This window comes from Nicotiana tabacum, chromosome 2 (assembly GCF_000715075.1).
Source record: "Nicotiana tabacum cultivar K326 chromosome 2, ASM71507v2, whole genome shotgun sequence".
NCBI classification, from domain to species: Eukaryota; Viridiplantae; Streptophyta; class Magnoliopsida; order Solanales; family Solanaceae; genus Nicotiana; species Nicotiana tabacum.
Genome location: NC_134081.1, coordinates 25745184 through 25817272, shown reverse-complemented (window position 1 = coordinate 25817272; position 72089 = coordinate 25745184). Strand labels below are relative to the sequence as shown.

At 39.2% G+C, this 72089-nt stretch overlaps 1 protein-coding gene across 45 annotated transcripts; it reads right to left on the bottom strand.

The window, feature by feature from the left end:
- Positions 1–13762: 13762 nt before the first annotated feature.
- LOC107821678 (chitin elicitor receptor kinase 1) lies at positions 13763–46853 on the bottom strand. Of its 45 annotated transcripts, none has more exons than XR_012699712.1 (11): positions 46608–46777; positions 45453–45827; positions 45259–45341; positions 45114–45176; positions 40373–40440; positions 39574–39840; positions 39286–39375; positions 38882–38975; positions 38675–38780; positions 38142–38278; positions 13763–32207 (listed from the first exon to the last, which is right to left on the bottom strand). XR_012699712.1 is itself a non-coding variant. In XM_075231952.1 (11 exons), the coding sequence occupies exons 6-10, from the start codon at positions 39586–39588 to the stop codon at positions 38180–38182; spliced, it is 387 nt and encodes a 128-aa protein (XP_075088053.1). In that variant the 5' UTR covers positions 39589–39840; positions 40373–40440; positions 45114–45176; positions 45259–45341; positions 45453–45827; positions 46608–46778; the 3' UTR covers positions 13763–32207; positions 38142–38179. The 45 variants fall into 45 exon arrangements, 32 of the variants coding, with proteins under 32 accessions (XP_075088053.1, XP_075088054.1, XP_075088032.1 ...); XR_012699713.1 differs by having other exon boundaries at positions 13763–32198; XR_012699714.1 differs by lacking the exon at positions 38142–38278 and having other exon boundaries at positions 13763–31910; positions 32076–32207; positions 46608–46776.
- Positions 46854–72089: the final 25236 nt, after the last annotated feature.

The following is a 72089-nucleotide window of genomic DNA, read 5'->3' as shown; positions in this document are numbered from 1 at the left end:
TCATAATAAATATGCCAAAATGACACAGGTACAAAAGTTGTAAAGAAAAAGGAAAAGCTAAACTACTGTGTCTCTAGAACCCGGAGGAAGAGAAATGTCCGCGCCCCCAGGGGAAGTGGGTAGATCCACCGATGACTCATAATCTTGGCCCTCATCAGTCTGGCCTTCAACTTCTTCGCCCTCCGATTCCTCTTCAGTTCTCGAGGTTTCGGAACCGGAACTGGAACCAAAAGAACCGGAAGCATCAGGCCTTGCCGGGAGACCCCTTTTAGCAGCTGACTTTAGCTCACGGGCTTTAGCGATTTCGGCATCAAAGTCAATGATACCCGCTTTAGCCTCTTCCAAGGTTTTCCTCCTCATATTGTACATAGCATAGGTTTTCTCAACAACGAGGGAAGCCGCTCGGCGCTTGAGTTCTTCTTTAAGTTGGCTAACCTCGGCAGAAAGGTTTTCCCGGGCGGATCTGGTGGACTTGAGGCTAACATCGAGTTCGCGGATAGTAGAGCTGAAAATTCTATTATGCTAAATGGTCTTCTTATGCTTCTCCTCCAATTGGGCATATTTCACCCTCGCAGCAGCAAGATCTTCAGTTTTGGAGTTCAAGGCTGCCTCTAAGTTGGTCAATCTCTCAACAGAGGCATCTTTGCGATCGGATGCAGCAAGAACAATACAATGGACATCAGCCTATTTGTCCTTGGCCTCTTCAAATTGTCCACTTCTTGCTCGCTTTGCTGCAAACGAGTCTCCAACACAACGGCCTCAATAGCGTTAGCTTCCAATTTTGAAAGGCGAGCAACATCTTGATCTCGCTCGGCCAAAGGTTGATCTCGTTCAGAGGTAAGCTCTTCTTTTTCCCGAATCAACCTTTGGAGGCCTTCGGAAGCAAGAAAATTGGATTATAAAACAAGAAAGGCGAACTCAAGATATTTATTCAATCAATGACAAGAGAAATAACCAAGGAAATGAAGAGTGTATCGCTGAGACATTGTGCATGGCATTATTCAACAGGCATTCCCCTGAGAGAGCCTGTATTTTTTCCTAATCTTTTTCTGAAGCTGATCACGTCCAAAGCACACCTCAAAAGAGGTATAAAACTGTCGTATGCAATAATAGAAATCCAACTAAGAGTCGGGGTCGAATCCACAGGGATCTAAGATGTGAGTTAGGGGTATATATTTCAATTTGAGCAATTGGATTATCATGATTGCACTTCCACAACAAGGATTTATTTTGTATTTATAATGTTACACTAATGATTGCAAAATAAAGAAAAGAGACTAGAGATAATTGTTTTAAGGTTTTTCCAAATGGATAAAAAGTCTAGGGTTGTGACCATGACCTAGGTGTTTGCCTAATGGTGTAAAAACTTTAATGATTGTTTTGTTGATTTGGGTGCATTATAACTATTAACTCTAAATTATTCACTCAATACCTCTCGGTTAGGGAGTGGTTTTGCCCACTTTGACTTTTTCAAGACCAAATGGGTATCACCCAAAACAGTTGATAAAAGCTCAAGTCGGGTTATTACTATCTCTAGGTCGAACCCTTTAATTAGGTTAATCAATCTCTCAATTGACCCAATTCCTTGTTAGCTAAGTTATCCTAGACTAGGTCTCTCTTTCTCAAGTAGAGACTAAGTCAAATAGGCATGAATCTATGTTTGCAACCATTAATTCTAAAATTGAAGCATGAACTAAGCTAAATAATCAATACCTAATCATAAACAAGCCCTAAATTAGATACCCATAAGGTTTACACACTAGGGTTGGGTCACAACCCTAGTAAAAGTCTAGCTACTCATAATGGGGTTTGAAGAAAATAAGGAAGAAAAACTAAGTAAACTCATAATGGAAGCTTAAAATGATTAAATCTATTGTAAATACACCAAAACAATGTAAAACTTTCTAAAGTAGTAAACAAAAACGGTTACAACAACTTCATAGGTTCAAACTTGACCTAATTTTGTGAAACTTGTCTATTTATACAAGGCTGAAAATTTCGGACAAAAATGCCCCTCGGGAGGTTTTGCGGCCGCACAATTCCATGTGCGGTCCGCAGATTTCTTCATCTGGCAGGAGCTGGAGTTCTGCGGCCGCGAGGAATTTTTTTGCCGCCGCAAGACAACTCTTCTGCGGTCCACAGATTTAGGACTGTGACCGCAAGGCACTCTTCTGTGGCTGCACAATTCGTGTGCGGTCCCCAATTCACAGAGGCTCCTAGACTTGGTATTTTTGCATACTCTATGATCTTCGACTCTTAGCCCAACTTTTGCGGCCGCACAATTCATGTGCTGTCCGCACTTTGCGCAGATGTCTGCTAGATTTTTCCTCTTTGTTTGAGGCCGCAGATGGAATTCTGCGGTCTGCAATTTCTTCTGCGGCTGTAGAATTCCTTCTACGGACCACACATATGTGCTTCCGCGGCCTTTATTGCCTTGTGCTTCGGACTACTCCTTTTTAAGTCGGATTTTATCCCAGGAGACCAACTTCCAGCATTCCTGCAATTTTGCATAATTTCTTTAATTTCGAGAACACAATTCAATGCTTTTAGACTAAAACTAAAGCTAAAAGGCGTTAATAATCAGTCAAAATTACCACTTATCAACTCCCCCAAACTTAAGTCTTTACTTGTCCTCAAGCAAATAAATTAGTTCCCACCTCCAAAAGTTAAGAGTCATTTCAGGGAGTCAAATGTGAGCCATCCATACATCAATTGGGACCAATAATTACCCACACTACTCATGTATTATCAACAAAGAGACAAGTTAAACATTCATGCACATACAGTTCTAATGTGAAATTTGAGCTTCCAGAATTGACTTTACTCATCAAACACTCGCTCTATCATGTAGGTCATGGTGGACTCCAAACTCTTTCTCCTTTACTTTTCCATTTGCCTAGCTCACTTAAGAAATTTAACACTCAATCCAAAGATTTATGAAAGGTTCACTCATCTCTCTCAAGAGAATGCTGCAAGTACGGCTTCAAGTACCATAGGCTTGCCCCTCATGTAGATCGCCACTAAAGTAAGCTCACTCGGCTTGAAATCAAGTAGGACTTCTTTCGGGATGTAATGAAGGATTTGGATTAGGGTTGGATATAGTATGGGTGAGTGGTTACACCTATACTTAAGCACTCCATTTTTCATTTTCCGACTCACACTTTGCTAGTTCTTTGAAGCACTTGTAATACTCCACATTAGATAAGGATATTTAAGTAACTAGCTTTAAAAAAAATAATAAATACAAAGTGGGCCTTAGCCCACAAAAACGTGAATAGCATCAGACAAGGAAAAATAAATAAAATAAAATGGATTAGGGTCCTTACTCCTGGAATCAAAAATTGGAAAAATTTCAACAGAACTTTAGAGCTCCTGCGAAATAGAGAAAGCAACCAAGAGTTTTGTACAATAGGAATTTTTCTTTTATCAAACAAGCATTCTAAACATACTCAAACAATTGAAACAGAGAAGTAAGAAGCTCTTATTGTTTCAGATCTCTTTCGGCTAAGGAGGGTAAGTTCTCGACAATGTTCTTGCTCTTGTTTTCTGATTTATGAACATCGAATTGGGTACTGAAATATTAAATAGCTATGAGAATTATTATGGAAAATTAATATCTTTTTCTGGTTTTGGCTCATTGCTTAGAGTAGAAAAGAATCATATGTAAAGAAAAAAAACAGTTTAGTAGTATTGTTTTTACTTAAATGGGTATATATATTAATCTTTATCAGATTTGAGATAAATTACTATATTAAGATTTAGTTTGGTATCTCACTGTAATGGAAAGAAACAAGAAACTTAAGGTATTCTTTTTATTTAGCACAATCATGGATTCTCTATGAAGATTGAAAAAGAATATATATTCTATTAGTTTATACCAAGAACTCTAATGTACATGTTAGCAATACTTGTAAAGTACTACATGAGAAAAAATATTCAAATAAAAAAATATAAGAACAAATAGAGAACTATAGTTTCTATTCATTTAAGTACTAATAAATTGCTTAGCATAGAATCAATGGTCATATTTAAGAGGAATGAAAATAGGGAAATTAATTAAAGGTGACAAGGATGGACCAATTATTTTGGTACTTTATTTTGGTACTTTACAAAGTTAATACATAGACTGATTTTGTTACAAGTAGGTAGTTGAAGAAGTGAGATGAAGTGCTCGAGGTGACGCATTTGGTATTCCTGCACGAGTACTGTGAGTAGTAATCTTACTGTAATTTATGCTTTCATAACCTGCATGGTTTATACATGATTTTTAAAATAAAATATTTTACCGAATGTTTGAAATTGCATGTGGGACAAGTCCTTTACTTGATATGGTACTGAACAATTTACTTGAGACATTTACAGTTATTTAAGATGTTCTCATTATTACTAGACGTGTTACTGTTACTTGAGATATGATTACCGTTACCGAAATTGGATTACATTATTTAATAAGAATTGAAATGCCTTATACTATTTTGAAAATGCTTTCATGTGAATATTTACTGTTTATAAAGAAAAGTATAAATAAGAGGAGACTTTGAAGGATCCCGTAGCTAACGGCGGGTTCGTTAGACCTGGTGCACCTTGTGTAACGACCCGACCGATCGTTTTGAGCTCTAGCATGTCGTTCGGTGGTTTGAGGCCATGAGAAGCTTCACTTCAGGTATTATGGCTTGCACGTATGGTCGAAATCGAATTTCGGAAAGTTCGGAGTTGAATTGGAAAGAAAATTTTTAATTTCGGAAGCTTTAAGTTGGAAAACTTGCTAAGGTTTGGAATTTTTATAAATGACCTCGGAATCAGGATTTGAAGGTTCCAATAGGTTCGTATGATGATTTCGAACTTGGGCGTATTTCCGGATCAGGTTTTGGATGACCCGGGAGCGTTTCATCGCCTATTATGGAAAGTTGACATTTGGAAGAATTTCATAAATTTTGGGTCGAAGTGCATTTCAATGTTATCGATGTTTGTTTGGGATTCTGAGTCTGGGAATAGCTCCGTATGATGATTCTGGCCTTAGGAGCGCGTCCGGAAGTGGATTTGGAGGTCTGTAGGTCATTTTGGGATCATTTGGCGAAAGTTGGGAATTTAAAGGTTTTTGGGAAAGTTTGACCGGGAGTGGACTTTTTGATATCGTGGTAGGATTCCGATTCCGAAAATTGGAGTAGGTCCATAATGTCAATTATGACTTGTATGCAAAATTTGAGGTCAATCGGACGTGATTTGATAGGTTTCGGCATCGATTGTAGAAGTTTGAAGTTTCAAAGTTCATTTAGTTTGAATTAGAGGGTGATTCGTATTTTTAGCATTGTTTGATGTGATTTAAAGGCTCGACTAAGTTTGTATGATGTTTTAGGACTTGTTGGTATGTTAGGTTGGTGTCCCGGGAGCCTCGGATGAGTTTCGGATGCTTAACAGATTGATTTTTGAACTAAGGGAATGCTGGGATTTTCTGGTTGCTGGCGGAATCGCACATGCGGAGAAAGAGCCGCAGGTGCGACACTGCAAAGGCAGCAAGGAAAGCGCAGAAGTGGAGGTTGGCCAAAAGGCCTGGGTCCGCAGAAGCGGGGCACAAACGCGCAGGTGTGCGAGCGCAAATGCGCATGAGGATCGCGGAAGCGAAAGCAGAAGTGGAAGCGAAGATGCGCTGCATGAGGTGTAGATGCGGGGGCTGTTGAGCCGAGCTCGAACCGCACCTGCGATGGAATTTCCGCAGGTGCGGAGCTGCAGGTGCGGCTATTGGATCGCAGAAGCGGAAATTGTGGCTAGCGAAAGCAGAAGTGGAAGCGAAGATGCGCTGCATGAGGTGTAGATGCGGGGGCTGTTGAGCCGAGCTCGAACCGCACCTGCGATGGAATTTCCGCAGGTGCGGAGCTGCAGGTGCGGCTATTGGATCGCAGAAGCGGAAATTGTGGCTAGGCAGTGAGGTTTCTTAATAAAATGAGGTTTGGCCATTTTTATTTCATTTCCTCCATGAGAGCCGACCTTGGGTGCGATTTTGGAGTGCCATTCTGTCATCCTTCATGAGGTAAGTAATTCCCACACATTGAGAGTTAAATACATGGTTTATATATGAATTTAAACATGAAAATTAGTAGGAATTTGGGATTTTGAAGAAAAACTTAGACATTTGCATTCTTGAATTTTGACCACGAATTTGGACATGAAATTGGGAATAAATTATATATTTGAGTTCGTAGTATTATGGGTGACGGGTTATCTTCAGATATTTTCGGAATCCGGGCACGTGGGCCCGAGGGTGATTTTTATCGACTTTTCAAGCGGAGTTGAAAATTATTGTAAATTGAATTATAATGAGTATTAGAGTATATATTTATGGATTTGCACATTTATTGACTAGTTTTGGAGCGATTAGCATCGGTTTGAATTGTTGGAAAGGCTTTGGAGCCAGTTATGGAATTTCTGAGCGAGGTAAGTCTCTTTTCTAACCTTGTAAGAGGGAATTAACCCTATAAGTGAATCCATTTAATGTATGCTTCTATTTGTAGGAGCTACGTACGTACGAGGTGACGAGAGTCTATAGGTAGCTACTATTATGCTTATGTGCGAGTAGTCCAGGACCCAAATCATGTTATACTTTCGATGTTTGCAACCTACATGTTAATTTAATTGCTTGAATCATATTGAAACTTGGTAAAGGAACTGTAAAATGTTAAAATTCATTTTCTTGACCCTCAATGAGAATTGGTATTTTCTTGAATAGTTGCCCCTTAAATAAATCTTGAATTGGTTATTTTAAATGTATTTTCTCTTTGTGGAGCGGGCCGAATGCCTTGGTAGCAGATAGATGCATCTATGGTTCGTGCTGTTCGACTCTCGGCAGTGCACAGTTTAAATATTATGTTGGATCGGGCTATATGACCTCGGTATAATTTGCGCATGATAAATATTTGGAACCAATTATAATTGATATTGCTTCTTTGGCTTGAGATATAAATTGTTAAACGATGAAAAATAAATTTGGGACTTAAAATTGGTGAAGGGATTATTTACTCTTTCCTGTTATTGGGTTTTTAGTATCATGTAATCCATGCTTAATTAAAATTTTGACATACTTATTGTTAGACCATAGTAAGTGTCGGAGTCGACCCCTCGTCACTACTTCCTCGAGGTTAGACTAGATACTTACTGGGTACGCGTTGATTTACGTACTCAAACTACACTTGCTGCACATTTTTGTGCAGGTGCATATATGTCTAGAAGACTTGTGGGCGCGGAGGCGCGACTATTTCAGGGACTTAGGTGATGTAACGACCCGGCCGGTCATTTTGAGAGTTAGAGCCCCGAACCCCTATTAACTGCTTTCCCCATATCTATTTCTGCTATTGTGACTTGCCGGGATGATTGATTTTGAGTTTCGGAGTGTTTTGGGACACTTAGTCCCTAAATGAGAGCTTAAGCCTTAGGATTTGGACCGTAGTCGGAACTGTGTGAAGACAACTCTGGAATGGAATTACATCGGTTCTATTAGCTCCGTTAGGTGATTATGGGTTTATGTGCATGTCCGGAATGTGTTTTGAGGGCCCGTAGCTCATTTAGACATGAAATGGCTAAAATCGAATTTTTGGAGATTTGGACTGGTAGTGAAAATTTTGATATCGGGGTCGGACTCCGATTCCGGAAGTTGGAGTAGGTCCGTAATGTTGAATATGACTTGTGTGCACAATTTGATGTCATTCGGATGTGGTTTGATAGGTTTCGTCATCGGTTGTAGGAATTTGAAGTTTCAAGTTCTTTAAGTTTGAATTGGAGGGTGATTCGTGATTTTAGCATTAGTTGATGTGATTTGAGGGCTTGACTAAGTTCATATGGTGATTTAGGATTGATTGGTATGTCTGGTTGAGGTCCCGGGGGGAGGGGAGGCTCGGGTGAGTTTCGAGTGCTTAACGGATCAAAAGTTGGATTTGTGTTGCTGCTGAAGTCTTCAGGCATCTGTCATTTTCGCACATGCGGTGGAGAGACCGCAGGTGTGTGATCGCACACGCGGAGAGGCAAGCGCAGAAGCGGATTTGGGATGTGTGTGGTCAGGGGTCGCAGGTGCGAAGGGAAATGCCGCATCTGCAATGCCCGCAGATGCGCTAAAGGACCCACAGTCACGGAGGAGATCGCAGATGTCCGCAGGCGCGCACTCGCAGGTGCGACTCTTTTTCCGCAGAAGCGGACCCAGCCCTCTTAAGTCGTTTCTGCACCTGCGAAGGAAATTCCGCAGGTGCGGCATCGCAGGTGCGACCCAAGGTCCGCAGATGCGGAATAACTGGGCAAAAAAGGGGCAGATTCGAGGATTTGAAGTTCACTTCACAAATTTGATTGAGAGCTCGGTAGAAGGCGAAATTTGGAGATATTTTCGGAGAAAGTTTTTGGGTAATGATTCTTAACTCCCTTATGGTTATATTCCACTAACATATGCTTGAATTCATCGTTTAAATTCGGATTTGGGGTGAAACATTGAGAAAAGTTCTTAGGCCGAATATTGGGGTTTTGATCGAGATTTTGGTGTCGGATTTTAGTAAATTTGATATGGTTAGAATCGTGAGTGAATGAGCTTTCATATTTTATGACTTTTACCCGATTCCGAGAAGTGGGCCCCACAGGCAATTTTTGAGTTAAATTGCAAAATTTTCGTTAAATGTTGATTTCGTTAATTATTATTGTATTTATGATTCGTAATTTCTTTTGTCTAGATTTGAGCCATTCAGAGCCAGATATTCATGGGAAAGGCATTGTGACCGATTAATTGAGCTTGACTCGAGGTAAGTGGCTTGCCTAACTTTGTGAGGGGAAAATCCCCTTAAGATTTGGAACTATTGTGATATGTGAGCGCCGTGTACGTGAGGTGACGAGTACCGAGCAGCAACATGTTTTCCTGTTATTTTGAGTTATACCATTTTAATGAGAACTAATCTATTTTCATTCTTAATTGAGTTATTCTAATATGTGTAGCTATCATGTTTAGTCTAATACAACATGTCTACGTGTCTTAATTATTTGTGTGAATTATGTGCAACATGCTTAGTGAATTTACTGCTTCTTCCCTGATTGGTACTTAGTCTAAATTGTAAGAATTTCGTGATGTAGTTGTATTTCTACCATTCGCGCTGCATATTTACTTTGGGACTACGGAACGGTATTTCGGAGGATCCCCATGTACTGCATATTTACTTCGGGACTACGGAACGGTATTCCGGGTGATCCTCCTATCTTGCATATTTACTTTGGGACTACGGAACGGAATTCCGGGAGATCCCCCTGCACATTACTTTGGGACTACGAAACGGTATTACGGGAGATCCCCCTGCTCATTTACGTTTGGGACTACGAGACGGTATCTCGGGAGATCCCCTGTTGTGTTTCTGTGTACTGAGCTGTTACCTTCTATGATTTCATTGTTGTTAAATTTCAGCCTTTATTTTATTGCGGTATTACACTCTATATTGTTTTATTATATATTTACCAGTAGGGCCCTGACCCGACCTCGTCACTACTCGACCGAGGTTAGGCTTGGCACTTACTGGGTACCGATTGTGGTGTACTCATGCTACTCTCTACACATATTTTTGGTGTGCAGATCCAGGTGCACCTTATCAGCCGCACTATCAGTGAGCAAGGACAGTTTTGGAGACTTCAAGATATATTTGCCGCGTCCGCAGACCTCGTTGTCCCCTTCTACTCTTTCCCACTCTTTCCCATGTCCATTATCTTCTGTATTTTTTCTTGTATTTTTTCTTGTTACACTCTGATGTATAGAGACACTAGATCTTTCCTTCTGTAGTTTGTGATTCACGATGTTCCGGGTTTTGGAATTTGTTGTATATTTTTGAATAGTTTGTTAAATTCATATTTTTATTTTATTATTCCGCAAAATGTTAGGCTTACCTAGTTGTAGAGACTAGGTGCCGTCACGACGTCACACGGAGGAGAAATTGGGTCGTGAAAGGTGAGCTGCATCCCATGTTGCGAATTCGCAGCACATCGAGTCTCCATCAGAGTTATCTACCTTCTCTTGTCTAATTGTACTTCCAGACAGATGTTGTATTTCTAATATATTTCCTAGTGGATGCTCATGTACTTGTGACACCGGATTTTGGGGTGATTATGAGTTGTTCAGTATTGTAGTTGTGAAAATACTATCATTTACTTTGTAAAGTCTATCTCTTGCTATTTAATTGAAGGAAATTATGATTTCAAAAATAGTGAAATTAGTAATTAGGTTAATCAATTATTGTTGGCTGGCCTGACAGCGGTGTTAGGCGCCATCACGACCTCTAATGGAATTTGAGGTCGTGACAACATGGTATCAGATCACTAAGTTCACTTAGGTCTCACGAGTCATGAACGATTCTAGTAAAGTCTTGTGGATCAGTACGGAAACATCTGTACTTATCTTCGAGAGGCTACATGACTGTCAGGAGCACTTCCCTTCTTGATTCCTCATCGTGCGATTTGATTCCTTTGAGGCTTATGCCTTCATTTCCTTCCTATTCAATCTTATGCGACATGAATTGTTATAAATTTGGAATTGAGGAATTTTAATGGCACTACTGATGTAGTGCAGGATGTTTCTCCCTACATATTCGATTGGGCTAATGTCGTCACCTTGCGGAAGGATGTTCTGTCATCTCAGCTCAGTAGCTGTATTTATGATGGTTTTGGGGCTATACACCAATTGCTATGTTGTTCATGAGTTGTTATCGCACAGTATTAAAGTAATGGTAGGATACTTGTCTATGTGTAGGGGCAGTGAATGATTTGAAAGGAGGTTTTTTCTCAATTCAGAGGTTCAGTGTTTTATTTCCGGCGGAGGAAAGGCAATCGGGCTACGAATGCTCAGGTTTGGGTTGATGGGGTAACAAAACTTGGTATTTTCGAGCGTGGTGAAATTTTCATTTTTGATGTGGTGTCGTCATCCTTGTGGAATGCGTTAAGTTCTAATTCGCCTTCGGGGCAGGGTATTGTGTAATGGTGTCGGGGAAGCGGTTGTCAGAGATCGCGGTGCGCAGTGGTTCAGAATCGAATTGGTGTTCCTAACATTGATGGCTCGAGAAGGATGATCTTCGAAGAGGTTTAGAGTGGTAGCGATCTATTGGTTCAAGTGCTACAGAGATGGATTTGATTTGCGGCCACAACTGGGCATTTATGAGGAAGGACATGTGGGGGGTTTCTTGCGGTGGTTAAACTTCTAAAAAAACAAGTCTAAGAAAACAAAAGTCGAGTAGTTGCTTAAAGGAGAGGGTCTGACTAAAGTGGGAGAGTGTCTGGGTAGCATATGGGTTCTGTGGTAGGATAGCTACACGCGTTGAGGAAAGTTTAGAGTGATTTGGAACTCATGGTGGACAGTGACTAGGTCTACGGGCATAATTTGGAATATTGGCTGCTATACAGAGGAAGGTTGGATACGACGGAAAGGAGTTGCATGATATAAAGAAGGATACAACATGACTTTGGATAGGAATGTATTGTCGCACCTTTAGTTGATGTCCATGAGGAGTGAACAAACTTGTACAGCTGGTGAATGAGCACGAGCTCAGGATGGTTTATTGGTTTCGTGGTAATTGTACTAGGTGCAGCATTGTTGGAAGATGTCGGCATGGAATTTCCACACGTGTATTATTTCCGGTGAGCAGGTTAACGGCTGCGTGGTGTTGACGAAGCTTCTGCGAAAAATTCTACTGGCTACCCAGTATGAGGTCGAATAGGTGAATGTGGCTAAGGATTCAGAGCGTTCATGAAATGGTTAACAGGAAGATTTCGAGGGATTTGGCGGGTCGATTGCGCGAGGTCATGTCAGTGAGGAAGAAGGAATCTTGGTAGGTTCCAGGGTCATGTAATGATAGCTTCAAGCTAAGTGGGATTGCCCCACCGCCTACGATTGAATTGCGAAATGTGTGCTACAATTGGCCTTATCGATTCATGTTCAGGCTTTAGGAAGACTCATGATTTATTCTTCGTGTAGATATGATGTACAAGAAAGGTGATTCAGCCGGGTGCTTCTTTGAGAGGGCGTTCATGTGCTAGAAGAGCCTTGGAGTTTGATCATATTTGGGAACAAGTCAGAGTGGGTGACTCTCAACAACGGTCCTAGTGGATTCAAAAACAAATAAAGTGTGGTGCCTAAGGATTTCGAGTCCGTAGTATGGTTAAGTATCGAGCATTGCAATGGATTACGAAAATGGGCTTGGAGTGTTCTATGTTATCATCGGTCTGCGGTGTAGCACTGGAGGAATGAGATATAATAACTTCAGATTCATAAGGGAAATATCAGAAAGAGTGTACAAGTTGAATATGCGAATATGCGCATAAGAAGGGTATGAGATGGTTTATGGGTTTTGAGACAACTTGGTCTCGTGAAATAGGGTCCTTCTGGATGAGTGCGAATTTGGTTCGTCATGTTTTGAATGGAGCTATTATTATTCCTGAGGCAAGTCCTGAGTAAATTAGAAGAGGTCGGATTGGTTAACAATGGTTGAATCAGCATGATGTGAAAATGATCAGTTCCTTCAACTTGTTAAGTTTTACAGGTGGTTGTGGCGGCACGTATGAGGCTTGACGGCCACCGTAATTCATTTTACTTGGAGGCTTTCGAGTTATTATGGCATGTTATGTGTAGATGGATCCCGGAAGGGTCATGGTGGTTTAGACTACTACTTGGGATTGTAATTTCTTCGGTTATGTGAATTCGGTCGCGTGTTGCTATGGTTCTCCTAAAATGCGTTAAGTGAAAGGTTCATATATGATGATGCGTATATCCTACTAGTGGTTCAGAAGTTATAATGAAATTCTTATACTCTCACGTATTGGCATGTTAGGTGCAGTGAGCGGCTTGGGAATTTGAAGTTGAGGATCAAGGTTGCAATTTGGTGTCGACAAGAATGTCACGAGCTTGGACGAGCAGGAAAGAATTCAGATGGTTAAAATCAGCTGGTATTGTCTTTAGCATCACCTGAGATTGATGTCCTGTGTAAGAGGCTCAGTGTACTGATTTGCGGATTCTTGATTTGCTTTACAACATTAATGTGGCCGGCGGTATGGAGGTGCAAACTTGTTACCTGGTGTGGAAGGTGCAAACTTGTTACCTGGTGTGGAAGGTCGTGGATGCGTATCCCACGGGAAGATTGTATACAATGTAGTCAGTTGATTGATTAAAGATTGAAAACAAGTATGGAGATTTTTGTATTATTGTTAATGTGAGGGTTTAGGCCTTTTTGTGAGGGTTTAGGCCTGAAAAGGCGCTCTATTCAGTTGGTTATGAATTGTGGAAGTTTGTTCCGGATTCGACGGTTGTTCTTGCGTGTCATGGGAAAAGGGTCATTGTGGATCCTTGAGAGGTTAATTTTCCAAGCATGGTATGATCAGAATCGGTTTGAGGTCCGTTGATGGGTCCAGATGTGGATGTGTACTCTACACTAGCCTGGATGTGTTCATTCAGCATAGCATTCCTTATGGAAGATTATTTGGGCGTGGGATGTTAATTTCGTCGCCATCTATTTCATGTAATACTCTATTATGCCATGTGGGTCGTGAGACGACTTGATTATTTGTACAATGTGTTGAAGTCCCGCGTAGCGGTGGTGTTATGTGAGCAGGATGGCTCTCGAGATGCAGATCATATATCACACCTTAGTTATGCTTGAGTTTTATAGCGTATGACGCTACCCGTCTCCCCAGGATTTGTATTATGCACTTGGTGTGCTTATGGTTGATATTCAGGCATTTCGTGAGTATAAGCGTTACGGCTCGATGTGTATTTTCTTTAGATTATTATGTGTGGATCGGGTAGCACGTCGTCACGTGTATGTTGTTTGGATCGGGTTGCATGCTGCAACCATATCATGCATGGATCAGGTTGCACTCCCCAACAATGTGACGTTGAGTACAGTTTCCCATAGCTAATCTTGTGTGTTTTGTGCCTCATTTTTGAGGAAGGTTCATAACATCTTTTCGGTTATTAAGTTACATAGATTGAGTAGTTCATTCCATAGTTCGTTTTCCTTATGTATCACATTCGAGTTTGTAGTTTGTTAGCACAATGTGGCATCATATGAGGCTTTTGCAGTATCTGAGGTGGCTTATTGCCTGAGCAGCTTGTACTGGGTGAAACAAGATTATTGGACCTGGGATCAGTGCGATCAGATTTATATAAGGCATATTAAAGAGTAAATATTATTATTCAGTCCAAAATGAGGTAATGGTTCTTGTCGGGAGGAGAGACTCCATAAATTGTGATTCGGCAGGTGGTTATGAGTTCTACACATCTTCTCTGTCGTGGTTATATTGCGAGAGTTAAAGCAAGGCTTAATTGGTCATGAGGTACACTACGAGCTTCCGGTCAGTGGAAATTTTAGTTGTGCTTTGGAAAGATTGCCTTGGGCAAATGAGTTACGCGGTGCATGGTAAGAATTCAGTAATGGTATACAATCATATTTGGTGCAGTGTGTAGATATTGATATGGTGTTCGTATGTCGGAAACAAGTACGGAGTCGGAATCGATTTTCGGGAAGTTCAGAGCTAATTTGGAAAGAAAAATTCTAATTTCAGAAGCTTTAAGTTAGAAAACTTGCTAAGGTTTGGAATTTTTATAAATGACTTCGGAATCAAGATTTGAAGGTTCCAATAGGTTCGTATGATGATTTCGGACTTGGGCATATGTCCGGATCTGGTTTTGGATGACCCGGGAGAGTTTCAGCGCCTATTGTGGAAAGTTGACATTTGGAAGAATTTTATAAATTTGGGTCGAAATGCATTTCAATGTTATCGATATCCGTTAAGGATTCCGAGTCTGGGAATAGCTCCGTATGATGATTCTGGTCTTAGGAGCGCGACCGGAAGTGGATTTAGAGGTCCGTAGGTCATTTTGGGGTCATTTGGTAAAAGTTGGGAATTTAAAGGTTTTTGGAAAAGTTTGGCCGGGAGTGGACTTTTTGATATCGGGGTTGGATTCCGATTCCGGAAGTTGGAGTGGGTCCGTAATGTCAATTATGACTTGTATGCAAAATTTGAGGTCAATCGGACGTGATTTGATAGGTTTTGGCATCGTAGAAGTTTGATGTTTCAAAGTTCATTAAGTTTGAATTGGAGGGTGATTTGTGTTTTTAGCGTTGTTTGATGTGATTTAAAGTCTCTACTAAGTTCGTATGACGTTTTAGGACTTGTTGGTATGGTAGGTTGAGGTCCCGGGGGCCTCGGGTTAGTTTCGGATGCTTAACAGATTGATTTTTGAACTAAGGAAATGTTGGGATTTTCTGGTTGCTGGTGGAATCGCACCTGCGGAAAAAGGGCCGCAGGTGCGACGCCACAAAAGCGACAAGGCAAGCGCAGAAGCGAAGGTTGGCCAAAAGGCTTGGGGTCGGAGGATCGCGAAAGCGGAAGCGCAGATGCGGTGCATGGGGCCCAGATGTGGGGGCTGTTGGGTCGAGCTTGAATCGCACCTGCTATGGAATTTCCGCAAGTGTGGAGCCGCAAGAACGGCTATTGGACCGCAGAAGCGGAAATCGTGGCTGGGCAGTGAAGTTTCTTAATAAAGCGGGGTTTGGCCATTTTTATTTCATTTCCTCCATAAGAGCCGACCTTGGGCGCGATTTTGGAGTTCCATTCTGTCATCCTTCATGAGGTAAGTAATTAACTCCATTCTGTCATCCTTCATGAGGTAAGTAATTCCCACATATTGTGAGTTAAATACATAGTTTATATATGGACTTAAACATAAACATTAGTAGGAATTTGGGATTTTAAAGAAAAACCTAGACATTTGCATTCTTGGATTTTAACCACGAATTTGGGCATAGAATTGGGAATAAATCATATATTTGAGTTCGTAGTGTTATGGGTGACGGTTATCTTCAGAAATTTTGGGAATCCGGGCACGTGGGCCCGAGGGTAATTTTTATCGACTTTTCGAGCGGAGTTGAAAATTGTTGTAAATTGAATTATAATGAGTATTAGAGTATATATTTATGGATTTACACATTTATTGACTAGTTTTGGAGCGATGGGCATCGGTTTGAGTTGTTGGAAAGGCTTTGGAGCCGGTTATGAAATTTCGGAGCAAGGTAAGTCTCTTTTCTAACCTTGTAAGAGGGAATTAACCCCATAGGTAAATCGATTTAATGTGTGCTTCTATTTGTGGGGGCTACATACGCACGAGGTGACGAGAGTCCGTGCGTAGCTACTATTATGCTTATGTCCGAGTAGTCTAGGACCCAAATCATGTTATACTTGCGATGTTACTTGTTAATTTAATTGCTTGAATCATATTGACACTTGGTAAAGGAACTGTAAAAGGTTAAACTTCATTTTCTTGACCTTTAATGAGAATTGGTATTTCCTTGAATAATTGCCCCTTAAATAAATCTTGAATTGGTTGTTTTAAATGTATTTTCTCTTTTGTGGAGCGGGCCGAACACCTCGGTAGCAAATAGATGCATCTATGGCTCGTGCCGTTCGACCCTCGGTAGTGCATAGTTTAAATATTATGTTGGATCGGGCATTACGACCAAGGCATAATTTGCGCATGATAAATCTTTGGAACCAATATTGCTTCTTTGGCTTGAGATATAAATTGTTAAATGATGAAAAATAAATTTGGGACTTAATATTGGTGAAGGGATTATTTTCTATTTTTTGTTATTGGATTTTTATTATTCTTCATGTAATCCATGCTTAATTAAAATTTTGACATACTTATTGTTAGCCCATAGTAAGTGTCTGAGTCGACCCCTCGTTACTATTTCTTCGAGGTTAGACTAGATACTTACTGGGTACGCATTGATTTACGTATTCATGCTACACTTGCTTCACATTTTTGTGCTGGTGCATATATGTCTAGAAGACTTGTGGGCGCGGAGGCACGACTATTTTGGGGACTTAGGTGATCTGCATCCCATGTTGCGAATTCGCAGCACATCGAGTTTCCATCAGAGTTATCTACCCTCTCCTGTCTAATTGTACTTCCAGACATATGTTGTATTTCTAATATATTTCCTAGTTGATGCTCATATACTTGTGACACCGGGTTTTGGGGGTGATTATGGGCTGTTCAGTGTTGTAGTTGTGAAAATACTATCATTTACTTTGTAAAGTCTATCTCTTGCTATTTAATTGAAGGAAATTATGATTTCAAAAATACTGAAATACTTAAATGAGTAATTTAAGTTAATCAATTATTGTTGGCTGGCCTGACACCGGTGTTAGGCGCCATCACGACCTCTAATGAAATTTGGGCTCGTGACACCTTGTATTTACAGATTACCGATTACAGTTATAGCCCTCGTTAGTGGGAAGGTAGAACTAGCATACAGTTACAGTTTTTCCTCAAGTAGGGACCTACAGTTATATTTGACTCCTTTTACGAAGAGGTCCACACAGTGATACAGATTACATGATCCTTTCTTGGAAACCTCCCAAACATAAAGAATTGATATGACATAGTGCTTACCGAGTTTATTACTGAATTGTTAAATTGATTTCTGTTACGGGAAACAAATGATAAGAGTGATTATTGTTTATTATTTATGAAAAAAAGCATTTATTCATGATATTTTCTGATTATTATACAAAGCATGTTTTCTAACTTATCCCCAATAAAAATAATTGTGGTTAAGTGTTATTACTCATTGAACTAGTGACTCACTCCCTGCTATTTGTTTTTACAGAGACATCAGTTGGCACGATCATTAATTAGAGTACACGAGTTGATAGTTCCTTGTGAGCCCCGAAAACATCAGTTGGCACGATCATTAATTAGAGTACACGAGTTGATAGTTCCTTGTGAGCCCCGCACTTGTTCATGTGGGCGAAAAGTTTATTTATTGTTGTCGTCTTTTCTTTTGAACTCCTAGAGTCGCTCCATAGTTATTTTTATTAGTTTTATAAGGATTCATTCGTTATAATTGAGTAGTTACTAGTATTGCACATTCTTTCTGTATTTTTGAGATGAGTTTAGTATTATTATGTTGGTAAGGTTATAATCTTAGTGAAAACTTATTTTTGGTTAGTTGATGAAGGTCGTGACTGATTTAGGTGAATATTGGTTGGTTATTATTTGTTTATAAGACAGAAAAACTTTTGGGTAGTCCTAAAATAGGGAAAACTCTGTCCGATTTTCTGTAAAATACCGAGGAGGCTTACTTGGGGGCACTTTCTCCTAAGCGCGGTCATGATCCTAAATTGGGTCCTGACAGAGTTGGTATCAGAGCCTAGGTTATTCTTATGACTAATGGAGCACAGTCCTGACAGAGTTGGTATCAGAGCCTAGGTTATTCTTATGACTAATGGAGCACACATCGGTAGTAGAATCTCAACTATGGTAATGTAGCCGGCCATTCCCATAATCGTGATTTTTGGACTTTCTTTCTTGTTCCTCCGTACGTGTGTGACGACTAAGGTTAAATAGATGAACTAACACTGTTTATCTTGTTACCATATGGCTTGAGCTTGATTATCTGATATCAATGAAGGCTCGAAGAGCTTGATTATCTGATATCAATGAAGGCTCGAAGTTCAAGGACATTAAAATGCTGCCACTGGATAACAACTGTCTCCCTGGAAAGAAAAGTTCCCTGGAAAGAAAAGCAGCAGAAGTAGTAAACAAGGCCAATAAAAAGGTCGTTGTGCCATAATGAGGGGCTTTCATACAGCTAAGATATGTAATAAAGTCCACCATTGAATTAAGTACTAGACCACCGCCATAACTAGGAGATTATTATCATTGAGGTAATTACCTCTATGTAGAGGAAACATTGCGAGTATGATGGATACAAGAAGAATGAACAACAGAATAAGGTTCTAAAGGCCTTAATAGAGTTCCTAAAAAGTGAAACTACAAAGTTTACTGTTTCTAACGATTTAATCATTCTTAGAGGTTTTTGGCGAAATACTAAAACATTGTGAGCTCTATGATGTTCCAGCGATAGGCCTGTAGAGCTAATAACTTGTAATTTGAAGTAAATGATGAATATATGGAATAGAACCATACTTCTAGGGACACGGATAGGAGCGATACAACTGACTTAGAAATAAGTGCACTAAACTTTTTATGAATCGCTTCCTTCTCGATAGTCTAAAGCGCAAACCATATAAATACTTAAGAAATTAATTCAGACGATGAATATACTGAGGCTTTATCAGCTGGCTAGGTACGTGACGTCTTAGGTTTAGAGGTTTGTCGAATGGTTGGTTAATCATTTAAACAAGACAATAATCCCACATCCGAAAAATCTGACCTATTATGTGGAAGTTGAAGTTGTTAAAAATAATTATGTGATTGGAATCAACTAAGAATTCATTTAAAAAGATAGAGACTAGGAAATCTCACAATATGAATTTTTCTTATATGGGACTAAGAGTTAGATAAAAGAAATCTTGAGATATTATGAGATCCTTTAATATTTGTTACTTTTATGGAAGAGTCTCGTGTAGTTGAAACTTTGTATTAAGCTTATCAGATTCAAGTTGAGAGAGAGTACACTCTATCTTGCCAAATTGAATTTGACCTTGTCGATTTTGATGGGCTTATAGGTATTATTAGTTACCACATTACCTATTATTACCATGCGAAGGTAGTTAGACTGAAATATCTAGAAAACCTAATTGTAAGAAGAAAAAGGAATCATATCCCAGTGATAGCCGAGCTTATACCATTTAAGAAGGCTCTACAATTATTGAATAAGAGTGGTTATGGTCTCGTACTTCCGTAAAGGGATCCAAGATATGTGAAACTTAGTTTGAAAATAAAATTAAAAATAACGAGAAATAAAAAATTTTAACGACTTGGCACTAGACACAACTTATATCAAATTAGTGAAGCAAAGAGAACTAAATAAAAAGTTGCATGACCTACTGACAAGGATTTTATTAGACCGAGCATATCACCTTAGGGTGTACTGATATTTCTGAGATAAAAAGAGAGGATATATACAGAATAAGAAAGAAAAAGAAAATAATATCTTATTACAGGCCAAATGTCTTAGAATGTACTAAATATGATCAAAATAAACTTCACCCCCCCCCCCCGAATAAAGATAAGCATTGTCCCCAATGCTTAACTAAATAAGAGTAAAAGAGGGGAGAGAGTGAAGAAAACTCCCTATGGCTCCTTAGATATCTTTGTTTCCCCAACAATGTCACCACACTCAGTCTTATCCAACTGAATCTCACATCCTCAACTTTGGGTGTCACTGGGTTGGTGAACATCTGACGCAATGCCTCGGCACTATCGACAACAGAGTCTGGCTCCTCAGACTGGCCAGCTGGTGCCACCGGTGCTGATGGTGTTGCAGGATCTGGGTCTGAATGGTGTGGGTCGATCAACATGTCAAAGAGGATATCTCCAGTTACAGCAAGCTTGGTCTTGCTAACCTGTATCCGGAGCTTGTCCACTGACTTCTTGTTGGCCTGGGACTTTCTCATCTTTTTTACTCTGGTTCTCTAGGATCATCTTCAATGTCTCCTCAACTGTCGGGGGAAACTGAAGTGCCCGAATAGTAGACTCTGCAACAACATTGGACAAGTCAGACAGCTTTGCAGTTGTTGTCGGCACCCAGTTGTTGAGGCTCGCCAATGTCTGGGAAACTCGCAGCACAGAAAGTGGAGCAAGTACCAGCTTCAAAACCGAAGTGGAAGTTGTGGCAGGAACTGTAGTAGCTTCGGCACTAGAGGAAGGCTCGGCCGTAGTGGATGGAACATTTCCGCAACTACCACAACTGGCTAATCAGACTGGCCAGTGGTGGTAGGCGGCTGACCTTTTCTCTTCGGGTTGTTCGGATCCATAAGTGAGTACCATGAGAAAGGCTTCTTCGACCTTACATTTGTATCAAATTCCTTGGTTCCACCCCCGCATCCGTAAGATACTCTGTGATAGTGTTAGGGTACGGGTAGGAAGAGTCATCCTGCCGGGCGATCATTAAGAAATTGGCGGACATCACGACACCCACATTGATAGGATACCCGGCCATAATAGAGGCAACTAAGACTTCCCGAGGAATCAGCAAGTGAGTCTCATTTTGACTCGGGTCCAGCCTACTGCAGATAAATAATTTCCACCCTTATTCTTCGAAGCTCGGTGTGCTCCGGTGAATAGGAACCCCAGCGGTGATCCATGTTGGTGGTGGTCCTGGTGCAGCTAGAATCTCCGCTAACCAAGGACGAACTGCATCCCCAAGTGCATACTTTTCAAAGTATTCTTTTGGCTCGACATCATCAAAGCCCAAGTATGTGTTCCATGTGTGCTGATCAAATCGCACTTAACCTTTGTCCCCTTTTTGATATGCGCAACATTAGAATAGAATTCTCAGACAAGGTATTCCTTACCATCCACCACACTCTGGGTAAACCACATCCACCCTTTGCATTCTCTAAACTGCCTCAGCACGGCCGGGTTGTACCTCTCTAAATCTGTCAGTAAGAACTGTCGCTCCAGTGTTAGCGACCTCGCCGGCCACCATGTGCGGAAACTAGTGAAAGCTGCTAGGCTGCCGAATCGGTCCTCCCAAACCTCTTTATTCTTTGTTCTTTAAATTCCAGCAATTGTGGCATCTCCCCCTACCATCATCGGGTATGTCCTGAATGGGTGTATCCTGTGTCATAGAGACTACTGAGGCTCAGAAGCCTGACTAGCACTTTCTGATCCCTCGGAAGTGCTGTGGAACGAGGACGGCTCGTCCCTAAGTTGAAATCTCCCGGATGGCCTGGATTGTACTGTCGGTTGTTCCTGAACAGAGGCTGAGTTGCCATCTGATACGTCTCTATACGTGGCATATGAACTCGTCTCAGAGAGATCTGCACCTCCCCCTCTTCCAACTGTTGTCTTTTTCTGATTTCCTGCTGTTGGGCAATAGGTTAAGCTCTCTTGCCTCGTCCCCGAGAAGGTTCACCCCTCCCTTTGGAAGTGTCGTCTCTGCCTCTAGATCGAACCATTGTTTGTATCAAACAAAGGTGGTTGTTAGTTGCAATTCAATGTTAAGACATACATAGAAGATAGGCAAGAATACACCAAGGGTATCAGAAACAGTATGCTTGCATGGGAAGGAACCACTGTCCGCATAATTTTGTTATGGCTATAGATGAGGCCTTGCGGACCGCACAATTTAGCTTTGCGGCCGCAAAAGTGAAGTGCGGTCCGCACAATTTCACTTTCGGCCGCATCTCAGAAACCTAAAATATGCCAACTCTCTGATGACAGAGAATTGGCTGATGTGCGACCGCAACATGATTTCTGCAGTCACCATAATTAGACCTGCGACCGCACATTTGAGTCACAAAATGTAGACTTTTTGATGACAGTGAAAGGTTGTTCTGTGGCCGCAATGAGAATTCTGCGGCCCGCACAATTTTCTTGCGGCCGCAGACCCATTCTTTACTAAAGCTGCCCTAGACTCAACTTTTGTGGATCGCACAATTTCAGGTGCTACCGCAGAATTCAAAACTCTACGAACAGTCCAGTATTTCAATCTAGGGTTTGCAATTTTTGTGGAAATTTTGACATGGTAAAAGCATAAAGGCATAAACACACGTTGCCCCAGTCCCCATAGAACATGTACTAGATAACCCACTACGGATTTACCCCCACATGAATGCACAATTTAATTCTATTGACAAATGGCCTAAAAATAATTAAAAAGCTACAAATTAAATAAAAAAAATTAAAAATTCTAGCAAGGAATTTAAGAATACCAGATGTGAATGAGTACAAGGGATGAGTGATCATAATCGTTATGCGTGTGGGCAGATGATTCACCAAGATTTTTCAATATAGTGCAAATTTCGTGCTCAGAAAGGAAAAAGTACAACAGTTGCCCTAGTCCTCTATTTATACTGGTGATTTTCTAAGGGAAGGAGGAGCGAGTGCGGCCGTACAATTTCAGTTGCGGAATTGCGGTCCACACTTTGTTACCTGGTGAGCTTAAGTTGGTGTCTTGTCTGCGGTCCGCAGAAGTTTGCGTGCGGCCGCAGATTCCTTGTTGCTGCCGCAGATTTCCTGTTGCGATTGCAGATTGACCATTTTTCTAACAGACCAACTTCATAGAGTTGGCATTTTTAATCCTCCATTTGTGCAATCTGCAAGGTAATTATGCGGCAGCAGTGCTCTTTTGCTACAACACTCCAAGTTGTGTGGTACACACAAATCAACTGTGGTCCGCGACCACACAAATCAACTGTGGTCCGCACTTCTTTCAATACTTAGCCTCATTTGTTTTGTCCATCGTTCCTGTAAGTCACACTCAGCCCTGTAGCACACTTCAAATCAAGTTAGCACAAAAATAATACCTAACTACAAAAGAAAAATGGATGAAAGGAAAAGAAACATGGGTTGCCTCCCAAGAAGCGCCTGATTTAACGTCGCGGCACGACGCAGAATATCATCAATTGAAATGAATGACCGCCACGACGTGGCTATCTCCAACTTTTCCCAAATAGTGCTTCACCCGGTGACTGTTGACTCGGAATACTTCATTGTTTTTGTTCTTCAAGTCCAATGCACCAATAAGTGTCATACCCACAATTTCAAAGGGACCACTCCATTTAGACTTTAGCTTTCCGGGAAACATCCTCAACCTTGAGTTGAACAACAATACGAGATCGCCCAACTTGAACTCTTTGTTCCAGATGTATTTGTCATGAAGATATTTCATCTTTTCTTTGTACAAGGACGAACTTGTGTACGCATAGTACCGAAATTCATCCAATTCATTCAAATGTGCAACCCTCAAGTTAGCGACAACATCCCAATCAAGATTCAACTTCTTTAAAGTCCACATAGCCGTGTGCTCAAGTTCCATCGGAAGATGACAAGCTTTTCCGAACACTAACCGGTACGACGACATTCCGATAGGTGTTTTGTAAGCCGTCCGATAAGCCCATAATGCATCATCAAGCTTTTTGTACCAATCCGTTCGATTAGCATTCACTGTTTTGGACAAAATACTCTTTATCTCTCGGTTGGAGACTTCCACTTGACCGCTAGCTTGTGGATGATAGCGAGTTGTGACTTTATGAGTAACATCATACTTGATAAGTAAAGTGTGAAAGCCTTGTTGCAAAAATGTGACCCCTCATCGCTTATAATAGCCCGCAGAGTACCAAACCTTGTGAAAATATTATTGTACAAGAATGCCACCACACTTCTCGCATCATTGTTGGGTAGAGCAATGGCCTCAACCCATTTGGACACATAATCCACCGCGACCAAGATGTAGGTATTTTCACAAGAACTCACAAAAGGACCCATGAAGTCAATACCCCATACATCGAAAATATCAATCTCCAAAATAGTGGTGAGGGACATTTCGTTTTTCTTTCAGATTCCACCGGCTAGTTGACATTCATCACATCTTTTCACTAGCTCACTAGCTTCCTTGTAAAGAGTGGGCCAATAGAAACCGCAACTTAGCACTTTGGCCGCCGTTCTTGCTCTACCATGGTGACCACCATATGGCGAAGAATGACAAGCCATTTCACCTTGCTCTTCTTCCGGTACACATCTTCTAATCACCCCATCCATACAAATCCGAAAAAAGTATGGTTCATCCCAATAATAATATTGACAATCCCGTTTGAACTTCTTCCTTTGGTTTGAAGAAAGCTCATCTGGGATGATTCCACACATAAGAAAATTTACTAGATCCGCGAACCATGGTACCTCTTTCATTGAAATAGCCAAGAGTTGCTCATCGGGGAAGGAGTCATTGATTTCAAGGCCATCATGTGTCCACTCCTCTCCTACTCCAAACGAGACAAGTGGTTCGCCACTTGATTTTCACTCCCGTTTCTATCTTGGATGTCAATATCAAACTCTTGCAACAAAAGCACCCATCTCATCAACTGAGCTTTGGAATATTTCTTGCCATAAGATAACGAAGTGCCGCATGATTCGTGTGGACAATAACTTTTGCACCCATCAAGTACGGGCGGAACTTCTCAATTGCATACACAATGGCAAGGAGCTCTTTCTCCGTAACGGTATAGTTGACTTGGGCACCATTCATGGTCTTACTAGCACAGTAGAACGGATGAAAAATTTTGTTGATGCATTGTCCCAAAACAGCCTCATTTGCATCACATATTAACTGAGAAGGGACACTCCAATTTGGAGCGGTGATGATGGAAGTAGTTATCAACTTGAACTTTAACAATTCAAAGGCTCTCATGCAATTATCATTGAAGTTTAAACTTAGCATCTTTCTCAAGAAGCTTGCACAACGGGTTCACCACCTTAGAGAAATCTTTGATGAAACGCCTGTAAAACCCCGCGTTGCCTAAGAAACTCCGCACACCCTTCACCGAAGTTGGAGGTGAAAGTTTAGAAATCACCTCAATCTTTGCCTTGTCAACTTCAATTCCATTCTTTGATATTTTGTGGCCAAGGACAATGCCTTCCTCGACCATGAAATGACACTTCTCCCAATTGAGCACCAAATTCGTTTCTTTACATTTTTCCAACACTTTATCTAAATTTGCAAGACAATCATCAAAAGAATCTCCAACCACCGAGAAGTCATCCATGAAAACTTCATTCCAACACTTTATCTAAATTTGCAAGACAATCATCAAAAGAATCTCCAACCACCGAGAAGTCATCCATGAAAACTTCAAGGTAATCCTCCACCATCTCCGTGAAGATAGCCATCACACACCTTTGAAAAGTTGTCAGTGCATTGCACAAACCAAATGGCATCCGCTTGAAGGCGAAAGTACCATAGGGACATGTAAAGGTTATTTTCTCTTGGTCCTACGGAGAAATGGGGATTTGGTTATAGCCCGGGACATGTAAAGGTTATTTTCTCTTGGTCCTACGGAGAAATGGGGATTTGGTTGTAGCCCGAATACCCATCAAGAAAGCAATAGAAAGCATGATCGGCCACTCTATCAAGCATTTGATCTAAGAAAGGAAGTGGGAAATGATCCCTCCTTATGGCTTGGTTGAGCTTGTGATAGTCCATACACACTCTCCAACCGGTCACCGTTCTTGTAGGAATCAACTCATTCTTGTCACTGATGACCACCGTCATGCCCCCTTCTTCGGGACACATTGAACCGGAGAAGTCCACGAACTATCGGAAATGGGGTAGACAACCCCAGCATCCAACTTACTTAATAATCTCTTTTTTGACAACTTCTTGCATAGACTCATCGAGTCTCCTTTGATGTTCAATAGATATTTTAGCGCCTTCCTCCAAGTTGATCTTATTCCTGCAAAATGCGGAGCTTATCCCCCGAATATCCGCCAATGTCTACCCAATAGACTTCTTCCTCTTATGTAGCACCGCCAACGTAGAATCTACCTGCACGTTAGTCAAACAAGAGGAAAGAATAACTGGTAAGGTAGAACAGAGGCCGAGAAATTCATACCGAAGATATGGAGGCAATGGCTTCAACTCCAAGGTAGGAGGCTCTTCAATGGAAGGCTTTGTGGGAGGAGTTGTCCTATTTTCAAGATCCAAAGATAGTTTTCGGGGTGCATAATTGTACGAACCCATTTCATGCAAGGATTTCACACATTCCATCAAGCCATCTATCTCGTCATCATCAAAGTTGAGCAAGACAACTTCCAACATATCACCAACATTGATTGAGTTCACACATTCCATCAAGCCATCTATCTCGTCATCATCAAAGTTGAGCAAGACAACTTCCAACATATCACCAACCCGGAAAGTGAGTTCTTCGGTTTCAACATTACAAAGAACCTTCCCCCGTAGCAAGGAAAGGTCTTCCAAGAATAATCGGCATCTAGAATGACAAAATTCGCCGGAAGAATGAATTTATCAACACGAACCAAGACATCTTCAATCACTCCCAAAGGTCTCAGATCGGACATTTGCAATCTCATAGAGGTGGGTCTTGGTTGCCCAATTCCCAAGGTCTTAAAAATCGAATAGGGCATCAAATTGATACTTGCCCCAAGATCACAAAGCGCTTTAGCAAACTTGGCACTTCCAATTGTACAAGGAATCGTGAAAGCACCGGGATCCTCCAACTTAGGAGTCATTGAATGCACAATTGCACTCACTTGATGAGAGACTTTGATAGTTTCAAAATTTATTGACCGCTTCTTCGTCACGAGATCCTTCATAAACTTTGCATAACCGGGCATTTGTTCCAAAGCTTCAACTAATGGCACATTGATTGAGAGACTCTTTATCATTTGAATGAACATTTTGAATTGATTCTCGCCATTTTGCTTGGCAGGTCTTTGAGGGTATGGAGGTGGAGGCTTAGGCAATGGTGCCTTAGCCTTTTGCGATATCGGCTCCGGTATGTCAATAATGTGATCCTTAGACGGGTTCACCACCTCTTGAATCTTTTTCACACTATCACCAATATCAATCTGAACTTCATCATTTGATTGTACCACATTGTTCGGGACCTCTTCTTCTTGTACCACTTGCTCATCATCCACAAGTTTCTTTTGACTTAAGGTGGGTGCATTCCCACCTCTTCCACTTCTTGTAGTAACGTCTATGGCATGCCCCGTGTTGTTTTCACCCTTTGCGTTTACCACAATGTCACTTGGTAGTTCCCCCCTAGGACGAGAATTTAGAGCTTGAAAGATTTGCCCCATCTGAACTTCTAAGTTACGGATCGATATGTTGTGTGAGGCAAGTTGGGCATCTGAATCGGCATTCTTTTCCATCATTTGCTTGAACATGTTGTGAATACGCCCCATTTCATTGTTTGACGAACTAGGACCATGGGAAGGATAAGGAGGCGTGTTACTCGATTGTTGATACATCGGGGGCCTTTAAAAACCCGACCCCCAATTGACTTGATTATTGTTCCATCCTCCTTGATTGTCCCCCCCCCCCTCCCCAATTTCCTTGATTATTGCCACTCCAATTTCTTTTATTGTTATTGTTATGCCAATTCCCTTGATTGTTTCAACCATTCCAGTTTCCTTGGTTGTTAGAATTCCAATTGCCTTGATTGTTTTGAGGTCTCCATTGTTGTTGGTTTGGGCCTTGGAAGTAGTTTTGTTTCCCTTGAAAGTTGTTCATATATTGCACCTCCTCTTCTAGTTCATTGTAAGAATCACCTTGATCAAAACCGCTATCCTCTTTATAATTCTCCACTCGATGTGCACTTGTGGACCCTTGGCCCTTCTTTTGTTCACCATCATGTTCACTCCCTCCATGGCATCTCCCTCCATGGCATTGACTTGCTTAGGATTTTGCACGTGTTAAAGTTGAGCCTTTGCTAATTGATTCATGTTGGCATTGACTTGCTTAGGATTTTGCACGTGTTAAAGTTGAGCCTTTGCTAATTGATTCATGTTGGTAGTTAATTCAGCAATGGCTTGCCCATGGTCATGAAACTCTTTGTGAAGGTGGATCACATTGGGATCACCTTGTGGAACATTAGCCTGGGATTGCCATACCAATGATGTTTCCGCCATTTCATCTAAAATCTCACACACCTCTGCATAAGGTGTAGTCATGAAGTTCCCATCAGCAAGTTGATTCACTACACATTGGTTGGTTGTGTTGATCCCACGATAGAAAGTTTGTTGAATCATATTCTCCATCATATTGTTGTTGGGACATTCCTTAACCATTGTTCTATAGCGTTCCCATATCTCGTGTAGTGGTTCATTTGGCTCTTGCTTGAACGCCAAGATCTCATCCCGAAGTGTAGTCATGTGCCCTAGAGAGAAGAACTTAGAAATAAATTTTTCTGCCAACTCATCCCAAGTGTGAATGGAATGGTTCGACAAACATTCCAACCAATCTAAAGCTTTCTCCCGTAGAGAGAAGGGAAAAAGTCTTAGCCTTCTCATTTGGCTCTTGCTTGAACGCCAAGATCTCATCCCGAAGTGTAGTCATGTGCCCTAGAGAGAAGAACTTAGAAATAAATTTTTCTGCCAACTCATCCCAAGTGTGAATGGAATGGTTCGACAAACATTCCAACCAATCTAAAGCTTTCTCCCGTAGAGAGAAGGGAAAAAGTCTTAGCCTCAATGCATTCTCAGAGACATTTGTTTGTTTGCTCCCCCAACAAGTGTCCACAAACCCCTTCAAATGTTTGTATGCATTTTGACTTGGAGCACCGGTGAAGAAACCTCGTTTGCTATAGCAAAGTGAGCATCACATTGGTGATTTGAAAGTTTCCCACCCTAATAAGGGGAGGGACTATTGCACTAGCATATCCTTCATTGGGAAAAACCCAGTGTGGAGCCGCTCGTGGTGGTGGTGGAGGTGGAGCGGGGACATTGTCATGAGGCACTCAGACATCTTCTATTGGCTTGAGGTTCAAGAGGAACCTTATCAACTTGCCCATCCTCGACGTCCACATCCCCAAAGCAATATTTCCGAGCTCATTATTTGCCATGATTCTACCTACAATTTCCTAAACAATTTAGTAACAGGGAAGAAAAAGAAGATATTCCAACAACACACCCAAATATATAGCTAACACCATTTTTAACTCCTTGTCAACGATGCCAAAAATTGATCACGTCCAAAGCACACCTCAAAAGAGGTATTAAACGGTCGTAAGCAATAATAGAAACTCAACTAAGAGTCGGGGTCGAATTCACATGGAGCTAAGATAGGAGTTAGGGGTATATATTTCAATTTAAGCAATTGTATTATCTAGATTGCACTTCCACAATAAGGATTTATTTTGTATTTCTAATGTTACATTAATAATTGCAAAATAAAGAAGGGAGACTAGAGATAATTATTTTTAAGGTTTTTCCAAATGGATAAAAAGCCTAGGGTTGTGATCATGACCTAGGTGTTTGCCTAATGGGGTAAAAATTTTAATGCTTGTTTTGTTGATTGGGGTGCATTATAACTATTAAATCTAAATTACCTACTCAATACCTCTCGGTCAGAGAGTGATTTTGCCCACTTTGGCTTTCTCAAGACCAAATGGGTATCACCCAAAACAATTGATAAAAGCTCAAGTCGGGTTATTACTATTTCTAGGTTGAACCCTTTGATTGACCCAATTCCTTGTTAGCTAAGTTATCCTAGACTAGGTCTCTCTTCTCACGTAGAGACTAAGTCTGTTTGCAACCATTAATTCTAAAATTGAAGCATGAACTAAGCTAAATAATCAACACCTAATCATAAACAAGCACTAAATTAATAAAGACGAAGGAAGGATCTTTAGCAAGAGTAGAAACAAACTGTATACTTACAAGTGTGGTTCCCCAGTTACGGGAAAGAAAGGAGCCGAGGCCGTGATGATGTCGCTGGTGGCAATGGAAACAAACTGTTCCATCCACCCACGATCATTATCATCTTCCATGCTGGATAGTAATGTATGGTGGCCTCGCTTGCTGAAGTTGATCATCCCCCACGAAAGATCTTGGGTGAATAGAGGTTTATCACGTGAACTAGGGATAGCTCCTCCCCCGTTTCCTGCCACAGGTGCCGCAGGCAAGCAATCGTCATCCCCACAGAGGGACTCACATGTGCCAAACACACTTGGTAGTGGAGGCAAAACTCCTCAATAACAGAGTCAAGCTCTCCACTCAGAGAAAATGTCCCCAAAGTGAAGAGATACATATAGAATTACGTAAAACCCTTCTTGGGTAAGGTTACCCGCTCCACCAGATCAGGAGCGATAATGTCTAAATCCCGGCAATCGCAATCTTCCTTCACAATAGGAATGCTGGAAGGACGGATAGAAGAAGGATATATACTATCGGCCCATGTACGAGGGCTAAGAGAAGGAAATTTCTCTTCGAAGTCTTTAGTTGTGACAAGACTTCTAGGGATAATGGTGCTCACTGTTAGAGGAGATGCGTCATTAGCTTTGTTTTTGTTCTTTGAGAAATTGATATTTTTTGAAGAAGAAGCAATTGTATGTTATGGAAAAAAGAAAAGCTTTTCTCGTTTGAAGAGAGTTAAAGGAAGGTTGAAGAACATGATACAAGTTGAATGAAGAGAGTTTGAGAGAGTTTGGAAAATTATGGAGTATGAATGAAGAAGGTTGATGCGTATAAGTAAAGGTTTAGATGGCTATATTCGTGGCCATGATTATCTTGATAACTGGCAAAAGTTATGGTGCATCGTGGGATGACACGTGTTCGGGGCATTAAATGCGGAGAGACGTGCGTCTAATCAACCGTCAAAAGTTTTTCAGAGGGGGTCAAAGAAATTCCCGCCAAAAATAATGTTTCTATCAACTTCCCGATGACACAAGTTATGTCACTGGAAAGCAGGGGGACTATCTGTTATGCCAAGTAGTTGCATAAGAAAGTGACACGTGGAGCCGAAGGCAGAGGATAGTTAAAATCGAAGACAACTGTTTCATTTGTCACCGGAAAGAGTGATGTTCATAAAGATACAATAAATACTTGTCACCCAGTAACATTTAATGGAGAATATTCTACAACATTTAGTACATTTCCTATTACAAAGAATTTGTCATTTATGTTCAACGTTACACATTCTTCAATGACCCTCATAATTGACATTAAAGAAGGGCATGATCCTAGAGAACAAATAGGACCTTGTTCCTTAGGTGCAGCTATAAATAGTGAGACATGTTATCATTGTAAATGACACGAATTTTCTAGCAAACTTACGCTATAATATGTTCAAAGCTCTATACAATTTTATCCTCTTACATTTTGATTTCATTACTGTTGTGCCCGGAAGCCTCGTTCCCGGAATTACTATTTCTGCTATTTCATCTTCATCTCAAGACTAAGTATTATATATTACTTCAATTCTTTTATTATTTCAGGATCGAATTAATTCACTTATCTAGAAACTATGTATAAATTATTTTAAAAAGGACCTATAATATAATGTTGCAGATTTTGATGATGAATGGCATATCTTCGCAAAAGAAACCAAGACGACAATAGACATCGGCGCACCAAGTGAGCTTCCAAAGGATAGAGTCCGCATAAGTTCAAATTATGATGCTTGATTGAGAATTTGTTCCTTAAATCATTTAAAGAGAAAATACTAATTTAAAAGCCATTTTAGATATCGAGTTATGCAATAACTAATTCAAGAGATATAAGTAAATAATGATCCACCCTGTGAAAAGCATTGCCACCAAACCCTAGAGTGGGTAAAGGAAGATAAAAAGTCTGTTAAGCGTACCTATAAGCGCTACGCCAGTTATGCAGTCATTGAATAATACAAATAGTTGCACCAATAGAAGCAAATAGGTCCCAACATCCATTCACCTCATGGTAAGCTGTAATTTATTTTTGGCCAGATCCGCTGGCATAACTATGATTTAGCATTGATAATTGCAAAAATTTTAGTATAAGATTTGGCATAAAAATACATAAACAATTTCAAAGAATATAATTGCTTTACATTTTTAGATTCTTCAAAAATGGACAAATTCCACTGAATTAGGAGAGAGAAGCCCGATGCAATGACTAAAAAAGTTGAGCAAAAGATGCAAGTACACTCTGTCTTTAGAATACCGATTCACAATAACGGGAATAGAACATGACTAATAAAGATCAACGCAGGCCATTCATGATGCAGACAATCTGTTGTAGAGTCAATCAAACAATATTATGTCTAAATCTAATTAGTTAGGATCAATTAAAACATCTGTAAGAATAACATAGAAAACCCATTGGGAGAAAAGTTATGACTCCAAAATTGTCCCAATGGTGTGTGTTGACCAGCATAGACAGCTGATGCAGCAATTATCAGTGGAGACTGAAGAGTAGACAGTGGTAGCATAATTCATAAATCCCAGCTTAGTCAGAAAATTTACGAAGTTCTCCATTTCTTGCAAGTCCAAGCAGTCAATTAGTACCATAAACTCAATAGTGACACAAATAGCAAAGAATTTCAAAGGACTTACTTCTGAATCAGGTATGGAAGCAGAAGCGTTGATGGCGAGGAACATGTATATACTGGAACTGTTGAGAAACATCCCAATATTTCCAGAATTTATTTTTTCACAACCAAGACCTGACATGTGTTGTAACGACCCGACCGGTCGTTTTGAGAATTAGCGTACCGTTCGAACAACTCCCTAATATGTATTATGGCTTGCATGTGTGGCAGGGCTCGGTTTTCGAATGATTCGGGATCAAATTGGAAGAAGGATTCTTGTTTTAGAAGCTTAAACGGTAAGAGTTGACCGGAGTTTGACATTTATGTAGACGACTCCGGAATGGTGTTTTGATAATTAGGCGTGTGTCCGGATTTATATTTGGAGGTCCGTAGGTTAATTTGATGCTTTTCGGCGAAAATTGAAAAGTTGAAGGCTTGGAAGGTTAAAAGGTTTGACCAGGAGTTGACTTTGGTGATATCGGGTCCGGATTTCGATTCCGGGAGTCGGTATAGCTCCGTTGTGTCATTGGGAATTTACATGCAAAATTTGACGTCATTCCGGGTTGATTTTATATGATTCGGCGCGAATTATTGAAGTTGAAAGTTAATAAGTTAATAAGTTCGATTTGAGGCGCGATTCGTAGTTTTGATGTGGTTTGATGTGATTGAGGCCTCGAGCAGGTCCGTGTTATGTTATGGAACTTGTTGGTATGTTTCAACGGGGTCCTGGGGGCCTCGGGTGTGTTTCGGATGGGCTATGAGCCATTTCTCCATGTTATTGGACTGTTGATTTGCTGGTGCCTTATGTCCTTATTCGCGATCGCGAAGGTCCAGCCGCGATCGCATATGCTCTTTTGTGGGTGACCCCTTTTTTTCTTAATCGCTTTCGCAGTGAATGGTTCGCGATCGCGTAAGCGGAGGTCGCTGTGAACCACATTTGCATCCCTTGATTCGCGTATGCGCAGTGCTTTTGTGGGGGCAATGTTATTTCTTCTTCGCGATCGCATGCATTCTTTCGCGATCGCGTAGTGCATTTTTTGTGCAGTAGTTGTTTCTTCTTCGCGATAGCATTTGTATTTCCGCGATCGCGATGTGGAGATGCCTGGGCAGCAGATATTAATTCCCAAATCGAGGGTTTTGTTCCATTTATCATCTTTTGAGCTAGAGACCTCAAATTTGAGCGATTTTTGAGGGGTTCTTCACGTGTTGGATTGGGGTAAATGTTCTTCACCCGGAAATGATTATATTTCATGATTCCATAATTGTTTTTATCATTAAGTTTGTGAATTGAATGAGAGAAAATAGGAATTTTTGTGAAAACTTTCAAAAATGTAAAATGATGATTTGAAGGCCGATTTGATGTCGGAATTGGATAATTCTGGTATTGTTGGACTCGTATCGGAATGGGTGTTCGAATTTTATGAATTTTATCGGGTTCCAAGGTGCGGGCCCGGGATTGACTTTTAGTTTTCATTAAAGATCGAAGCTTTATTATCCGGAATTGTTTCCTATGATTTTTATTTATGATATTAAGTTATTTTGGCTAGATTTGAGCCGTTTAGAGGTTGTTTCATATGAGAAGGTCATTTTAGAGTATCGGTCTAGCTTCTTTGAGGTAAGTATCTTGCCTAACTTTGTGTGGGGGAACTACCCCTTAGGATTTGAGTCCTTTGTGCTATTTGTATCATGTGAAAGCCGTGTACGCGAGGTGACGAGTACGTACTCTGGCTTATATGTGGAAATTGACTGGTCTAGACTCTTAGGCAGCTTTTATGTACTTATTTGGAATTGTTAGCACATTTTATATATTTTATTCGTCATGTCTACTATCACATGCTTTATTTGAAGTTGTCGTTGCATGTCATATTCCTTACTTGTCGAGTTTGCTCTTATATGCTTTATTTGGAGTTGTCATCACTTTGTGTCATTATGTGATTTATTTTATTGTGGAGCTACTCTTAGTTGAAATTGTCGTCACATGATATCCTTTAATTGTCGTCACATGATATCCTTTGTTGCCGGATTATTCTCATGCATTTATACGTAGTACTAGTTCGTGCCATCTCCTTCATTGTTAGCCTAATTCATACACTAGAGTCTGAAGTTTGTCATTTCATGGAAGTACTTTCACTATCGAGGTTAACGTTAAACAATTAATTGGAATTGAAGTTATCAATAGTCATTAATCTATTCTAATTGAAGTTGTGTTTAAAGGGGATGTTGTTCTTTGTTGAGTTACTTTTCCGTTCATTTAGTTGTTATTGAGATTCTATATACGTTGTGCTGAGCGGTGGACTATTTATTGTGAAAATATTGATATCGTTGAACTTTTAGAAAGGTTGTGGCCTACGGGCACTTGTGATACGAGTTGATATTTCGTGTTGTTGTGATGATAGCACGTGTGAATTGTTGTGTGGTTTGGTTGTTGTTATGCGGAGTATAAGAGTGGCATTTCACCGTTATTGTTATGCGGGGTGTAAGGGTGGCTTTAATTATCGTCACATGATATCCTTTGTTGCCGGATTATTCTCATGCATTTATACGTAGTACTAGTTCGTGCCATCTCCTTCATTGTTAGCCTAATTCATACACTAGAGTCTGAAGTTTGTCATTTCATGGAAGTACTTTCACTATCGAGGTTAACGTTAAACAATTAATTGGAATTGAAGTTATCAATAGTCATTAATCTATTCTAATTGAAGTTGTGTTTAAAGGGGATGTTGTTCTTTGTTGAGTTACTTTTCCGTTCATTTAGTTGTTATTGAGATTCTATATACGTTGTGCTGAGCGGTGGACTATTTATTATGAAAATATTGATATCGTTGAACTTTTAGAAAGGTTGTGGCCTACGGGCACTTGTGATACGAGTTGATATTTCGTGTTGTTGTGATGATAGCACGTGTGAATTGTTGTGTGGTTTGGTTGTTATTATGCGGAGTATAAGAGTGGCATTTCACCGTTATTGTTATGCGGGGTGTAAGGGTGGCTAATGATAATGTCAGGGCGGAGCGATAAGGATGGCTATTATACGGAGTGATGGTGGCTATAGGAGAGATAAGGGTGTGACTAATGATAATGTCAGGGCGATGGCTATCGGAGAGATAAGGGTGGCAAATGTCAGGGATGATGTGTGATGGTTGGAGACATTGTGTAGGAGATTTTCGTGTGATGGTGTACTTTTCCTTGTGTTTGTCATACACCTTACGTGACTTGCTTTGTTGTTTCAATGAGCTATTCGATGTCTTTAATATTACTTGTTAACTTGGGCTACAGTAGTACACTCGCACAAGCATACACTGTAGCATGCCACCTATACTAGCTCAAAAGTATGAAACTTTGACGTTTATTGATCATGCCCATGTGTTCTTGTTTTATCTCTTTCCATGTTGATATTGAGCATTATTGATCATGCCCATGTGTTCTTGTTTTATCTCTTTCCATATTGATATTGAGCATGTGACCATGCCGGACAGATTGTGATTGTGAGCCTGTGACCATGCCGGGCGTATTGTGATTGTGATCCTGTGACCATGTCGGACGGGTTGTGATTGTGAGCCTGTGACCATGCCGGGCGGATTGTGATTGTGAGCCTGTGATCATGCCGCACGGATTGAGATATTGGCACGTGAGTTGTCCGTGCGGTTGTGATTCGAGATGTGGGCACGAGGTGTCGTGAGTACATGATGATGGGTTGAGACCCATGACTTGTGATTATGATATGAGGTATCATGGAGTGATTTCGTTGTGAATCTTGTGTTTAAACGACTTGAATAATTGGTTGTCCTTTGTGTTACTTATTTGGTTTTAATGATTCTTCACAGTGTTCTTATTGTTTTACTGTTTATTTCAGTTGCTGATTCTTGTTACTATTTATTGATTTCCGCTTTCCGTTATTAGTTTTATACTTCTATACTGCACAGGTTATTTTGTCTACTGAGTGTCTTGACTTATACCTCGTCACTACTCCACCGAGGTTAGTCTTGATACTTATTGGGTGCCGACATAGGTGTACTCATACTACACTTTTGCATATTTTTATGCAGATCCAGATACTTAGAGTCTGTGGATTGTTAGATAGCGGATCATATATTGATGTGGAAACTTCAAGGTATACCTGCCGTCGCGTTCGCAGGCCTCGGAGTCACCTTCGGAAGTTATCTTTGTACAGTTTAATTCTATTTCGGAACAGTTGTACTTAGAGATTTTCTAGTGAACTCAATAGAGCTTGTGACTTGTACTACCGGTTTTAGGATTGTTAGCTTTGTATAGAAATTTCTGTTTCATATTTAATAGTCGTTGGTCAATTTTGCCATTAATTCAGTAAGTGTTAGGCTTATCTAGTCTTAAAAACTAGGTGTCATCACGACATCCTACGGAGGAAAATTGGGATCGTGACACGTGTGTAAGTTTTGTGAGTGATGTACACAAAATCATTAACCTCAACGACAAATTAACATTAGGAATGTTCCTAGAATGGATAGTTATGTATGCCTTTTCCTATCATATCTTAATACTCGCCCATCATTTTTCTTATCCATTCTCATTAGAAGAGTGTACTTTCTGTCTAGCTTATCCATTCTTATTGGCTCCTTTAAAGCTTTCAAATTTTAGAGGCGAAACCCCGCCTACAGCTCAAAAGCTATCTTCTCAGATCAATTCATGAACTTTATATGCATAGAAGAATAAAATGAACTCCTTATACATAGTAGGGAACTCATGATACTATGGGCACCCGTTTTTCTTTAGCAGAACTCCATTGTTATTTGGTTCTCTCTAAATATTCACCCATGTACACAAGCAGTTAACAATTTTACTTAGGTTGGTTTGACATTCACCATTATACACAGTAAGAAGAATTATATCACCTAAAGCTGAAGAGAAAAAAGGATCAGCAAATACGCTCAAAAAGTTTGTCTATGTCTGCACATCCAGGCAACATCAAGACAAACATAGGGCTACGTTCATCTAATTTTTAATGAATAATATAAATTTGTAAGGGTTCCATAAATATTTAGTCTCTTCGGGCAAAATGCAAAGCTCGAAAATTCAGTAAGTAACAGCAACAACGTCGATGAAATAAAAGATTAACAAGAGGGATTTGATAATGAAACTCAGAAAGAATGAATAGCAATATGCTCACGATGAAATTCATTCCAAGACTAAGCAACATTATGAAGTACATCATAAAGTTGGCGCGAATTTGTTACTTTCATTCTTTATCTCAAGGCGCTACCAATTGTTAACCCTTATTATTGAACTTGTTTCGGGGTTCGAGCTAAGTAAAAGTTCTTGTATAAGAGTTAAACTTTGTAGACATAACTTGATATGGTGCTTTAGATAATAAGGCAAAGAATAAGGAAGTACCTTGAGATTAATTATCAGGTAACTTAGAAGCAAGCGCCTCAGCAGAATCCGTAATTGTGTGACCGGGGCTTAAGATGGTAGAGTGCTATAAGCATTTGGTTTGGTTTATGATGGCTTCGGCTACGCCAGGATAGCGCCTCAGTTAAGTAATAAGAATAGTTAAACTCGTGTTATAAGACAGAATCTGAATGTGAGATGTTAACAAATATGAATAATTGCTCGATTACTCTAAGTCTAACCACATTTACTAAACTTTCTTGCATATACCAAGACAACCGAAGAACTTGTAGTACTTTTTACTTCATATGTTACTGACTGAAATGAGCTTAAATAAAGTGATATGACATGATGGCGAAAGAGCTACAAGGAAAATACAGAAGATAAAATCCATACTTAAAAGCTAACAAAGCAAAATAGGCAAGAAAGAAATGATACCAATAGTAAAGAAATAGTTATTCAGGTATTGCAGAAGAAACAAAAGACCGAGAAGAAAACTAAAAATATGAAAAACACATATCTGACAACCAATTTACCTGGGACAAATCTGAAGATACAAAAAACCAAAGATTATACTGGTTAGGACTCTAGCTGCATGTAGAACAATTTGCACCAATGGTAGACCATGGAAACAGTGTCCTACTTGGAAATGAAGAATACATAATTGGATACGGAACTGAGAGAGATTCGAGAATTTGATTAGACATGAATTTTTTTTGGCAATGAGAAGAATTGACACTTACCTAAACCAGGCAAGTGTTGGTTTAGGTTTCCATTGTCAACGTATTCGTAGACAAAGCACAAAGATCCTTCAACATAATATCCTATCAAACGTACCTGTGACGGTTTCAACATGTGAAATATTACCTCATGTTCTCTATGATGTATTAGGTTAAAGAAGCAGAACACTCTCACATTGGTGAGCTAAATGGCTCATATCACTAAATGGAGTGGAAATATTGAGCAATGTAGAATCTTTGAAAGGAAGTTTATCAATAAAAAAAAGGGAACGTGCACCATATTTTTGAAAGTCGCATTAAAAGAATCTAACCATCTCGTGGTGGCATATTGTATCATAGTGACTCCGTGACTATAGTAATCAAGGTATTGCAGAAACATAGTATATCGCTATGAGGTTTGAATTTACCAAGTTCAAGTGATGAACATGGGTCAAAACCTTCAATTCAGCCAAGAACTCTTTTGTTGCTTGCATATTCATCTTCTTGATTGCAGCTTTCTGCATATCAATTGAGACAAAGGAGATTAGCAGGCTAGCAGCATGAAACAGAAAACCAAACTATACTCATGACGAAGATAGTGATTCCTCATGCCTAAAGCAAGAGAAACGAGAAACAAGATACAATGGAAACTCTCACCGTATAATTTGATGGGTAACTAAAGTATACATCAAAAGATTCAAAACCATAAAGATTACCATGAACATGCTCATTACTACTATGTTTGTAAGGTGCCAAGTGAAGAAACGATTCTTCCTCCCTTTTCCTGCATCTATAAAATATAAGATACATGCAAACCGCTAAAAGGGCTACTACAAGAACTGCTGCCATTGCGCAACCTGAAATTCCTGTCAATAATGCAGTTTCTAGTAGATTACAATCATAGTCAAAGCTATTTTGATACCTTAGATTTGATAAGGTGAAAAAGATGTCACTGGAGCAGTAAAATAGGGCTAGCTGTTGAGCTGTAAAGAGCAAGAAACCATAATTAGCTATCAATATTATAGCATTGAAACCAAAATCAAAAGCTCATTAGGGTTGAAAAAAACATTGTATAAGTCCTTAATGGTGGATAAGTTCCATTCTGATATGCAATATATTTCAGAAATAGTGATTTAAGAGAAGAATACTACAAGATCAGCCAACCTTCAACATGCAGCTAAATGTGACTGTTTGTAAATATGGTATGCAAAAATTGCTCATCCGTTTAGAATATATAATGAGCATAGTTCCCATTTAATGCTTCCGCATCGATTTATGTGACAACACATTCTATTTCGACAAATTGTATTTAAAATATGCAAAGAATATGAGTATAGACAGCTTGGTAAAGAGAGATAAATATTACATTCGACATGGTTTATCAAGTTTATCACCGGTAGTACAATAAACAGTGCTCAGGAGGTTGTGAATATCTTACTAAGGCTAAAGCTAAGAAAATCCAATACAAAAGATAGTCAAAGCTACTACATGTACAGGGAAACGTTGCACCAATACCTTCTGTGTATATGTATGCAAAAGATTCCTCTTTCTTTGAACGCAAGGCATACTACCCGCTTTCGAGCCTGCAATTGTCGGTAAAAGTCGGATCTCTAAGTTAAATGAGATCAAATGATACAGAAAGAAACAAGATCAGAGCAACAATAAGAAAGGAAATATCGTCAAAAGAAGAGAGGTCAGTGTGTGCAGAAAAATACTAAGAAAAGAACATCAAAGGAGGAACTTGGTTGGGCTAGACATTGTTGCTAGTTCAATCGGAACTATAATAAGAAATACTTTTAACAGATGATAGTTAATTAACTGTTAAAATAAGAAACTTCAGTGTAAGAACAAAATAATGTAAGATAATGATGCGCATCTATGACCAAATGTAGGACAGTAAGACAAGAGGAACAACAAATGACCTGTGGAATCACCTTAGAGAAAATACATCACATCATTGCTTTACTAATGATCTCGCAGTAAACTATGTTCCAAGTATAATGATCATCATTGCTAGTTGGTGTCGGTGGCCGGATCAATAATTTTACACAGTTTGAGCACCTTGCTCTTGATAAGGCAACGTAAAGCTAACCATGTGAAAATACAGGTTCTCGCAAATAAATTCCGACAAAATCCAGAGTCTGCCCCAGTGCTTTATTTACAGTCATAGCAAAGCACAATCTTACTGGAAATTGTATTCTTTCAAAATGGAACTAACACCTTTTCATCCTGTGACGATAACAATGGTACTCTCGGTATGAATACATGCGCATTTTTGAAATCACCAGTTGTAATCTTAGCACTTGTAACATGAGTTTTAAAATCACAGCAGGTTAATCGTGTGACATTACATAAATCTTCATATGGGTTTAAATTTTGTAAAAGCATAATCGGGCAGTTTTCTTTCAAAGATAATTTGTAAGGAGGCAAGTTGGCTGGATTTAAACTGTGTAATAAATCTTCAAATTGTGTCTAATTATTAAGTTCAGTAGTCTCATCGATGCCAATAAATGTTCTTACTTTTCCGGGAAATCGATAAATAAGCATGTCATTTATTTCATTGATGAAATCATTTTTTGTAGTCAAAATTACACGAGAATCTGCACAGAATGAATTAGAGCAGAACGAATTCAAATTTGGGTATGTCTCTCTAAATAGTTTATCTAAAGATTCTTGTTCGGTTGTGAAAGGAATGACTAAAGAATTCGAAAATTCAATCTTGTTTGTTGAGTTAACTCGTTCCTGTCAATTTTCAATTCTCATCAAATAATCACAAAATGCGGGATCTGTTTTGACCCTCATATTTTCCGACAACTGTAATTTTTCAAGTTCATTCCAGATTCTAGAATAGAGCAAACTTTCATTAATAAAATCTTCCTTGTTTCCGTTTCGGACAACGGGTAGAGTTTGTCTAAAATCACCTCCTAGAACGACAACTTTTCCACCAAATAAGACCTTTGTATTCATCAGATCTTTTAGAAGTAAATCAAAAACTTCTAGCATTCTTTTGTTTGCCATAGATACTTCATCCCACAGAATTAACTTTGCATCTCGGATTAAACCAGCAAGTGCACTTTGTTTGCTAATGTTACAAGTGGCATTTTCTTCAATATCAATGGGAATTTTAAAGTGCGAATGTGCAGTACGCCCACCCGAGAGAATAGAGGCAGCAACACCAGAAGTAGTTGTTGCTAAAGCTATGTATCCCATAGACCGTATAGTTGCTAATAAAGCACGATATAAAAAAGTTTTTCCAGTTCTTCCAGGACCATCAACGAAAAATGCGCCAACTTTGTTTGAAAATACTCTCTCAGTGATCACATTATATGCTATAAGTTGATTTTTATTTAATCTAGTATGTAAGAAAATGTCTTCCTTACTAACGATGATAGATCTTTCAAAATGAATCTCTTTTGCTTCTTTCGCTGCTGCGGAAGGCCTAATTGTTTGTGGGATGAGTTCATATTCATTTACATTGTGACCCATAGAATGCAAATATCATTAATATGATTCAAAGCTTGATATCGAATTTCTCGTCTTTCAATAGTTCTCAATACTTTATAGTCATCGGTCATTGAATCTTCAAATTACTCCTATAATCTTTTTGGATTAGTAGGATTACAATACACCAGTAATGTAGCAAATAAACGTCTTAAATTGTATGGCATCTGATAACTTGCTGCTTCAGACATACATTCTACTAAACTGTTATCACAGTGTAGCAATCCTCTTTTCTCTACGGAATCTCTAAAAGTACTGCAAGGTTCTCCATTTACTGTCAAAAGATCATTATACAATGTTGGTCCTCACACATGCATTAGTAATAATCTAAGATAATATCGTTCTGCTTCTGTTGGATGACACGTTACAATGCGACCAACAACAGAATATTGTTTTCGACGTGCCCAAAATTTCTCACGAGGACCATACAAAGTTCTAAGGAAATTCTTTGTACAGTAATTTGAGCTCCTTCACATCTTCATCATGTTCATTCATGTAGAAGAAGTCTGTTAACATCGTTTTTTTGATCATCGGATTGTTCACGATCGTATTTATATCCATATTGCTCTTAAAGAAAACAAATTGTTGGCCTTCAAGATGTAGTTGAAGACGATAAATGTTTGGAGACATTTCACTAATAGGAAAACCAAAGAGACGCCATATCGCTTCCGGCGGTGATACCCATCTGGCGGACTGATATTCTTTTACTTCATCTATCTCTATATTTGTATCATTATTCTGTACAAAGAATGCAATTTTGTCATGTCCTTTACAAATATATTTGTAAAGATATTTCACAACTTTGATGTCAGAGCAAACTTCGACATTTATATGACAGTTGAATTTCCAAGTAAATATGGATTGTATGAAACAACCCAAGAGTTATCTAAATATTGTCTTCTCAGTTTCACACTTTCACTACTTCTCATGTGTTTCGCCTTCTATAAATTGGATAAGAATCATTCCCTTTCGATGTTTGATCAGCAAACGTTTTTGGATATTTGAACTTGCAGCAACCTTTTTTGTTCATACAAGAATTTGTTGGGTATAAACTACCACAAGGACCATACATCATATGGTTAAGAACAAGCTTACGCAAATCTGGTTATGTATTATCATCTGGTAATTCTGCTCTAATTATATCATCGTACGCCTCAGCAGTCAACAATTTGTGTTCATTACTTAATATAATAAGAAAATGAGCATGAGGTAAACCTCGTTTCTGAAACTCCACAGTGTACATAAAAGCAGCAACTTTTCCGAAGATATTTCGTTTTAATATATCTGTCTTCAACTCTTCTATTTTGGCCCTGAACACCCTACTAATCAAATCAGGTCTATTTTGCGCCTCATCACTTGATGACAGATGTTCTTCTATTTCCATCCAAGATGGGTTATATGTCATAGTTATAAACAGATCAGGTTTTCCAAAATACTGCACTAACGCAATAACATCCATATAACGTTAACGCATATCTCTAGGGCCTCAAACGAAGGAATTTGGCAGAAATGTCTGCTTTCCAACTTTAGAAGCATCTCGTTCACCAAGTCTTAAAATGTCAAGAAGCCCTTGCAACATACTTATTCTGAAAAAATCTTGATTGAATGTAAAAAGAATCAGTCTTTGAGTTTCCAATTTTATATATTCATCAATTGAATACTGTTGAAATAATCTCCTGTATGTAAAATTTCATCTTCATCATCATTTCTCATTTGGAGCTTGTAACAGTAGTACTCACGTACCGAAACTGTCTCTCTTTTGCGTTTTTCTTTTTGCATATTTTGAGCTTCCATATCAAGGTATCCTTCAACGGAGGTAAATTTTTTTATATTTGGTAGTTGTTCAAATTCAAATAAATTATGATTTCTAGGGATATTTTCTGGCCCGTGAAACTTTTTAATACCACATTGCCATCCACCTTGACCATGTGGAAATAACAAGGGGTATTGTAAAGGATCATAGCATCCAAAATAATAGTTTACTCTTTGTGTCCTGCGGCTTTGAGCAGCACAATCATTTTCATCAACCCATATTGCAGCAATCTCAGTAGCAGTAGGCAAATTGTATACTCGTTTATCCAATCCAGTATCACATTTTAGTGCTATATGAAAGTTTTGCAGGTTTGGAATGTCGGTTAAAGATCGAAGAAATATAAGAGTATGGATTATCTTTTAGTATGTCCATCAGTTCCCTCACTATAGATTCGTTTATTTTATTGGAGCAAGCCATTCTATTTTCAACCTCATTTACATTATCATAAAAGTATAGTTGCAAGTTTCTTGGTTTTCTTTCTTCGGGATATAAATCATCTATCATATGAAACATCTGTGCTTGAACTCTAAACGTATAGATACCACGGTTTCTCTTGGCTAAATCTTTATCATAACTGACACCAAGTGAGGTAAACGCAAATAAATTGTTATATGTTCTGCTATATGTTTGGAAGTGCTTGCTTTCTGCATTGGTTCCTACATATAAATTTCTCAGTCTATCTGGCATTTGGTGAGAGGTCAACCTCACTGTACCATTGTTACAGCAAAATCAAAGCGGTTCATATTGAAACTTTTTTGCATAGCAGAATTTACAACGTGGAACTTTCTTTAATGGAACATAATCAAAGCGTAGTTGCCTAATATTAATCGTAGTTTTCTTATTCTTTACACGACCTGCATATTGCAAACAACTCTAAGGGGCAGTAAAAGAAGAAACGTTAAATGGTAAATACTATCACTGAAGGATGGTGGTCATACTAACCGTTAGTTGCAGCTGTTTCAACGGTTGGAGCACATGATTTATTTGCGGTACCCGATGTTGAACCTAGTCCAAGACCGCTATTAATTTATGGTTGCACGTAACAAACACAGAAACTTAAATAGACACCATATTGTTTTGGGCCTACCTTTTCAAAAACATGAAAAGGATGAAGCATATCTTTCTCCTTGTCACATGAATCCAATGAAGAAAAACTTCCTCGCCCAGTTACTACATGGGGAGAATTAATGGTCATGATACATATGGATGCCACATGTATAATCATTATGTATGTACATACTAAAAAACCAAGAAAAGAAATAGGAGATTTGATATTTTAACCTGTTTCTGAAATAGAAAAAGCTACTCCAATATTAAGATCATCCTGCATGTGAGATGTCGTTCCATCGAGATTCACATGATTTGCATTTGCGAGAAGGCGATTGGTTGTTGCCTGTCGATATTTGAGGGGGCGTTGCAACAACTTTTCTTCTTTCTGAGTCATTTCTAAACAATTATCTATTTTACGGTGTTTGATATTTTTATCATGAGCTTCGTTCACTGAGCGATAATTCTTTTTTGATTGTTGATGATCCATTAATGTGCTTTTTCGCAAGCGTGGGTACTTCAGGCGTCTTGCACGTCACTGTGAGACCTTGTAGTTATATTGTTTCATCAAATAACAAGAGAAACTCATCAACGAGCAATTCAGAATATCTGCACAATGAATATCTCTGGAGGAACTCATGCCGCACAAAAATAGAGTAAGATAACACAATACGAAGAAAGAAAGAGCGTAAACTGAGACATCAACATATAAAAAGCCACCATATTCAGAAAGATGGTCATCTAATCAGCTACTCTAACCAACAGAAAACAATGTATAAACCTCAAATGAACAAAGCAACACAAATCAAAATAGATTAGGCGCTGCTAGCTTTGCAGTAAAGTACTCAGAGGAGACTGAGTAAAAATAAAAATTAATTACTACTTGTTCCTTTAACTTTGCAAAGGTAAATAGAAATTCAAGTGTTCACCTCCGTACTCTCTTTTAAGACTTCTATATGTCCATTTAGTGTTGGATTCCACGCCATACCGGAAAAAATTGTAGACCAACTTCTTTGCCTAGTTGAAACAGTACTAATCCAGTAGAACTTGCCACGGGAAAAGGATCTTTAAAACAGAAAATCAAAGGTATGCGCAAATAATAAATTCAATTTTCTTTTCATAGCCACAGTAGGATAAAGGAAAAGTTAACTAAATTCAGAAGTACACCAGTCGAAACTATGCAAACAGCTCCTAAATCGCAGGTAAAGTCATCACAGAAAATTTAATTCTAGCGATTGTGAAGTATATAAAAAAGAGAGAAACCATCGACCAACTATTTTACCCCAATTATACAGTTTAATCGAATAGGACCTGCGATGAGATAATAATTTAAAAATAACAGAAGGTGAGAAAATCAAAGAAGAGAGAAGAGCGCAGAAGTAAACTCACCGGATATCTCCACAGACGATGCAACGAAATCTAACAGTGCCAAAGAAGAGGAACGGAGATGAACGAAAACAAGAGGAATTTGGGGAATTTTCTCACACAGCACAGAGGAACCGCCAGCGAAGATGAGAACTGCATTTGCTTAAACGCGACATCAACTGAAGTTGATCTTGTAAGCACGTGGCAAAACCTGGAGCTAACACCTACACGTACCTGGTTGCAAAATTCCGAAAATACCCCTCAGCGTGCAAGCAGCTAACAGAAGCTCCTCAAACTCTCCCTTATTAATAGTAGGAAAATATATATATATAAGATAGATATACACTATGTTAACTTATGAATACATAGAAATCAAACTAAAATTTAAAATAACAAGCTAACATTTAGAAAGGTAATTAAGTTTGGTAACGAGTGAATAACTTTTGAACTTATACAAATTTCATCGAGATACTCTTCTCAAAAAGAAACCGAAAACATAACAAAATAGACATTATCTTGAGTTCCCTAATGATCATAAACAAAATTATTAAATTGATTAATCATATCCAATTTGTGAAGACAGAGTTAATCATCGAGAGTGGGCTTGTGCGCAGCACGGGCTAACCATCACTAGTTTCCATCTACCCACACACATAGCCCCACTAATCATAATAGAAGGTTTTTGGGATCTTTATAAAATAGATGGCCAGATTTACATAAAAAAATTCACAGGGCGCCCTATTTAGTCACCCCATTTAACTTGTACTCACTTTTTTAAAAAAATTTAACTGACACCCAATATTTAGGTAATTTCAGATACCGCTTTTTCTCTGTTGTTGCTTCTTCGCTACTGCTGTTTCTTTTTTGTTATTGGGTTGTTGCTTCTTCTCTATCGTTGTTTTTTCACTGCTTCTTCTCTGTTCTTGCTTCTTATTCTTCTTCATTGTCCTAAAACTAAGATCCAAACTTAGAGTTGGTACTTGTAGACTGTAATGGAGAAATCAAAAACCATCAGTGTTGAATATAGAGAAAGCTTACTCGACAGTGACCATGTTGAAACCAATGAAATGGACTTCTTTGAGAGATAGAAGAACTTCAAATTTAATTCTGAAGTTGCATTGAAGAGATAAAAGAACTTCAGATTTGAAGTTACATTGAAGAGATAGAAGACCTTTAGATCTAATTCTGAAGTTGCATTGAAAAGATAGAAGAATTTCATATTTTGATTCTAAAGTTGCACTGAAGAGATAGAAGAACTTTAGATGTGATTCTGAAGTTGCATTGAGGAGATATAGAAGCGCTTCAGATCTGATTCTAAAATCCTAAATTTGTAACTTTAGATATGAATTCTAAAGTGTATTTTAAAGTGGGTAAATTTTGTAAATTTTTATGCAATGCATGTCTGAATTTAACAGTGGCCCCAAAATCGAATATATCTACACTTCCTACTTTTTTTAGCCGATATATAAAGATTATATACTGAATACATACGACTATACACGTATTAACTATAAATTTTATGTATATTATACATCCACCTATATTTTTAGTTTAAGCAGTATGGCTAGTTGAGTTAATCCTTCAAGTTTTTTTCCAAATAAAGTAGTGAAATTATGATCTAAGGCCGACTTATCCAATACCTAGGAGGTAAGTGATAGATTATTGTACAGCCAACTATGCAAAACGCCCAGCCCATACTTAATTGTAATGCGGGCCGGGAGATACTCTCATTGTCCAAACGTTCTGTGGGGTCAATTGGTTTTGTGATGCATTACCCTTTTCTTAGTTTTATATCAAAAAATTTCAATGAAATTTTTATTTTTACACGTAAGAGATATGAAAATATAGCACGAAATTTTTGATGGGTCATATCGTTTATGCAAATCATAAAGGGTGATGTTGGATTTTTCCTTTATTTTCAGTGATCATCCTATTGAGTGGTTAAAACACTTAACTCATTATTAGTAAACTCCTCAATTCAATTCTTAACATAGAGTTAAAAATATTATTTTAGAGTATCTTTTATATATCATATTTGTAACGACTTGGCCGATCGTTTTGAGTGTTGTAGCCCCGTTCTCCTATTTTATACTTATTCTATGCTCAATTACTATTATATGAATTTTCGGGGTGGTTGGTTCGGTTTTGGGGATATTTCGGAATGGAATGGGACCATTAGTCCCAAGGTTAGAAGCTTAAGTTGAAAGAGTTGATCGGATATTGACTTATATATAAACGACTTCATAATAGAATTTTGATGGTTCCGATAGTTTCATATGGTGATTTTGGACTTAGGAGTGTGTCCAGATATTGATTTGGAGGTCCGTAGGTGATTTTGGCTTAAAATTGCGAAAGTTGAAAAATTAGAAGTTTGGATAGTTGAGAAGTTTGACCGAGAGTTGATTTTATGGTTGCCGGGCTCGAATTTTGATTCTGAAAGTTGGAATAGGTCTGTGATGTCATTTATGACTTGTGTGCAAAATTTGAGGTCAATCGGAGTTGATTTGGTAGGTTTTGAAATCGAATGTAGAAATTAGAGGTTCATAAGTTCATTAGGCTTGACTTAGGGTGTGATTCGTATTTTTGATGTTGTTTGATGTGATTTGAGGCCTCGACTAAGTTTACATTGTGTTTTAGGACTTGTTGGAATATTCGGTTGAGGTCCCGGGGGCCTCGGGGTGTAATTCGGATCATGTTCGACGCATTTTGAACCTTGGAAGAATTCTGAGTTTGCTGGTGCTGGTTTTCTTGTACGCGATCGCGAAGTGTTATTTTGGCAGCTGGGATTTATTTCTACGCGTTCGCAAGCTTGGGTCTGCGATCTCGTAAGTTGGAAAGCCAGTGAATCGCGAACGCGTAGGTATAGTCGCGTTCGCGAAGAGGAAAGGAGGAGACTGGGTTCACGCAAATTTGTTATTCGCGATCGCGTAATGATGTCTACGATCGCGTAGGTTTGGGAGTTTGTGAGTCGCGTTCGCGTGGTAGATTCCGCATTCGCGTAAGAGAATTTCTAGGCAGCTGAGTTTTGTACTTCGCGAACGCGAGGCACTTTTCACCTTTGCGAAGAAGGGGAGTTCGGGCAGATTATAAAAATATCAAAAAATGAGGGTTGAGTTATATTTCACAATTTGATTTCGGGAGCTTGGATTGGGGCGATTCTTGGAGAGCTTTTCAAGGGAGTTATTGGGGTAAGTGATTCTAATTTGGTTTTGGTTAAATTACATGAAATATCATTGATTTCATCATTTAATTAGTGTTTTTGGTTGAAAAATTGGAAAAATATTGTAGAAACTTCCTAGGCTTTAATTTGAGGATTTGAAGATCGAGTTGTGATCGGATTTGAGTAATTTTGGTATGGTTGTACTCGTGGTTGAATAGGTATTCGGATTTTTTTAATTTTGTCAAATTCTGAGACGTGAGCCTAGGGTTGACTTTTTGAGTTGACTTTTTGACTTTTGGTTAAGAACTTAGCTTTTTTATATGGTTGATTCCTATAGCTTGTGTTGCTTGTATCTAGTTATTTGTGGCTAGATTCGAGTCGTTCAGAGACTGATACGCGAGGCAAGGGCTTGTTGGAGTAGAGATTTGCACAGTTTGAGTTAAGTAATACTTCTAAACTTGGTACTATGGGTATGAATTCCTAAATTACGTGTTATGTAATTGGCGTTGAGATGACGCACATGCTAGGTGACGGTCGTGTGGGCGTGCACCATAGTAATTATGACTCGGTCGATTCCGTGGAACTGTGTAGTCATATAACTTATTATTTTCCACGTATTTCTCATGTGTTAAAGAAATTGAGTTGTGATTTATATTAGAAATCATGCTTAGGCTATATGTTGGTACTGTTGGAACCCACAAAGGTCGTGTTGCTGTTAAATTACTTGCTTAATTTGCAATTGTGTACTCAGTCACAACTATCATTTGCATATCATATCCCAGTCTTTGTTCCATTTATTTATGCATCATATCATCATTGTTTGGGATGATTATTATGATACTTGTGAGCCCGAGAGACTGGAGAGATTGATGACTGAGTGAGGCCGAGGGCCTGATTGCTAGAATATTTATGGGATCAGGTTGCACGCTGCAACAAGCTTTATTGATTCATGCCATGATTGGCTTATTATAGCGCTTGGACAGGTTCCGGCCCTCCGGAGTATGACTTATCAGCAGTGAGCGCATGTACCTACTGAGTGCGAGTGCCGAGAGATTGGGAGGATTGAGTGACTGTGAGGACCGAGTGAAAATGAGTGATTGTGAGGATTAAGTGAATGAGAGGACTGGGCGATTTGATACTTTGAGAGTATGCATATGATTTCATCATTGTTTTGCATTACAGTTGACATACATAATTGACATGTGGATATCGAGATGTATCATTCCTCATTTCAGTTACACTTGGCATATTTTACCTTTTTGAGCTTTAACTGTTAAACTTGTAAGCATGCCTACATTTTTGTACTGTGATTTCTATATTTGGACTGTACCTATTGAGCTCGTCATTGCTTTCAGCCCAAGGTTAAGTTTGTTACTTATTGAGTACATTGGGTAGGTTGTACTCATACTACACTCTATATTTCGTGTGCAGATCCAGGTACTTTCAGGTACGGTAGTTGCTTATTTTGGAGCATTATCAATTCAGAGATTTTTGAGGTAGCTGCGTTGGCGTCCGCAGACCTTGACTCTCCTCCTTTATCTTTTAGTTTTTATCTAGAATGTTCTATCTTCCTAGACAGTGTTCCAGACCATGTTATTGTATAGATGCTCATGTACTTAGTGGCACCCGAATTTTAGGAAAGTTTGTATTCGAGTCGCAGTTGTTTATATCGGCTATTTATGAGAGTTATTGCTGTTAAACTTGTTTCATCTTATTTAAATATAAAAATATTTATTTTATTGTGATTGTCGGCTTGCCTAGTTCTGTGATAAGCGTCATCACGATATATTGAGTTTTGGGTCATGAAAATATTAGTGATAATAGTAAATGAAAGTTTACAAGTAATAGCTGAAGTTTGTTTGATGGTGAAAACATTCACAAAACTGAACTTTTAAAAGCTCTGAAAGTTATATCGAAATAATTAAGTCACATTATGAAACAATATCACGTGGAGGGAGAGAGTACTATCTTAGAACACTTAAATTCTTCATTACAGCTAAGTAATAGATAAAGGGACACCATCCTAGTGCAAAAGGAAAAGAAATACTGAAGAATAGGATACTTCATTGTCACTCTTCTAAAAGAACTGTGACCCTTACAAATAGGATTAAGAAAATACCAGTAATAGTAAATTTGATTAAACTAGTTTTCAAGCTACATTTTTAAGCTTTTGTTGAAAGAGAAAGAAGGTCCAACATCTTGTTCCTCGTTCTTCATAAGTTAGTCATAAATACTTGCTCGCGTCGAGTATTTAGATCAATTATATTAATTTACTACAGTTAAGTGATTTAATGAGGTGAACATATTTATCAATTAACTATGGTTAAGTGCTATAATTCTATATGCAGATATATATCATGTATCTATTCGTTAAATATACACACTGAATGCAAACACTGTAATGTTGAACCATAATTGAGCCTCAACTTTGTTATTGACCATAAATTACAGCACTTAGCTCAAAAATTCCTCTAGAATAAGTCTGTCTAGCCAAGCTTTTTTTTGGCAAAAAGTATTTTTTTAGGTTAAAAATATTTTTTTCTAAAGTTAAAGTGTTTGACCCAGATTTTTGAAGGAAAAATATTTTTGAGTAAAAGTAGTAGTTTTGTTTCTCTCCAAAAAATACTTTTTTAAAAAGCACTTTTGAGAAAAATACATTTAGAAGTACTTTTTAAAAGTTCGCCAAACACTAATTGTGTCACGACCCAAAATTTCTACCCTTGGGACAATTATGGCATCTAATATTTCATTTGTTAGGCAAGCCAACGTTAGCTATATCTATTAACCATTTTTAACAATTTTCAAATTAATGACAATAATGAAATTGAATAGTATGAAATAAGGCAATAAGCTAATAAGTGACGCAATCTAAATACAAATTCTGAAACTGGTGTCACGAATACATGAGCGTCTAGAATATTACAACTAATGGTCTGAAATAAACATAACTGTCTGAATCAAAATAAATAGCTAAAATGAAGTTGAAGGGGATTTCAGGGTGGCAGATGCCGTGCAACTATATCTCAAGTCTCCACTGAAAGCTGGATCCGAACAAGTCTATTGAACGCCGCTGGGACCAACTCCGGTATCTGCACACGATTTGCAGAGTATAGAATGAGTACAACCGACCCCATGTACTCAATAAGTGTCGAGCCTAACCTCGATGAAGTAGTAACGAGGCTAAGGCGGGTCACTTACATTAACCTGTACGCAATAATAATAATAACAGAAAAGACAGGAAACTTAATTCATAACAACGAACTCAAATACAACTAACGAGAGTCCAGAATAACAAGTTATATAAACTCATCTCAATTACCGAGGCAAATCCAACAGTCACAACAAATATAACTTTATATAGTCCGTTGCGACGCACAACCCGATCCCACCATATCATCATCTGTCAATATTGTAATCCGTCATTCCGCCATTATAATTCATTACCTTTCAAATTTCCGTTGCAGCGTGCAACCCTCTCCCCACACAGTTTCAATCAACAATTGCAATTCAACAACCAAGATTTACAAGAAGTTCTACATTTGTGCGAAGCAATGAAGAATAACATGATAATCAAAGAATCTCTAACAAATTCGAATATCTCAATTTTACCAACTCAACGGTATCTACCAATTAATAACTCATACAAATGGAACTAAATTATTAAAGGCAACAAATGTTACTAAACTGTAAGACAATTAAGGCATAGGGCACTTTAGATATGCAAGAAAAGCAAATAGAGACGAGTAGCAAATAAGCATGGAATCAGGGAACGAATGGATAATTTAATACAAGGAATACTAAATGGCAAGTAGCAATTATGGCATTGAAGTCAAATAAGCATGTAGAAATTAAGTCATGAAACAAGATATGCTATTAAGTAATAAAAACAGGGAAGCAAGTAACGTAACAGTGCATATACACTCATCACCTTACATATACACTGTTTTACACGTAATTCACATAACATGTAGCTCAAGGGTTCCTAATTCTCTCAAATCAAGGTTAGACCAAATATTTACCTCGCTCCGCAACTCAAGCAATCACTCAATCACGACCTTGCCTTTTGAACAAGCCTCCAAACCAACCAAATCTAGCAAATTATTGAACAAATAATTCAAAATAAGCTTTAGAAACTGCCCACAAATGAAAGAAGTTCAATTTAGATCATTTTTTGAAAAAGTCAACGAAAGTTAACCCCAGGCCCGCTTGGTCAAAATGGAGATTCGAACCAAAACACGGTTACCCATTCACCCTCAAGCCCGATTATGTGATTTATTTCGAAATTCGACCCCAATTTGAGGTCTAAATCTCAATTTTATAAAAATCCCCAATTCTACCCAAATCCCTAATTCTACCATGGAAATCCTAGCTTTGATGTTGAAATCTCATGAAATATAATGGGTAATTGAAAAGCAATGGATTAAAGTCACTTACCAATGAATTTAGGAAGAAAGGTCTCTTGAAAAATCGCCTCTAGGGTGTTTAGGGTTGAGAGATTGTGAGAAATGAGCTAAGTCCTATTTTTCTCCTCTTTTACCCAGATGCGGATGTCGCAATTGCGATGTCTTGTTCGCAATTGGGAACACCGCATTTGCGAAACAAGGGTCGTAAATGCGAACCCTATCTCAGAGCCCCAGGAGTCGCAAATGCGAGTTTCCAGCCTTCGCAAATGCGAAGTAGTACACTAGTGGTCAGTGATCGTATTTGCGGCCGCTTTCTTCGCAAATGCGAGGGTCCACAGTTCGCAAAAGTGAACAATTTCTCGCAAATGCGAGTGTCACCCAGTCCATCCCATGCTCGCAAATGCTAACCATTTTTCGCAAAAGCGAGGCTCGCAATTGCGAGCCAGCCTCGCAAATGCGAGATCTGCAGATCACACCAGCAACAGAGAAGGCATAAGCTATCTCCAAAGTCCAAAATCAATCCGTAGCCTATCCGAAACTCACCTGAGCCCCTTGGGATCCAAACCAAACATGCACATAAGTGTAATAACATCATACAAACTTGCTCGCGCAATTAAATCACCAAAATAATATCTAAATCTACTAATCAATCATCAAAATGAATGAACTTTCAAAGTGAAACTCAAGAATACTAGAATCACGTTTAAGTGTCCGAATCATGTCAAATCAATTCCGAATTGAACAAAATTTTGCAGACAAGATTCAAATAGCAATACGGAACTATTCCAAGTTTTAACATCAAAATTCGAACCTGTTAGCTAAGAAGTCAACTTTCGATCAAACTTAGTAATTTCCAACTCTAAAAAATGCTAGATTTCGGCAAAATGAGTCAAAATAAGTTAGGGACATCCTGATTAAATTCAGGGCATACGCCCAACTCCCAAATCACGATACAGATCTACCGGGATCATTAAAATACTTATTCGGGTCCCTTTACATAAAATGTTGACTGTAGTCAACTCAAGCCATTTTAAAGGCAAAAACTCACATTTGCTTTAATTTTTCACATAAATACTTTCCGGAATGAGACACGGACTCTGCACGCAATACGCTAAACGGAGGTAATCGAGGTCTCATATTACGAAAATAGAGGCTAAAACTCAAAATGACTTATCGGGTTATCACAATTTGCTACTCAAAAGTACTTTCAAATTAATAGTCAAACACAAATTGTTCCACACAAAAACTACTTTTAAAAAAAGCATTTTTCAAAAGAGCGCTGTTATTTGGCCCAACCAATCTCGTCCTAACAATAGCCACACTCGTGTAAAGACCTATTAAACCTTAATTCATATTTGGCTTTACAACCAGTTTTTCCCTCCAAAATATTTTCCTCCCAAACAAACTAATAACTATTGATTATCCCAAAATATTGATCCCATACAATCATCATTCTCTCATGGGAAGATCAAAAGCCTGCAGATGTATACGTATGGTTATATATTCATATATTTTAACTTCGAATTCTCTTGTTATACCATACACATATGAGAACAAACCTTTCATAAACCTAAACACATACTTCACTTCCCATCCCTTAACCTAAACATGAATGCTAACTAAGAAACTAGTTCGGAGCCACTAAACTTAAATAATAACCTAGAAACTAGTTTGAAGCAACTAAAGAATGCATTACACATATATTTAAGGTTGACTTCGGATGACAGTTTGATGAATGAAGATGAGTGGGTCAACATTGATTCAGACGGCAACTTCAATGATGGAAAAAATCTTGATGACGACGACGACAATGATGATGATGGTGGTGGTGGTCATTCTTTAGAGGGAAGGGAGAAGGTAGAGAGAACATGGAAATATCTAATGAATTTAATGATGAAGATCTAGTAATAGGTCCAATTTTTAAAATGTGGTTCTGTAATAAGGATGTTATGTATGATTTTTATAAATAATTAGCATGCAAGAGTATCGGGGTTTTGTATTGTCACGACCCGTAATCCCAACCCCGGGGTCGTGATGGCATTTAACATCCACTTGTTAGGCAAGTCGGCGTGAAATAATTAATTAATCAATTTTAATAGTTAAAATCACTATAATAATATTCAACGAGAAATAATAGCCGACATAGTACTAATATAAACCAGGCCATAATATCTACTCCCGGTAATCCGGAGTCACGAGTACACGAGCAACTAGAAGTCTACAAATAAAGTCTGAAATAAATACAACTATTCTAAAGAGATAAACAGTAAAAATGGGAAATGGAAGGGGACTTCAAGGTCTACGGACGCCAGCAGATCTACCTCAAGTCTCCATGTGAAAGGATCAAGCTGACACATGTCAAGAACTGCTGAGACCAATACCAGTATCTGTACAAGAGGCACAAAAGTAAAGTATGAGTACAACCGACCCAGTGTACTCTGTTAAGTGTCGAGCCAAACCTCGACGAGGTAGTGATGAGGCTATGATAAGACACCTACATAATTAAACCTGTACAAGTGTATATAAAGCAACAAATAACAAGAAGAGTGATAAAATACTAACTGGGAGGGGACATACGAAAAGGGAAAGATATATTAAATAAGGTGTCACGACCCAGAATTCCCACCATCGGGACCGTGATGGCGCCTAGCATTTCACTTGCTAGGCAAGCCAATGTTAGATATAGTTATTAACCATTTTCAACAATTTAAATCAAATAAAAATCAATAAGCTGAATAAACTGAATAGAGTAAATAAACTAATAAACGACGATATCAAAATACAATTTCAGAACTGGTGTCATGAATACACGAGCGTCTAGAGTACTACAAATAATAGTCTGAATAAAAGCATAACTATCTGAATCAAAATAAACAGCTAAGGTGATGTAGTATGGGACTTCAGGGCTGCGAACGCTGTGCAACTGTACCTCAAGTCTCCGCCAAGAACTAGATCCGATCAATCTACTAAACGCTGCTAGGACCCACTCCAAAATCTACACAAGAAGTGCAGAGTATAGTATGAGTACAACCAACCCCATGTACTCTTTAAGTGCCGAGCCTAACTTCGACAAAGTAGTGATGAGGCTAAGGCGAGTCACGTACAATAACCTATACGTAGTAATAAAATTAATAATAACAGGGAAGGAAAAACATGAAATAAAAATAGTTAATTTATGAATATGAACTCAATCCTCACAATCAGAGAACCTAGAATAACATATCTCATAATTTCATATAAAAATGGTGAAATCCGACACAATAATAACAACGAGTACAACACACACAATCCATTGCGGCGCGCAACCTGATCCCATCGTACACACATAATCCTCCCTTATTTCACCATAACATCATTTATCAATATCAAGAATCATGTATATAATCTGTTGCGGCGCACAACCCGATCCCTCCATATCATCGTAATCAATGTCATAATCCTCCCTCATTAAACCATATTACAATTTATCAATATCAAGCATTACATACACAACCATTGCGGCGCGCAACCCGATCCTACTATATTATCAGAATCAATGTCATAATTCCCCCTTATTCCATCATATCACAACTATTGCGGCGTGCAAACCCATCCACAAACAATTTCAATAAACATAATCAATCCAATAGCTCAATTTACAAGAATCTCTACAATTAAATGATATGAAAACAAAGCGATAAAGGAATCATGTACTAATCAAAGGAATGCTACAAATAATACAAAATCAACAAGACAAGTCAAGTACGCGACAATTAAGGTATGAAAGTAAGACAATTAAGGCAAGTAGCAATTAATCATGGAGTCATAGAAGGAACAAACAATTCAACACAAGAATAATGACAAGTAACAAATTACGGCATAGAAAGTAATTAAAGCATGTAGCAGTTAAGGCATAAAATGAGATAATTCATGAAATACGAGAAGGCATGTAAACAATTATCTTGACGATGTATATACACTCGTCACCTCATATATACGTTGTTACACACATAAAGATTCACATAACATATAGTTCAAGGGTTCCTAATTCCCTCAAATCAAGGTTAGACCCAATACTTACCTCATTCCGCAATCAAATCAAAGTTCAACCGAGGCCTTTCCTCTAAAATTCGCCTCAATAAAAGTCAACTCGGGACTCGCCCGGTCAAAACCCGGGTCCAATGGTAGAATCCAACTACCCATGACCCCACAAGTTTATATATGTAATTAGTTTCAAAATCCGAGTCCAAATTGACTCTCAAAAACTCAATTTCTTTTTTTTTTCAAAAACTTGACAAGGCTTCACAATTTCACTTTGATTCACATGATTTTGATGTTATAATCTAAGATACATTTATGAAATATAATTAGAAATAGATTAGAACTATTTACCCAAAGTTTGTAGATGAAAATCCCTCTTCAAAATCGCCTCCTACCAAGTCTAGGGTTCAAAAATGAGATAATGAGTTCAAAAATCCCATCTCCCATCTCTTTAACTAGCTGCAGATGTCGCATTTGTGACACAGGGTTCGCATTTGCGAACCCTCGCAATTGCAGACGAGGGCTCGCATTTGCGAACCCTGACAGACTCAGCATTCCTCGCAATTGCGATTGAGTCATCGCAATTGCAAACTGGGGGGTCATCGCAAAAGCAAACTATTGTTTGCAAATGCAAACTAGGCCATAATCCTGTTGGCTTCGCAAATGCGAAGGGGGGGCCGCAATTGCGACAACTACCCCTCTTCTATCACCCTCGCAAATGCGACCTGGTGTTCGCATTTGCGACACTAGAGCACCAGACACCAGATTTTCTGCATTTTCAGTCCAAAATTATCCGGAATATGTCCGAAACGCATCCTAGCCCTTGGGCCTCTAAACCATATATCCACACAAGTCTAAAAATAACATACGAACTCGCTCGTGAGATCAAAACACCAAAATAACACCTAGAACTACGAATCAGACATCAAAATGGATGAAATTTTCTAAGAAACTCAAGAACTTGCAAATTTACAACCGGATATCCTAATCACGTCATATTAACTCCGTTTTGCACAAAATTTTGCAGACAAGTTATAAATAGTGAAATGAACCTATTCCAAGTTCCAGAATATAAATCTGAACCCGGTAGCAACAAAGTCAACCTATGGTCAAACTTAAAAATTCTTTAATTCTTCAAATTACTAGTTTTCAACAAATCATGTTAAATCAAGTTAGTGACTTCCGAATTTGATTCCAAGCAAACACCTAAGTCCCAAATCACGATATGAACTAGCTGGGATCGTCAAAACACTGATTTGTGTCCGCTTACACAAGATATTGACCATAGTCAACTCAAATTAGTTTTAAGGCATAATTTCACATTTTCTTAAATGTTTCTCATAAATATTTTCCAGAACAAGACACGGACTATGCACGCAAATCAAGGAATACTAAACGGAACTGGTCGAGGTCTCGGAACACGAAAATAAAAGCTAAAACTCAAAATGTCCTATCAGGTCATCACATTCTCTACCTCTAAAACAAACGTTCGTCCTCGAACGGATATAGAAAGATACCTAGACTGGTGAAAATGTGTGGGTATCTACTCCATATGTCGGACTCGGACTCCCACATGGATGCCTCGATCGGCTGACCTCTCTACTGCACTCGAACTGAAGGATAACTCTTAGACCTCAACTTCCAGACTTGCAGGGCTAGAATGGCCACCGACTCCTCCTCATAAGTCAAATCCTTGTTCAATTGGATTGAGCTGAAATCTAACTGATGTTTGGCATATTTCGATATGTGTTGATGTTACTTTGCCCATGTTTTAATCACTTTTTGATGTTATTTAATCTTTAAAACACCCAACATGGTGTAATTATTGGTTTGATGACTAATTAAGTTATGTGTGACGATTTAAGGTGTTCGGAGTGCAAAATATGAAGAAAAGGTGGTTTAGCCAGAGGAAGAAGGGTTGGATGCGTCGCATCCAACCTAGGAAAATATCATCCTGCGTGCAACCTTAGCAGTGAAGTTGGGCCATAGCGTCCGCCATCGCGTGCGAAACTGGGAAGTAGAAGAGAAGGCTGGATGCGTCGCGTCCACCATCGTGTGCAAAGCTGAGAAATAGAGGACAAGGTGGATGCGTCGCATCCACCTTCGCAGAAAAAAATTGAAATGGAGGACAAGGTGGATGCGTCGCATCCACCTTAGCATCAATCCCTGAAGCCGAATTGGACTAGGAATAGGAGAGCTTTGGCCCACGACTTTTGTACGCAATATATAAGCTAAAAACGCCTCTTTTAAGGGATCTAACATATTGGGAAGGGGAAAAAAAGCCACGAAAAAGCTGTGGAGGCCGGAATTCATCGAGTTTCATCTTTCTCCCACCAAAACTTAGTAATTTTTATGTTTCTTTATATGATTTGTTGTTTGGCTACCATGTCTATGTGGAGCTAAACTTCACGTTCTAGGGTTGTGGTTCTTTCATGAATATTGTTATTCGGATATTGATTTTGACTTCTTGATTTATCATATTAGTTTATTTATTCAATCTTGCACTTAATTATTTAATTGCTTGATCACCAATTGAATATTATCTACGAATCTAGAATTGAACGCGAAAGTGGGAATCCTATATTGCATACAGGATTGAGTAGGGCAAGTTCTTGAACTCGGGCATCGGGGGACGGATTCGTAGTTAGGATAGACATATACCTAATTGCCTTGCTTGGTTGATTTACAGGAATTATAAATGCGTTCTTGTTGATTCTAACTCCATAGACATATAGGCGTTAGGTTAGCTTGAATAGGCGAGTAAGAACTCGACAGATTCTTATGAGCATTAACCCTGTCAACCAATAAGCTAGATAAATTAGTCGGTCAATTCAATTGAAGAATAAAATAGGATTGTTAGATAGCCCATAACCCTAGATCGTTTTCATTACATTGATATCATTAAAATCTGCTCTTTCTCTGTTCAAAGTTTATTATTTATATTTTTCTCATTTAATTAGTTTAGAATAAAATATTTTTGGATTTAATTCTTGTTTAGATAATTGGGATAGTCTAATTTAGTTAATAGTTAATCATAAGTCCTCGTGGGTTCGACATCCGACTTTTAGTCACTTTATTACTTGACGACCGTATAGTGAAATACAACTCTTGCTAAATAATTTCACTGCTAATGACCATAATTGGCAAGGAGAGGGGGATTCACGAAGGGGAATTAAACAGAAGGCCGCCGGTTTGATTGAGCTTGATGACTTTTCCGCCATGAGAGCCGATATAGCAAAATTGGCAAATCAGATGAATAGAATGACAACACAACAAATGCAACATGTACAACAGATGTCTATTTGTTGCGAACTATGCGGAGACAGTCATATGATTGACATGTGCCCCACGAATCCTGAATCTATATACTATGTGGGGCAACAAAACAGAGGTCCTATGAATCAACGCGCGCAATATGGGAACACTTACAACCCAAACTGGAGGAATCATCCTAACTTCTCATGGGGCGGAAGTCAACAGAATCAGTATAGGCCTCAAGGGAATTTTACTCAACCTCATAAGCCACCCCAACAAATGGAAGAAAGTACGAATGACTTGCTGAAAAAGTTGTTACTAGACAATCAACAGCTCTGGACCGATTTCAGAAATCTTTAGAGGCAAATGGGGCAGTTAGCAGCAAACCAGAATACTAGACCTACAGGCTCACTTCCCAGTGATACAGAGAAGAACCCTCAAATTAATGCAGTTACACTTAGAAACGGGAGGGAACTAGAGGAAGCGCCAAGGAAGATAAAAGAAAAACCTACACCTGGGGGGGGGAGTTGACACCTAAGGCAACACAAGAGTCAAAGGAAGATGATGCAAGTTCAGAGCGAATGGAGGTTACAAGGCCACCACCACCTTTCCCCCAAAGATTGCAGAAAAGGAATGACGATCGCATGTTCAACAAATTTCTCTCCATGTTGAGTCAGGTTCAATTAAATATTCCATTAGTGGATGTACTTTGTGAAATTCCAAAGTACGCTAAGTACATAAAAGACATAGTGGCTCATAAGAGGAAATTGACTGAGTTCGAGACGGTTGCACTTACTGAGGAGTGCACATCAAGGGTCCAAAACAAGCTTCCCCAAAAGCTTAAGGACCCTGGCAGCTTCACCATTCCAGTACAAATCGGTAATATTAACGTGGGACGTGCTCTGTGTGATTTGGGTGCAAGCATAAATCTGATGCCGTTATCCTTGTTTAAGCAATTAGGTCTGGGAGCTCCGAGACCAACCACCGTGATGTTGCAATTAGCTGATAGGTCCATAGCCTACCCCGAAGGAGTGATTGAAGATGTGCTGCTGCAAATTGGAAAATTCATCTTCCCAGCTGACTTCATTATTCTAGACTTCGAGGCTGATGAACAAGTTCCAATCATATTGGGACGACCTCTCTTGGCTACTGGCGATGCAATAATTAAAGTGAGAGAAGGGAAAATGATTATGAGAGTGGACAACGAGGAGGCAGTCTTCAATGTCTACAAAGCAATCCAACTCCCCGCCACTATGAGGAGCTCTCTATGATATCTGTGGTGGAGGTGGATGAGAAACTTCTTGACACGAGTGTATATCTAGGCGACTGTTTAGAAAAAGCAATCATGATGTTTGATAGCTTGGAGATGGATGATGAGGTTGAGGAGATGAAGGGAATCCTAGATACATCATGTGGTTACATGCAAGGAATAATCCCGTTTGAGCCCCTGAATAGGCCAAGTGGCCCCCCACCAAAGCCGTCAATTGAAAAAGCTCCAAATTTGGAACTTAAACCCCTACCCCCTCACCTTCAATATGCTTATTTGGGAAGTTCTGACACTTTACCTATTATTATTTCTGCTCACTTGTCTAAATTACAGGAAGAAAAGCTATTAAGGGTGCTACGTGAGCACAAGCGAGCAATTGGGTGGACAATGTCTAACATTAAAGGCATTAGTCCAGCTTTCTGCATGCACAAAATCCTCATGGAGGACGGACACAAGCCAAGTGTAGAACACCAACGCCGACTAAATCCAATCATGAAAGAAGTGGTAAGGAAAGAAGTGATTAAGTGGCTTGATGCAGGTATTGTATTTCCAATCTCTGATAGTAAATGGGTAAGCCCCGTTCAATGTGTGCCGAAGAAAGGGGGGATAACCGTAGTAGTTAATGAAAATAATGACTTAATCCCTACAAGAACTGTAACTGGATGGAGAATTTGCATAGATTACAGAAAACTGAACAATGCCACCCGGAAAGACCACTTTCCCCTTCCTTTTATTGACCAAATGCTTGATAGATTAGCTGGCCAGGAATACTACTGTTTCCTGGACGGTTATTCGGGGTATAATCAGATTGCTATAGCCCCAGAAGACCAAGAGAAAACTACATTTACATGTCCTTATGGCACGTATGCGTTCAAGAGAATGCCCTTCGGTCTTTGTAACGCACCTGCGACTTTTCAAAGGTGTATGATGGCTATTTTCACTGACATGGTTGAAAGATATGTAGAAGTATTCATGGACGATTTTTCTGTGTTTGGATGTTCTTTTGATAGTTGTTTGATGAACCTTGATAAAGTGCTAGCTAGGTGTGAAGAGACGAACTTGGTGCTAAATTGGGAAAAGTGCCATTTCATGGTACGTGAAGGTATAGTTTTGGGGCACAAGGTTTCAAAAGATGGTCTACAGGTGGATAAAGCAAAGGTGGAGACGATCAAAAAATTGCCCCCGCCGACATCCATCAAAGGCATTCGCAGTTTCTTGGGTCATGCAGGTTTTTATCGTCGTTTCATTAAAGATTTTTCGAAAATTTCTTCCCCTTTGTGCAGGCTTCTAGAGAAAGACGTTACCTTCAAGTTTGATAATGCATGTCTGAAAGCATTTGAGGAGCTGAAGGGAAGATTGGTGACTGCACCAATTATCATTGGCCCCGATTGGGCACAACCATTTGAGTTGATGTGCGATGCAAGTGACATAGCAATTGGAGCGGTGTTGGGGCAAAGGAGGGATAAAATCTTTCACTCCATTTATTATGCAAGCAAAACTATGAATCCAGCTCAGATGAATTATACAGTGACTGAAAAGGAGTTGCTTGCAGTGGTGTGGGCGTTTGACAAGTTCAGATCCTATCTAGTGGGAACCAAAGTCATCGTCTACACAGATCATTCAGCTATCAGATACCTATTTAAAAAGAAAGACGCCAAGCCGAGGCTGATTCGTTGGGTCCTCCTCTTGCAAGAATTTGACTTAGAGATCCGAGATCGAAAAGGGACAGAAAATCAAGTGGCCGATCATTTGTCCAGATTAGAGAGCCGGAACCATGTAGCTGAAGGAGGGTCAATTAAAGAAACATTTCCGGATGAGCAAATATTAGCAATCACCTCAGGTGAAGCCCCATGGTATGCAGATTATGTGAATTTTATCGCAAGTGGGGTAACGCCACTAGAATGGACAGCTGACAATAGAAGAAGATTCCTACATGATGTAAGGTTCTACGTGTGGGATGAGCCATTACTATATAGGCAATGTGCAGATCAGTTGGTGAGAAGGTGTGTTCCTGAGGAAGAGATGAAGGCTATACTACATGACTGCCATGCGTCACCATATGGAGGTCATCACGGCGGGGATAGAACCGCCCAAAAAGTGCTACAATCAGGTTTTTATTGGCCAAAATTGTTTAAGGATGCACATGCCTTCGTTAAAAATTGTGATAGATGCCAAAGAACTGGAACTATCACGAGGAAGCACGAGATGCCCTTGCAAAATATACTGGCGGTAGAACTTTTTGATGTTTGGGGGATTGATTTTATGGGACCATTCCCATATTCTAACGGACACAGATACATCTTGGTGGCGGTCGACTATGTTTCTAAGTGGGTAGAGGCCATAGCTCTTCCTACTAACGACGCAAAGGTTGTGGTAGGCTTTGTAAAGAAGCACATCTTCACACGTTTTGGGACCCCAAGAGTGTTGATAAGCGACGGGGGAACTCACTTTTGTAACAAACTGCTGAATAATATTCTTGCAAAATACGGAGTCAAGAACAAAGTTTCCACTGCCTATCATCCCCAAACGAGTGGTCAAGTAGAAGTTTCCAACAGAGAGGTCAAGCAGATTTTGGAAAAGACAGTAAGTATGAATAGAAAGGACTGGGCCGGGAAGCTGGATGACGCATTATGGGCATATCGCACTGCGTACAAGACCCCAATAGGCACTTCTCCGTACAGGTTGGTTTATGGGAAGGCCTGCCATCTGCCCGTCGAGCTTGAACACAAAGCATATTGGGCGATTAAAAAGCTAAATATGGAGATGGACTTGGCCGGTGAGAAGAGATTGCTACAACTCAACGAGCTTGATGAGTTTCGATTGCATGCGTATGAAAATGCCAAATTGTATAAAGAGAAGACCAAAAGATGGCATGATAAGCATATCCAACATCGTGAGTTTGAACCAGGTCAAGAAATTCTACTGTTTAATTCAAGGCTAAAGCTTTTTCCAGGAAAGCTTAAATCTCGATGGTCGGGTCCGTTTGAAGTGGTTAGTGTGAAACCTCATGGTGCGATAGAATTGTGTGATAAGGGGTCCAATACGACATTCTTGGTAAATGGCCAAAGAGTAAAACACTATTGGGGTGGTGACATTGCACGTCACAAGACCACAATGGATTTAGTGGAGGCATGAAGAACATGTTGCGTCGTGCCGCGACGTTAAATCAGGCGCTTCTTGGGAGGCCACCCAAGTTAGTTAGTTTATTTTTATTTTATTTTTAAATTTTTTTCTTTCTTTTCGTAGGACATAGATCTTATTCAAAAAAAAAAAAAAGAAAAAATAAATAAATAAATAAAACTAAAAAGTTCCCCAGATATGAGAAAACGAGGCAGATGCGTCGCGTCCCCCTCAGCAAAAAAAAAAAAAAAAATTTTTTTTTTGACGGGCCAATTGCTCAAGGCAGTGAAGTCTGCCTATCGCGCCCGTATCGCGTCCGAAAATTTTTGAAGGAAGACAAGGGGATGCGTCGCGTCAAAGCTCGCACGCACAGGTAAGTAATATATATTTTAACACATCTTAAGATAACCTATTCGAAAAAAACGTTTCTTGCGACGCATCCACTCGTCTCTTTTTGGCGACGCCTAGGAACGCAGAACAGAATTCTCTCATCGAAATTGTAACGCATACAAACGCAATAAGCTCAAACGCGACAGGTACGCATCATCCTCTTCGTTCTTCCGTTGGCTTCTCTCCTAATTCGTCTCTCCTCCCTCCTTCAATGGTAGCAACAAGTAGGTTTTGCAATTTCAAGATTTTTAGGGCTGTCGTTCTTGGTAGTTGTAATGGTTGCGAGATGATAAACTATAATTCCCTTCATCTCGTCCAACTTTGGGAGGGTAGTTGCATTGCTCAACTGATAGAATGAACTAGGCACACTTGTTGCATACCACATGTTCGACGAATTGTCCCTGAGGAAAATTTAGGCGTCGGTGAAGTCTGAGTAACCGAGCAACATTGGTGTATGCTTGAGAATAAGTGTGGGGTCGAGTGAGGGGCTATGTGAAATTGAATTTTTGAAGAGAGTTAACACATACTTGCTGAAAGTCATGAGCTACAATTCCATGAAGAGTGAATGGCATGACTTTACGAATAAATTGAAGTCTGCAAGCTGTTGCAATTGCTTTCAAGCTGAACTTCGCTGTTTTATCTGCTAATTGTTGAATTCTTTGCATTGCAGGTACTTAGATTCGTAAAATGACAGCAGCGAGTAAACCATCCAAGCAACAAGACAAAGATGGTAACAAGCAACCGCCGAAAACGCCTACCGGAAGGGCAGCGGGCGGTCCAAATCCACAGAAAAAAAGGAAGCGGACGGAGAAGGAAATGGAACTGCTGCCTAGGCAGTTAAGTGATGATTCAGAGCAAGAGGAGGAGGAAACATTGGTCAGGAGGACAGTGAAGAAGGGTATTACACCAAACAAAGGAATAGAGATACGAGAGCCTGTGACATACCAAAGAAAAGCTTCGAGAATGAGTGCTCCAACTGATAAAGGGAAGGAGAAGATTACTACAGAATCTGAATCCGATTCCGATTCGGACAATGACCACCTACAGGTCAACATGAGTGATGAAGATGAGGGTGAACCCATAGACCGAGTTGATTGGGAGAAATACTTTGTTAATGAGAAGGCATTCCGAGCCTATAAGAAGATACTGGTTTCAAAGAAGTATATTCCGGAAAAGCCGATAAACATCGGACCACTTAAGACAAAGTACTCAGAGTTTCTCAAGTCAATTTGAGAGGTGCAAAAATGGGGACCCATTCTGAAAGGTCATGGCAAAGCCAACCTCACCATTGTTAGAGAGCTCTACGCCAATTGGCGTCACGCGAGGGGAAACATTGTGCGAGTAAGAGGGGTAGATATTAATGTGTCAGCTGAAGCTCTGAATAACTTTTTAAGGGTGCCACACACACTCACAGACAGGTTTGACGCCATATGCAAAACACCAGATTATGCACACATTAAGTCTGTCCTATGCCCTACCAGGAAGGATGCAGAATGGAAGCATGGGAGTATGGAGTACCACTCTATAGCAAAGGAATTCATGAGTGCGTTAGCACGTGTGGCTCTAAATTTCATTTGTAACCGCCTGCTGCCATGCCAACATAAAACTGATGTCCCTCGTTACCGCGCACTCGTATTATATGCTTTATTAGAAGGGATACCACTCAACTTCGGAGCCATCATGCATGATCAAATGCAGCGAACCAGGATGAATTACAAGTGGAGGCTGTTCTTTGCTAATACCCTAACGGCTTTTTTAACAGAGAGGGGAGTACTATGGGACAAGGAGAATGACGACATTGAGGCTAAAGCTCCAGGACCATATGATGTCACTCATGTTCTAGAGCCGAACAAGGGAAGGTCTTCTAAGCTCACCATCCAACAAGTATTTGAGCATATGCAAGCAGATATGCAAGAGAACAGGGCTGAGCTGATAGCGACTCGTGTCGAGTTGAGTGCCACCAGGGATGAGTTGAGACAGACTCGTGCGGATCTAAGCCGAGTTCAGACCGAGCAGGCCACGATGATGAAGGAGATATCATTACTCCTCAGAGCTCTGGTTCAATGTGCAGGTACAGACATCTCCCAGCTGATTGCATCATCCACTGCCGGACCATCCACTCCTGTTCCTCCCATAGTCACCGAGGCTCCACTCAACAGGCCTATTGAGGTCGCTGTAACACCTGATACAGAATCCGCACCAGTTGTTGATGATAGGAATGCTATGGATGCAGATGCTCCTCCACAGACTGCAGATGAGCCCTCCACCTTGACTTGAGGGAGTTCTTCTCACCCTACTTTACCTTGTTTGTGTGCGTTGGGGACAACGCACAGTCCTAAGTGTGGGGTGGGGGTGATTTATGTTTGATGTATGGATGAATGTACTAATATATTCACTGGATTAATGGCATAAAATAGCAGTAAATTCATCTATATGGAGTAACTATCAGTTTATCTATCAGTTTATGAAAAAAAAATATATATATATATATATATATATAGTATCTTTGTAGATAGTAATAATCCCCTGTGGTTTTTCTTTGTGCATCGGTTCTTTTCCATGGGATGTAGTTTGAACCGGGTAATTTTGTTTTCTTTTTAGAGTAGAGTAGGAATGTAGGGAATAAAAGGAGAAAGAATGATGAACCTAGGTGACCTTGACTTGGTTGATACTGGCATATTTAAGCTTTTACATATGTAATATCTTCCCTTCTCACTCTGAAATTATTGATGATGCCTTGTTAAAACGGATAGCATGTTTTGTGGCACCTATTTCTCATTTTCTTGACTTGTGTTCACTTTGCGCTTAATGCTTAATATCTCGTTGCTCCGTGAATACTTGCATTGTTTGAGAGTCGGAATGTGACCGTCCTTAGCGAGTCATGTGCCATGTGTGGTGAGGTTTTTGTGTAGTCCATGTAGTGTACTTGTGTCTAGAACTTGCCCGGTATGTGAGTTGAAGCGAAATTTTAGGTGATGCTCGGTTTGAAAAATGATTTTAGGCTTTCTTTGATCTTTTTGAGCTTATTGCTTATCACAAATAAAATCTATCCCTAGTTAAACCTTTTGAGCCTGTAGACCTTTTATTTGGTACCCACATTACAAGCCTACACCCTTTTTATTCTTAATTGACATTGTTTTGATCCTTTTACCTCTTAAAGCACTTTAAGTGTTAGATGAGCGCTAAAAGAAGTAAGAAGGGACTAAGTGTGGGGTGACTTTTGAGTGGAACCAATGAAAGAAAGAAGGGTGCACTTAGTTTGTAAAATAATACGCCACTAGCGAAAAAAAGAAAGAAAAAAAAGAAAAAAAAGAAAGAAAAATATAGAGGAATAAATTATTGTCTTATTCTTGCTAGTGGATATGAATTAAAGTAGTGCTTAAAGAAAGAGGAAATATTGTTGGGGTGATAGTATTTGTGGAATTGAAGTGGTGTTGAAGAATTTGCGCTTAAGTTATTTGATGATGTGTTAAAGTGCTTAGGAGGTTGAGTCACTATTCCTAAAATATATCCTACCCGTCCCTTAGCCCACATTACAACCATGAAAAAGTCCTAATTGATTTTAGATCGAGCGAGCTTACATTAGTAGAGATTTACATTAAGGGCAAGCCTATGGTACCAACTACATGCATGTGACTTCTTTTGTGAGAGTGAGCGATTTTCTTTGTGAGCATGAGATTCGAATGTGTGGATTGATTCTACTCTCTCTGCTTTTGTTGTGAGGGCACATGGTTTCACGAGGGATAGGTAACATTATTAGACTTCTCTATGATGTTGGTTGTTCAAGCCATGAGTGCATAGTGACATTGAGTCGGTTTTTGAGGTTAGGATTGTTGTGAGCATGTTGTCTTTGTTCGAATATTTTTAAAGAATGGCTTAAGTAAAGGGAAGGGTATGTGATGCATAGCCTAGAGCCTAATTGTTGCAAATAACCACGGTCAGAGGTGCAGTGTGCTTTGAATGATAAGAGCTTAATTTTGTTTCGTCTACTATAGGATGGTTTGTTCGAGGACGAACAAAGGTTTAAGTGTGGGGTAGTGATGTTTGGCATATTTCGATATGTGTTGATGTTACTTTGCCCATGTTTTAACCACTTTTTGATGTTATTTAATCTTTAAAACACCCAACATGGTGTAATTATTGGTTTGATGACTAATTAAGTTATGTGTGACGATTTAAGGTGTTCGGAGTGCAAAATATGAAGAAAAGGTGGTTTAGCCAGAGGAAGAAGGGTTGGATGCGTCGCATCCAACCTAGGAAAACATCATCCTGCATGCAACCTTAGCAGTGAAGTTGGGCCATAGCGTCCGCCATCGCGTGCGAAACTGGGAAGTAGAAGAGAAGGCTGGATGCGTCGCGTCCACCATCGTGTGCAAAGCTGAGAAATAGAGGAACAAGGTGGATGCGTCGCATCCACCTTCGCAGAAAAAAATTGAAATGGAGGACAAGGTGGATGCGTCGCATCCACCTTAGCATCAATCCCTGAAGCCGAATTGGACTAGGAATAGGAGAGCTTTGGCCCACGACTTTTGTACGCAATATATAAGCTAAAAACGCCTCTTTTAAGGGATCTAACATATTGGGAAGGGGAAAAAAAGCCACGAAAAAGCTGTGGAGGCCGGAATTCATCGAGTTTCATCTTTCTCCCACAAAACTTAGTAATTTTTATGTTTCTTTATATGATTTGTTGTTTGGCTACCATGTCTATGTGGAGCTAAACTTCACATTCTAGGGTTGTGGTTCTTTCATGAATATTGTTATTCGGATATTGATTTTGACTTCTTGATTTATCATATTAGTTTATTTATTCAATCTTGCACTTAATTATTTAATTGCTTGATCACCAATTGAATATTATCTACGAATCTAGAATTGAACGCGAAAGTGGGAATCCTATATTGCATACAGGATTGAGTAGGGCAAGTTCTTGAACTCGGGCATCGGGGGACGGATTCGTAGTTAGGATAGACATATACCTAATTGCCTTGCTTGGTTGATTTACAGGAATTATAAATGCGTTCTTGTTGATTCTAACTCCATAGACATATAGGCGTTAGGTTAGCTTGAATAGGCGAGTAAGAACTCGACAGATTCTTATGAGCATTAACCCTGTCAACCAATAAGCTAGATAAATTAGTCGGTCAATTCAATTGAAGAATACAATAGGATTGTTAGATAGCCCATAACCCTAGATCGTTTTCATTATATTGATATCATTAAAATCTGCTCTTTCTCTGTTCAAAGTTTATTATTTATATTTTTCTTATTTAATTAGTTTAGAATAAAATATTTTTGGATTTAATTCTTGTTTAGATAATTGGGATAGTCTAATTTAGTTAATAGTTAATCATAAGTCCTCGTGGGTTCGACATCCGACTTTTAGTCACTTTATTACTTGACGACCGCGTATACTTGCGTGAGTGTGTTTGGTCGCAACACTAACACATGGGACGAATTATCGTGATACTTCCAGAGAATGGAGACATGGAACACCAAATGAATTACTGATAAGCTAGGTGGAAATGCAAGCTTGTAGTCCACCTTCACTACTTTCTCAAGAATCTCAAAGGTCCGATATACCTAGGGCTCAACTTGCCCTTCTTTCCGAACCTCATCACACCCTTCATGGGTGAAAACCGGAGCAATACCCTCTCTCCAACCATGAATGCAACATCACGAACTCTCCAATTGGCATAACTCTTCTGCCTAGACAGAGCTGTGCAAAGTCAATTCTGAATCATCTTGACCTTTTCTAAGGCATCATAAACCAAATCGTTACCCAACAACCGAGCCTCTCCCGGCTGAAACCAACCAAATGGCGTACGACAACCTCTCCCGTATAATTCCTTATAGGGAGCCATCTGAATACTCGATGGATAGTTGTTGTTGTA

Bases quoted from the DNA above. Each gene is read 5' to 3' on its own strand.
- LOC107821678 (XM_075231943.1), bottom strand. From the start codon at position 27,742: ATGTATCAACAATCGAGTAACACGCCTCCTTATCCTTCCCATGGTCCT.